Source organism: Impatiens glandulifera, chromosome 2 (assembly GCF_907164915.1).
Source record: "Impatiens glandulifera chromosome 2, dImpGla2.1, whole genome shotgun sequence".
NCBI classification, from domain to species: Eukaryota; Viridiplantae; Streptophyta; class Magnoliopsida; order Ericales; family Balsaminaceae; genus Impatiens; species Impatiens glandulifera.
This window is the reverse complement of record NC_061863.1, coordinates 41069171-41141259: the sequence shown is the minus strand read 5'-3', so window position 1 is coordinate 41141259 and position 72089 is coordinate 41069171. Positions and strand designations below refer to the sequence as shown.

Genomic DNA, 72089 nt, shown 5'->3' with positions numbered 1-72089 from the left:
ACTGTTGAAAATGAGAACTGCAAACGAGCTGAGAGAAGATCAAACGCTCCTTTAGATGTCTAAGAAAGTCAGACGACGTCTAACTACTCTTCCTTAGACCACATCTAAAGGAGTTAGACGACGTCTAACCGTGCATTCCTTAGACCGTGTCTAAAGGAGTTAGACGACGTCTAACCGCGCAATCCTTAGACCATGTCTGAAGGAGTTAGATGACGTCTAACCGCGCATTCCTTAGACCTCGTCTAAAGGAGTTAGACGACGTCTAACCGTGCATTCCTTAGACCACGTCTAAAGGAGTTAGACGACGTCTAAAAGCGCATTCCTTATACCACGTCTAAAGGAGTTAGACAACGTCTAACCGTGCATTCCTTAGACCATGTCTAAAGGAGTTAGACGACTTCTAACCGCGTATTCCTTAGATCATGTCTAAAGGATTTAGACGATGTCTAACCACGCATTCCTTAAACCATGTCTAAAGGAGTTAGACGAAGTCTAACCGCCCATTCCATAGACCACGTCTAAAGGAGTTAGACGATGTCTAACCGCGCATTCCTTAGATCACTTCTAAAGAAGTTAGACGACGTCTAACCACGCATTCCTTAGACCACGTCTAAAGGAGTTAGACGACGTCTAACTGCGCATTCCTTAGACCACGTCTAACCGCGCATTCCTTAGACCGCGTCTAAAGGAGTTAGACAACATTTAACAGCATATTCCTTAGATCGCGTCTAAAGGAGTTAAATGAAGTCTAACCACACATTCCTTAGACCGTGTCTAAAGGAGTTAGAAGACGTCTAACCGCGCATTCCTTAGACCGTGTCTAAAGGAGTTAGACGATGTATAACCGTGCATTCCTTAGACCGCATCTAAAGGAGTTAGACGACGTCTAACCGCGCATTTCTTAGACTACGTCTAAAGGAGTTAGACAACGTCTAACCGCGCATTACTTAGACCACGTCTTAAGGAGTTAGACGATGTCCTAATAGACATAATTCTTTTATTTGTACCTGCACAAGGATAAATTACCCAACTTAGTTTTGTTCAAACCTCATCATCAATCTCAATGAAAACGGATGGCATGAGAAAATGATAGGCTGGGATAGTTAAGTTTGAATGTAATCTTTTCTGTTTGTAATCTCTGTTTGTTTTTTTTAGAATGTATGAATGTCACCAATCAGTTTTTTTAGGGTCTTTTGATTGTCATATTTAATCATAATTAGAGTTTGTCTAGCTTTGATTACTAACACTCCCACTTTTGGGATTTTAATGAAATGGTTCTAACCGTTTTCCTCCCAAAAAAAAACCTCATCATCAAAATTATGTTATACATGTTCTTTTAAGTTAATTAATTCTTTCTTAATTAATTAATTTTCTCTTTTCTTTATTTAATTTAATCTAATAATTTCCCCCTTTTTGATGATGTTAAAACTCAGTTAAAATCAAGTTAAAAAGGAAAATCAATTTAGAACATGAACTCATAACATTAGCCAATATGTTTATGTCAAAAGTAAAATACATAAGATGATCGATTAAGGTTCTTCCCTTTTAATTATTAGAGTTACGTCTTGAAGACCCCTTTCCCCGAACATAAGATGTTCCAATCGTCCTCCTCCTCGATTACCACCGCCACCACCTCTATCGCCTCTACGACCACGATCACCTTGATCTGTTTGGCAGCTACCTCGACCGCCTTAAGAAGGCTTCTCCCTTGATTATTACCTTCCCCCTTTTTAACATTATCATGGTCGGCAATAATAAGGGAACTAGATTTGGAAGCAACAACTTGAGTATTTTCTTCGGCCTGGAAACGCCTAGAGAGTGCTTCTACTTCTTCTAAGCGTTCGACTGCAGCACTCCTCATAGATTTGGAAACCTTTAGCAATTGAAGATTTAGAGAAACAATCAAAGACATTGTCTCATTGTGAAGCTCGAGACTAAAGGACTTGGTCTGGTCATGAATTTCAGAATTTTGCTTGTGAAGATTCTCTTGCATCCTCTTATACTGAGTGTGGAGGAACTTTTCTTCATAGGTGTTTTGCAGCAGATTTTTATCGGTGCATTTCAGAGCAATAGCCAAGGAAGCAATAGCTTCATTGGTTGCTGCAGATCCCATTTCAATGTCTTGCAACTTGGAAGACATATCTTGTAACTTTTGATGCATAAGAGCCAAAACATCTAGAAGGATCTTTTGGATGCTCGCAGCTTCAGGAGAAGCTTCCTCAAAAGAAGAAAGCGAATTGGATTGTCATAAAGACTTACATGTATCGAGCATTCTAGATCTTTGTCATGGCCCTGGAGTCGCTTCTAGTCCCTTGGATTTCAGTGCAAAGGTCCTTAACAAATCCTGAAATGTCCTCAAAGCGAAGAGGATGTTCAGGAAGGGAGCAGTTGGTCCTTACAGGAGATAGACGAATACCAGTTGGAGGAGCAGACATCCTCTCTTCAGACGCCTTCTCTTCAGATGAAGAAGAAGACTCATCAACTTCATCTTAGATGCCTTTTGGGAACGAGCACGTTCCTCCTCAATAAATGGCGCCTTCTCTGGTTCGGACAAGGGGGAACTTCATACGTTCCCTTTTGAATAGGCATAGGCATCTTCTCAAACGCAAGAGAGGTAGCCTCCTCAGCACGAGGAGTTTCTTGTTAAACTTCAGACGCGAGTGGCATCTGCTCAACATAATGATAGACAAAGAATTGCCTTTCCTCGGTGGACGATTCTTTTTGCTAGATGAAATGAAGAGCCTCTTGCTCTTCATCTACCGAGAGAATTTACTCTGCTCTAAAGATCTAATGAGGCTCGCCTTGAGGAGACGGCATGTCATCAATGCATATTACTAGCGCATCATCTTCTAGGCAGTTGATCTTTACAGGCGATGGTTTATTCCGAAGAGAGTTCGATCGAGATGATTCGGTGATGTGAACGAATCTCATGGAAGTGGAGCAATAGGACTCCATAAGCAAACTGAAGCGGTTAAGGATCTTTGCCTCCGTTTGAGCCGACTTGTCAAAGGAATTGAAGTTTGGTTTCCTTTGACAGAAAAGAGGATAAAGTATGCGCACTTTCGCATTTGCCACGACGAGCTCTCTTCGCTTAAGAGCCTCATTGACATCTGTCGTTTTGGTCCAGAGAGGATTGACTTCTCCGTTTTCAGTAACGCCCTCCACTTTGTCGCTATGTTCTTACTGGAGATAATGTCAGCGTATCTAGAGTGGATCTTGTGGCTCATCCACGTATCGAATGCTTCAATCCTCTCAGTCGCTTTCACCTCGACAACCTCCGTGATAAGGTCGAGCATTTGATTTGATTTGAATGAGTGTTCAAGAATGTATTCGGCCACGTCTTTTCCTTTCCCTGCAACTTCAACAAGTTTAGGAGCGGGAGATGGTTCTCTAAAAATAATGTCCGGAGCTCCTCGGGCTTCCCTAAGCAAGGCGAACGGAGATATGTTTTAAAAAAAAACATTCTCTAGAAGAATAGCAGCAGTAGGGACAATAACCGTCTAGACGAGTTCTTTTGTAGAAATAAAAGCATGCAGCAACCAACTAAGCTAATAACACTTTATATTTTAAATTCAACACCAAATTTGATGAACACGGGACATTTTAACAATATAAGTTCAACTTTTTAACCAACTAATATATATATATATAATAATACTTAATTTTTAAAGTGTTCGGATTGTCGGGTTGAGAGTTGTGGTTAATTTAGATATATATGTGAGAGTAAATTGATACTTAGATCAGATTGTGGGTTGACCCACCCATAAACTTAAAACGGTTAAAAATAAAAATAAAAATGCTATAGATATGGTTCAAACTTGCAACCTAACAAAATAAGTAAAACTCTCTAACCAACTAGGCTAATAACACTTTATATTTTAATTTCAACACTAAATTTGATGAACGTGAGACATTTTAACAATATAAGTTCAACTTTTTAACTAATTAATCTCTATATATATATATAATGATGCTTAATTTTTATAGTGTTCGGATTGCCAGGTCGAGAGCTGTGGTTAATTTGGATATATATGTGATAGTAAATGAATACTTGGGTCTGATTGTGGGTTGACCCGCCCATTAACTTAAAACGGTTAAAAATAAAATTAAAAATGCTATAGGTATGCTTCGAACTTGCAACCTAATAAAACAAGTACAACCCTTTAACAAACTAGGATAATAACACTTTAAATTTTAAACTCAACACCAAATTTGATGAACGCAGAACATTTTAACAATATAAGTTCAATTTTTTAATTAACTAATATATATATAATGATGCTTAATTTTTAAAGTGTCCAGATTGTCGGGTCGATAGCTGTGGTTAATTTGGATATATATGTGATAGTAAATGGATATTTGTGTCGGATTGTGGGTTGACCTGCCCATAAATTTAAAACGGTTAAAAATAAAATTAAAAATGCTATAGGTATACTTTGAACTTGCAACCTTATAAAACAAATACAACTCTTAAACCAACTAGGCTAATAACACTTTATATTTTAAATTCAACACCAAATTTGATGAACGCGGGACATTTTAACAATATAAGTTCACCTTTTTAACTAATTAATATATATATAATGATGTTTAATTTTTAAAGCGTTTGGATTGTCGGGTCGAGAGTTGTGGTTAATTTAGATATAAATGTGAGAGTAAATTGATACTTGGGTCAGATTGTGGGTTGACCCGCCCATAAACTTAAAACGGTTAAAAATAAAATTAAAAATGCTATAAGTATGGTTCGAACTTTCAACTTAATAAAACAAGTACAACCCTTTAACCAACTAAGTTAATAACACTTTATATTTTAAATTCAACACCAAATTTGATGAACACAGGACATTTTTACAATATAAGTTCAACTTTTTACCTAACTAATATATATATATATATATATATATATATATAATGATGCTTAATTTTTAAAGTGTCTGGATTGTCGGGTCGAGAGCTGTGGTTAATTTAGATATATATGTGATAGTGTAAATGGATACTTGCGTCGGATTGTGGGTTGACCCACCCATAAACTTAAAACGGTTAAAAATAAAATTAAAACTGCTATAGGTATGGTTTGAACCTACAACCTAACAATTTATATTTTAAATTCAACACCAAATTTGATGAACGCGATAGTTCATCAATAGTTTTTAATCGGTCATAATTCTCTTTTGACTCTGCACTATAGATTTCACTATTATTAGTGAGCAATAATAGAAAAATTCAGTCATATTTATAGAGATATGGGACATAATTCATATGGATATATTAAGTCTCGTCTGGGCTACTTTAATGGTAGTCTTTACATTTTTCCTTTCACTCGTAGTATAGGGAAGAAGTGGACTCTAGTGGTGAAACTAAATGAGTTGAGGAATTAAACTGTATCAATTGTTTTAGAGATCGTTTTGTAATATGAGGGTAAATGGATACTTGAGTTGGATTGTGGGTTGACCCGCCCATAAACTAAAAAAGGTTAAAAATTAAATTAAAAATGCTATCACATTTTTACTGTAATATATTTCTTCATAATCAATATCAGGTCTCTGTGAGAATCCCTGGGCAACAAGTCGTGCCTTATATCTGATAATTTCATTTTTCTTATTTCATTGTTTTTATTAACACCCATTTATAACCAATCGGTTTAATATCTTTAGGGGTACGGATGATAGGTCCAAAAACTTTATGATTTGCGAGTGATTTTAATTTAGCTTTAATCGCATCTTTCTACTTTGGCCAATCATTTCTCTGTCTGCATTTTTCTACAGCCTTTGGTTCATGATCCTCATATTCTTTAACAATATCGCATGCTATAGCATATGCAAAATTTTCATCGACGTTGATTTCATCTCGATTCCATTTTTTTCCAGTCAAAACATAGTTTATAGAGATCTTTTCATTTTCAGGTACCTATGATTCCTCTGGAATCATTTTTTGAATGACTGGATAATCTTCTAGAGAAATTGTTTCCTCAGTTTGAGTCATTACTTCTTTTCTTTTTCGAGGATTTTTATCTTTAGAACCGACTAGTCTACCACGCTTCACTTGTATTTTAGGCTCGTTAGTAGTAGTGGGTTGTCCTTCAAGGACATGAATCCTAATTGAAGCATTTGTAGCTGGAATATAATATTTCGTAACCTTTTTAGGATCAGTAAAAGCATCTGGCAATTGATTTGCTAAATTTTGCAAGTGAATGATTTTCTGAACTTCAAGTTCAGATTGCTTTATACGAGGATCGAAGTGAGCTAATGATAACTCGCGCCAGATTATTTCCTTTTCCAACTATTTATTTTCCCCTTTCAATGTTGGAAATATTATTTCATTAAAATAACAATCGGCAAACAATGCCATGAATGAGTCACTTGTCAATGGTTTAAGATATTTAATTATAGACGGTGATTCATATCCAACATATATCCCCAATTTCCTTGAGGTCCCATCTTTGTGTGTTGTGGTGGAGCAACTGGCACATATACCGCACATCCGAAAATTCTTAGATAGGAAATATTTGGTTCCTAACCATAAAAAATTTCTAAAGAGGAGACTTCATTATAATGTGTAGGTTTGATACGAATTAATATTGTTGCATGTAAAATAGCATGTCCCCAAGCTTGTATCGGAAGTTTCGTTTTCATAAGCAACGGTCTTGCAATTAGTTGAAGACGTTTTATCAATGACTCTGTAAGGCCATTTTGTGTGTGAACATGTGCTACTGGATGTTCAACACTTATCCAATTGACATACAATAACTATTAAAATCTTTGAAGATAAATTCTCTAGCATTATCAAAACGAATAGATTTAATTAAATAGTCCGGAAAGTGAGCTCGTAATTTGATAATTTGAGCAAACAATCTTGCAAATATTTGATTACGAGTTGATAATAAACACATATGTGACCATCTTGTTGATGCGTCAATTAATACCATAAATATCTGAATGGTCCACATGGTGGATGAATAGGCCCACATATGTCACCTTGTATTCTTTCAAGAAATTTCAAGGCTTTAGTCCTAATTTTAGATGGTGATGGCCTTATTATTAACTTTCATTGTGAACAAGAAACATAAGAAAATTCATTGGGTAGAAAAATCTTTTGGTTTTTCAGTGAATGCCCACATGAATGCTTAATTATTCTTCATATCATAATAGCTTCAGGGTGTCCTAATCTATCATGCCATTTAATAAAATTATTTTGATCGACAAACTTCTGGTTTGTAACTACATGTACTTTTCCAACACTTATGTTTGTGAGATATAATCCAGAGGAAACTGTGGGTAATTTTTCTAAATAACATTTTTTACCCGAGACGATATTTGTGATAGATAAATATTCTTTGTTGCTTTCATTTGAAGTCTCGATGTGATATCCATTTCCGCGGATATCTTTAAGACTCAATAAGTTTCTTCGAGATTTGGACGAATACAATGCATTATCAATACAAATGTTTGTTTCTTTAGGTAATATAATATTTGCTCTTCCGGAGCCTTCAATAATTTTTGAACTACCTGATATTGTATTCACATATGTCTCTTTCATCACCAAAGAAATAAAAAATTTCTTGCTTTTCAAAATGGTATGTGTTGAGGCACTATCTACGAGACAACTACATTTTTCATTCATCACGTGTTCGCTTCTAAGAACCTTCATTTTCTTAATTAAATAAAATATAATATTAATAATTAATAACGAACAAATAATAATAATAATAATACAAAAAGCATTATCAAACTAAATATATATATAAGACATTAATTAATACTGCTTTTATTTATATTTATTATTATTTTTTAAAAAAAAAATCAAAATTTTATTAAATGTGATAAAGAAAACACAAAATATCAAATGACCTAATTCTTATTTACACGCCCGACAAGAAAATTGGCTAGATCAAACTCGGAGAAGTCATCGAGTCCAAAAGCTATTTTATCATCACCGGGAGCCGAAGTCGAGTTGGACTCGATGGTCCCTTTTCCTTTTAGCGATGCTTGATAAAATGCTTCGGCGTACGACATGTACGTGACCAATGACCTTTCATGCCGCAACGATAGCATTTGTTTTCCACGGTCTTATTAATTTGATCATTTTTATCGTTGTTGCGAATATTGTGTCGACCACCACAACCACGTCCATGACCATTTCCGCGGGCACGACCTAAAAAATGACCACGGCCACGACCACGACTACGATGTCGTCGTCTATAATTATATGATGCCACATTCACTTCAGGGAATGGGTTCGATCTAGTTGGACGAGCCTCATGATTTTTCATCGAAAGCTCATTATTTTGTTCGGCCAATAATAAACATGATATTAATTCTGAATATTTCTCAAACCTTTTGCACGATGTTGTTGTTGCATGAGCATATTCGATGCATGAAACGTGGAGAATGTTTTCTCTAACATGTCTCCATCAGTAATAGTTTCTCCACATAGTTTGAGTTCAGAAGTAATCCGAAATTAAGAAGAATTATATTCACTCACTAATTTAAAGTCTTGTAGGCACAAATGCAGCCATTCAAATTGAGCTTTTGGACGAATGATAGTTTTTAAATGATCGTATCTTTCATTCAAATTGTTCCATAGGACCAATGGGTCTTTCACAGTGAGATACTCAATTTTTAAACCTTCGTGAATATGACGATGAAAGAAAATCATTACTTTGGCTTTATCTTGATCGGACGTTGTGTTTTCATCTTTGATGGTATTTCCAAGACCATTAGCGGCAAGATGAATTTCAGCATCTTGAATCCATGAAAGGTAATTCTTTCTGGTGATATCAAGAGCCGTGAACTCTAATTTCGTAAGGTTCGACATGAAATTGTTTAGATGAAATAGTTAAGATTGAAAGTATAAGAGAATACTGTTGTCAATCTCAATCGATTTGGTTTTCACAAATGAGGTGCGAAAACTTGGCTACCACAAACGAGGAGGGATCTTTCGACCTTTGCTTTAGGATCGAGAGTTATCGTGCTAATAACGTGTTATAAACATACAAGATAATTAACAAGAAAAATAACAACGAGAGAATGTATTATTATTTATCAAATGGATACCTTTACAATGTTTCTATGTGTCCTATTTATAGAACTAGGTACATAAAACCAAAGGTCTTAATAGTGAAATATGAAAATCAAGAGTCTTACAAAATGAGATCTATTAATTATATTACATTTATAATATTGGATATGCTTTTATTTTATTTTTAAAAAAAAGTAAAGGGAAAGAAAAAAGAAAAATTAGCCTTTTCGATTCACGGGTTTCAAAGCTTCTGAATTCATGTATGTGTTCTAGACAGGAAATCTAAGACTGTGAAACGTGCGATCACCGGAGTTGCTCAAAGGTACAGGGAAACTCGTGTTCCGGCGAGCTCGCAGGCGGAGGTCGGCTATGGCTGTCTCTGGAAATTCTTTGGGCATTACGTCGTCAACATCCACTCCTGCCAACCCATTTACATTCTCCATCGATTCGACGCCGCCTCCACTCTCCCTCTCGACGGATCAGTACCGCTACTGCACTGATGCATTGAGATTCTTCAAGGAGAAGCTCCAGACTCCCCAGGAGATTCTCAGAGAATTTGATATCTTAGAGGTCAGCGTTTATGATATAGGAATTGTTAAAACTATGATTAAGGAATATGACTTTAGCAAAGGATATTAATTTATATCGATGTTTGTTCTAATCTGTACGGGTTTCATCTTCCTTTTCTTCATCTGATTGAATTTGTTTATATGAGTTAAGAGAATAACTCGTAAATGGCAAACCTAGTTAGCAAAACGACAGAAGAATCCACAATTATTATTTTTCTTTTCTAAAAGATGAATCCATGTATTACTATCTGATTATTGGAATTCCTTGGAAGTTTAGCTCAATTAATTGGAATGGGCATGTCCAGTTTTCCTCTTGTTATGCAGTTTTGTAGTAATTCATTGCGAATGGTTTTGTATTTCGTTATCCAATTGAGTTTCATCTAGTGTATTTCCATGGTTGTTATCATCCCTTTTACATTTGATTTATTGCCATTCAAGAGCCTGATGGTTGCAATATGTTTACAAACTCAAGTTGTTTGGAACCTTTACTTTATGACTAGTTATGTACTCTTCTATTATAATCGAATTTGCTATCAATACAATCTCTTGTGTATATTAACATATGTACCAAAGCTCTGCTTTGAATTTGGAATTGTATTTATGTATTGTTGGGATGAATTCGAAGATTGTTTAAAAAACATCGAACTACTTGTAATTTGGGTTTGAATTTAATAAAAGGTTTGCCCTTTTCTCAAAAAGAAAAAAAGATGGACCATTATCTATTGTTTTTGACAAGAATCAGATGTTGACTTGATTCTACCAGTTAAAAACATAGAATGAACTCTTCCACTGCAACTAAGGAGCTTATACATTTTATGATCTTCAGCACTACTTTTGAGATGCAAAAGGATGCATTGCTGCAGATATGCAATTTGCTTAGTTCCTAAACCATTAATTGGTTATTCCCTTTTATTATTTTTTCCGCATAATGCTCACCTGCCATCTTTCCTTGACATTGTATTCATCTGTTCTCCATAAGCTGTTGTATTCATGTTATTTAGGCTATATTTAATTGCATGGTGGGGGATAATTGTGTGGTTCCAGCTTGGTTAACTTAGAATGTTTCCTTTATGTCTCTCTTTCACATTTTCTTTTGAAAGTTTCATTTATTTCTAATTATATAGATTGATGGCTTTTCTGCTTATTATTATTTTTTGTTATGATCCTATAACGTATCTTTTCATTTGTGTAAAAGGTTACACACAACAATTTTGCCTACTCTTGTTTTTGTTGCATCTCATGTAGCAGGTTCTTGTATACGAGATACCACATGAGGGTTCATATTGCTTCGATTAAATTTCATCTTGTGGATATCGTTATAATAGATCTTCATGCAGCAGATAGGCAACTCATCATTCTCATTGATCTATCTTTGATTACAGGCCAGTAGTAACTCAGAGGCGATGGGTAGATTTTCTGTGGCCCTTGGCAGCAGTAATAAAAGAAAAAATCGCTACTCAAATATTTTACCTTGTAAGTTGTTGATAGTTACAAGCTTTCTCAGATAACATGGTAATTGGTGCCACTAAATGAGTTTATTATTTTCAGTTGACGACAACAAGGTTGTTCTGAATTCAAACAAAGATTGTGGACTTTCAGCAGGGGGTTACATCAATGCAAGCTACATTGAGGTTAGATGTTTTTCTAGAGCTCCTATCACCTTCACAATCACTTATAAGCTACAATGTGTAGTTAAGAGTTCTATTGTTTGTTTGATTTATGAGGGTTCTGTTTTAATTGTAGATCTCTTCATCAGAAAGCATATCTAGGTTCATAGCAACTCAAGGTCCATTACCTAATACATTGGAAGATTTCTGGGAGATGATAATTCAGAACCATTGCCCTGTTATTGTGATGCTCACTCGATTGTTTGATAACTACAATGTAATATGTTCTATAAACTTCAAACCAATCTTAATGTTTGTTCGTGATATCCTCTTTCTACTAAGCTTTTAAAATCGTCATTGTGCTTAAAATAATCCAATTTGCTCATAGTTCAAGCACTATTATTTTTGATTGGGAACTGTCAAAACCTTTACTCTTGTTTAGTAAGTGATATAGCTGAATGGTGGTATAAGTTGTATGAGAGTATAAGAGAAAGATAGTAGTATGCAATTTGTTTTCTAAGAATAGGTTATGAGCAAATAGAGTTTTATATATTGTGTATTATAATAAAGTATCAAGAGATGATATAAATAATGAATAGCATATTTGCCTTTACACATGTGTATATATATTTAGTGCTAGCCTAGAAAAGATTAAAACCTTAGTCAGGAAAAAAAAGTGCATATATTTATAGTAGTTTTATTGTCATTTGACTCGTTCCTATTAATAATGTATGTTGTTTTTATTGCCCTTTCAATTTGATTAGTGCTATTAAAATTGTACTAGAAGTCTAAAATATTAGTTTTATTATTAATAATAATAATGATAGCATTGACAATGTAATAAAGATGAACTATAATTTTTATGAAATTATAACAAATATTATGTCTTGTAATAATAATTATGATAATGTTACTAATGAAGGCCATAATTAGGAAAAAAAAATATAAAAAGCTCTAGTAACTGAGGAGTCTAGGTGTAAGTTTGTATTTACATATAAACATATAGGAATGAATGTATGTTGTCCTATATACTAGTACCCCATTGGAAAGTTATTAAGCTTTTCCATATTATATTCTAATTTTAGCATCATTTATATAAACTGATTAACAACAAGGTTAATTTCTTTTAAAAATTACTCACAAACATCGAGATATCTGAGTAAAATTTGGAAACTCTTGTACAATAAACTACTTGCTTCAATGGTTTAAAAGTCTAGCAATTGGAAAATGTGTTATACTCTTACCAAACAGGGGAGCTCAAAGTATTATTATTACTATTTTTTTTGCATTTTAATCTGTTCTGATTTGTAAATAACGAATTGATCAATTTTGTTAACATGCAGGTAACATTCTTACATAAAGATTTTGTATAGATATTAGTGTTGATATATTTAAGTAACTTTTAAAAGTGTTGTTTTTGTTGGGAATCAGTAAATTTACTGTATATGATGTTCATATACATGAGATATAACATAAGTTTAAGCAGAATTAAAATGCTAAGCCACTTCCAAAGAGATGTAGAAGAACAACTAAAACTTGTGGCACGATGCTATTTAACTTGAAAGCTCGCCTTTTATCTCACAATTAATTGTGATTAATTTCTGGGTTTTTGTCCTTCACAAACTCTATGTGTAGAAACAGATCACTAGAAGAAGGATTTCTGCTAGTACATCTGAACAAGTGTGTTCTCATCTATAATTGTTTTTCTCTTTAGACTTTACACTAATATCATCTTCTTATCCTTTTGCAGACTGTTAAATGTGAAGATTATTTTCAGGCAGAGGATGGTCCTAGAGATTTTGGCAACATTGTTATCGCTACAAAATCGCTTAGAGAAACTAACACTGCATTGGTGATGCGCCATATAGAGGTCAACTACAAAGAGGTACCTTATTTCTAGTAAAGGGTTGAGCAAATGCAAGAAGACAAGGATTAAAGAAATAAATTCTCTATCAAAAGAACGAGTAAACCCATAAATAAGCCTTCGATGTATTTGCCATTTTGGAAATCCTTCCTTAAAGTATTGTTTTACCGTATAATTCATTCGACTATGAAACAATTTTGATATAAAACCTTTTTATGTTTCAATTTGCAACTGGATTTTTTCTGTTCAAACTCTGAGCCACATATCACCATATTTTATTATTGGACCATTTTATTTTTCTCACGTCAACACATATTTAACTTGTAAAAAGGAAAACCCATTTCTCTAAGTACTAACTCCACATAAAATAAAAGGGTCCAGTTAGCACAAATGGTCCTTTGTGGTGACAGTTATAATGAAAAAATCCAGTTAATTTTTTTTGTAATATAAGGGTCCAGTATTCTCTTTACCCAATGAAATTTCTTATAATAAACACAGGTTATATATGTGTGAAATTTCTTATAATAAACAGAGGTTTTACTCGTAAAGCGTACCTTCAGAGTTTTTGTATTTTGTTAAATTGAAGCCAAATAAAATCTTATTAATATATCCTTTACATGTTGAGACACACAAGAACACTCACATATATAAAAATATTACCTTTTGGCTTCCCTCAAAATAAACTTGTGGTCAGGTTTCATCTTAAAAAGTTGCCTCATTCTAATTTCTAAAATAATCGTATAGAAGTTGTTATCATATATCACCCTTCTTCTCAATTACTCCCTAAATATTGATGGATATCAGGTTGGTAATTAAGAATGGCATTATTCATGGATTCCATCTCTATCCTGAAAATTTGCACGCTATTAATAGTCCTCTCTATGCTATATCTGAATTATTATGGAATGAATTGTACGTCTTCCAAATTTTTATTTTTTGTCTTTGTTGCAGTCGAAACAGCTCCCATCGTCTGTTTTGCATATTCAGTATCCCAAATGGCCTGATTTTGGAGTTCCCAAGGATACCTTTGCTGTCCGTGAAATACTGAGACAGACTTATTTTATACCGCCTAGTTTAGGGCCGATCGTGGTTCATTGCAGGTAAAATCATTATATACTTCTTTTATTGCAACTATCAGTATTCTTGAGAATTCTCACCTCTGTACAGTGCTGGTATTGGTCGAACTGGAACATATTGCACTATTCACAATACTATTCAGAGAGTTTTGGTTGGAGACATGTCTGCTTTGGATTTGGTAAAAACCGTAAGAATGTTTAGGTTGCAGCGGATTGGAATGGTTCAAACAGTGGTATGATTCTCTTAATTGTTGTTGATGGGAATCTTGGGATAATATGTAGTTCCTCCCTGAACTTGTTTTGAATTCTACTATTGTTCCCTCCTGCAAAAATGTCGAAAATTAATCCCTCACTAACTTTAAATATTAAAACCTGTCATTTTCATTCCTTCATATGTTTTTCTAAAGTATTTAAACCAAAATTTAATACACATCCATCTCCTTACACTATTGGCAATAGGAATATATACTAAGTTTATGCACTAAGTAACCATACTTGTAGTGATCAAGCTCCAGGCTTTTATAAGATAGTATACATCACTTCATTTAATAAGAACTGCAATCATCCAGGAGCAATACCATTTTTGTTACACAACCATTGTTGATGAACTTGAAGATCTTGTCTCCGGATACAACAGTTGAGGGAACTCGCTATTTACAGGTCAAATAGTTTTAACCATTGGAACTTGAATTTGTGTTACTTAAATGGTTTCTTTGAATGTTTTTTTCATTTAAAAACACATCTATATGTCTTTTGCAGCCATGATCAGAAGTCTCATTTCGTAAGACACATCGCTAGAGTTCATGCTTGTTCATTCCTGATATGTACATCACATGCTCGGGTTTCTACCATTTAACTCTTGATTCCTTTGATATACACATTTGATTTGGTGTACTCTTGAAAAAGTCGATAATTCAGATAAAGTATAAAACTAGCATCTGCAGATGGCTAGATCAATGATTGGAAGCATCATATGATTAATTAGAGCTTAATTCCAAACTATTCATTGATCTCCAATAGTTCTAGTTTAGTGTAAGAAATAAGTAGGGAATGATATGTATTCACTGTCCGACCCTCTATAATTTGTTGAAATGGTTGTAGTTCACTGAATGTCTTTAATTTACATTGTGGATAATTTGTGTAATTTTCTGAAATCTAGAATTATTTTATGATTCCAAATATAGGTCAAGAGGAACTTTTTTTTTAAAGAAATAATAAATTAAAAAAATAACTTTTGACATTACAAAGTGGATTGAGTCTATTTGGAAACACATCTCGATTTCAAAGAGCTGGATTTATGGAGAAATCTAGAGATAATATCTGAATATGTTTTTGGTTATGTTTGGTGTTACCATTGAATGTGATTCAGATACCTTTGAAAATAATTTTTTGTTTAATAATATATATTTTTATTTTTTATATTAAATTTTAAAGTAATTATTTGTTATTATTATTTAATATACCCATAATAAAAGGACAATTTATACTAATATTTATTTTAAAATAAACCCAACTAGATTAATTACTACATTTCAATTTGTTTTTATAAAATATTATCCTTTCATTAAAATTGAGATTCACATATTTATAAAAAAAAAATATTGTATAGATATACAATTTTGATTAAACATATTAAGAATAATTTAAAAATATTTAATTTTTAGTGAATTAAAAGACGCGTCGTCTAATAGATAGATTTTCCAAGTAGAAGTGAAAAATGTGAAAAGTAGAATAAACGTCTAAATACTTGTGTACTTAGACTTTAATTTTCTAGCTATTTGGACAGCTGTCATCTGCATATGAATCTGTCCATGTATTTTTTTTTTTCGCCTAAAATGAACCAGTCACTTCTCAAATAAATTGAAGACAGATGTCTCTCAATTTGTCAAGAGTGACTGACATTTCTGATATTATTTCTATTTATACTTCTAATATTAACTGCATGCTTTCATGATTAATATTAGTAGTTGTGTTCCTAGGGAATGAGTCTATGACTCTTTGACGGTTGATATAATCATTAGATATTAACTACACATTAGGTTCTTGATATTTAATGAAGGGTATTACTCAAATGGTTGAGTACTCCCAAATCCGTATATCTCCCTTTCTAGAATTCGAATCGTCAAAATGACTTCCTTCTCTCCAAAATCTCTGCAAGTAGATTTCCAGTCTGTGTATTCTACTCCAATCCGTGGAATGGTTCAAATGTTTGAATCATTAGAAGCCTCTGGGTTGAAGAAGTTTCTTCGCCCCCACTACATCTATCACGAATAGATCATTCGTGAGTTCTTTGAAACCGCCAAGTTCTACAACGACAAATATGTCTACGGGATTGTTCTCGGCAGAATGATTTGCTTTGATGAAGATACATTTGACATGTTCTTCCTTCTCTCAACCATATGAATCCATGAGTTTCCTCCTTCCCCTCCTGAAATCCGGTCGGAGATGATGAATGTCTTCTCAGACGCGACCCTTCCAGTGAAGAATCACGGAAAGAGTAGCTTTTTTAAAGTTGAGTTTACCTTACTCAGCGACATCATCTCAAAATCCCTCCTTGCAAAAGATTCCTCCTACACGTACTGTTCAAAAGTCTTTAAGATGATGGTGGCCATCACAAGGGGTGTTTCCATCAACTGGAAGAGAGTCCTCTTCGGGAACCTGGTCATAATGCTCTATGCCAGGAAGACGATCTTCGGTTTTAATGGTCCTCTTGGCGCATTTCTTTGTTGTCTTCTCGATGAATCTGGTAATGGGTATCATTCATCCTCCAAAACCCTGAACAGCCAGAAGGTTGTTGATTATGTTCTTAGGGTAAAAAGGCTTAAATCAAAGAAAATGGACAGAGGTGTCTACAACTCCGCACTAACCGCAGTCTTAGAGACTTCTTAGGTTATAGATTCGTCTTTCCTGGTGATGTTAAAAAGGGGGAAGAGAGAAAGAGAAAAAGAAAAAGGAGGAGGATAGGAATTATTATTTTTTTTTTTGAAAAGATGTTTTGTATTCCTCTTGAAAAAACATTCCCTGTTTTTATCTGACATGTTTATTTGTTAATGGTATTAATTATGAACTTATTTCTGAATAGTAACTCTTGAAAATGTTTGTGTAAGATGGATGAACAAATTTAAACTGCATTTTATGTGATGAATGTTTATTAGTTATCTATGCAAATGTTTTAACATCATCATCAAAAAGGGGGAAATTGTTGGGTCAAATTATTTTGAATAAGTGTCAAAGTAGTATGACTATTGGAATTTCGATGATGAATGTATATAAAACTCAATATATGCCGTCTAATTGTTTTTGGTGCAGGCGTATCGAAAACAGATTATATTAGACATAGTCTTAATGAGGTTCATTAGACTGATTTGGCATTAGATGCATTGAGTTAGACGTGCAGTTTAACTAGCGGAGTTAGACGTGCAGTCTAACTAGCGGAGTTAGACGTGCAATCTAATAGACATAGTTAGACGTGTATTCTAACTCACGGAGTTAGACGTGCAGTCTAATTAGCGTAGTTAGACGAGCAGTCTAACACACGGAGTTAGATGTGCAGTTTAACTAGCAGAGTTAGACGTGCAATCTAACTAGCGGAGTTAGACGTGCAGTTTAACTAGCGGAGTTAGACGTGCAGTCTAATAGACGTAGTTAGACGTGTAGTCTAACACACGGGGTTAGACGTGCAGTCTAACTAGCGAAGTTAGACGTGCAGTCTAACAAACGTAGTTAGACGTGTAGTCTAATACACAGAGTTAGACGTGCAGTCTAACTAGCGGAGTTAGACGTGCAGTCTAACTAGAGGAGTTAGACGTGCAGTCTAACTAGCGGAGTTAAACGTGCAGTCTAACAGACGTAGTTAGACGTGTAGTCTAACATACGGAGTTAGACGTACAGTCTAACTAATGAGAGTTAGACGTGCAGTTTAACACACGGAGTTAGACATGCAGTCTAACTAGTGAGAGTTAGAAGTGCAGTCTAACTAGTGAGAGTTAGACGTGTAGTCTAACTCCTTCAGATTAGTCTGAAGGGATGTATAGTTAGACGTGCAGTCTAACTAATGAGAGTTAGACGTGCGTTCTAACTCCTTCAGATTAGTCTGAAGGGATGTGGTATTAGACGTGTTGTCTAATCCTATTAGACCAGGTGGTCTAATGGATTATGTTATTAGACGGGGGCGTTTAATTTCATTAGATGAGGTCATCTAAGTGAAATACGTCTAATGCTAGGCTTAAGCAGTTGCTTGAAGCTAGCACCCGTCTACCCACGATCAACTAGTTGTACGCTACTCTTGCTCCACTTTCCTGTGAAGATCAGTACGATAGTCAGTTGCAACCAATTGATTAATGCCACGTAAGCAAATATTCTTCCCACTACTTGTTTTTGCAGGAATATCCTTGAAGAATATTTGGCGCACTACCAGATTGGTACGGCCACGATCCTAGTGCTCAGAGTCTGATGTGTACTATGGAGGCGCTTCAATGGAAGCTCGCCAAGTGTCATTATGGAATATTCGACCATTGGTACATACTCCTTATTTAAAGATCCTCAAGGACAACGGAAGAATCATCGATTTATCGATACTCAGATTATTCTATCTTAACTATCATATTGAGAGAGTTGCTTTCTTGCTTTTACTGAGTGTTTTAAACAAGAAAGAGTTAGAATCAAAGCATTGTATTAGCTGAGTGATATTCTTCATATTGTAAGTTGAACGGAGTCTGTTCTGTTCAACAGAGAGCTAGTCGTGCGATTGTATTTTATTCGTTGAAAGTTTAGTGAATCCTTCCGGTGGTTGGAAGAAGGGGTGACGTAGGAGAGTTAACTCTGAACATCCATAAACAAACTGTTGTGTTGTTTCTTTTTGTCATCTTTTCATTCTTGATTCTTAGCTTCAAACACAATCAAACATTTTCGCACTTGAATCGTTCAAGAGTTTGCAAGGGTTTGCGCAGAATAGAAAGTTATCTAAATCCTTAACAGGATTTCTATCAAATCGTTTTCCTAAGTCGTTATCAATCACCAGACCCCCGTCTCTATTGATTACGTCGATCCTATCAAGTTTACCTGCATCTTCAATTCCCACACCAAGTAGTTACTCTTCGTGAGTAACAAATAGGAGAGTGTCACGTCCCCTTCTCTTCTGATGTTCATTACCACCACATCTCTAGTTGATATTGTCGACGACATGTTATTTAGATAGGCTCTGATACCAAATGTTGGTTTTAATTATAGCATCTTCTAAAACGATTATGAAGAAAGAAAATGTTGGAAAATTAGGAAGGACGATAAGATTTGTTGAAGAAACTTAAGTTTTATATATCAGTATTTACAAACAACCCTTATAAAGGAGTAAATTAGCCTAGAAACCCTAAATTACTTATACATACATACTCAAGCCCATTATTAATTAAATAAGCCTTAATTGCATAAAAGACAATAAAGGTCAACAACTTTCAATTTGTTGACAATCAATGCTTAGACTCACAAAAGAAATTCGTCATTTTACCTATTAAGAAATACGAGAAGATCATTTAGGGTTTACCTAGTTAATAGACGACTTCATCTGGACAGTTTGGAAGACGATTCAAATCAGAAAAGAAGATGAACAGTCTTTTTCTCTCTTTTTCCCCAGCTTGGCGACCCGATTCAGGTCGTCGAGTTTTTCTACGTTGGTGAGCCATAGAAGGTAAGACTGGTCGGAGGAAATGATGTTTTTCACTCCTTGGAACTTGAAGATCTCGTTGGAGGAAAGAGAGAGTAAGAGACTATTCATCTTCTTTTTTGATTTCAATCATCTTTACAAAGTGTCCGAATGAAGCCGTCTATTAACCCAAATCTAAAAAAATAAGGCAAAAACTCGACGTAGAATTTTTAACAAAGAAATCGCATATGTTCAACTACAAGTCTCTACACACTTCAAGGGATTTAAGGTTGCATTAGCATCATCCCAAAGTACCTTCGACACCACCCCTAACAAAGGTCATTTTTGCGAGAAGATTGTAGTGGAGAAGATTCGTGTTAGGGTTTGAAAAATCGATGAGAGAGAGAGTGAATAGTGGGAGTGCTGCGGGAAAATTTTATATTTATTTAAATTTTTACTTCAGTGAAACTAGTTTCACTTTTATTACCAATGTAAATAAAAGTGAAACAAGTGCACATGAGTGAATGTAGCTTCACTTCTATTTACAATGTAAAAGAAAGTAAACAAGCACACATAAGTGAAGCTTGTTTCACTACTCTTTTATTTATTATGTAAAAGGATGTGAATCAAGCACACATGAGTGAAACTTGCTTCACTACACTTCCTTTTACATTCATTTTACATATGTAAAAATTCAGTAAAACTAGCTTCATTTCTATGTGTTTTATTAATAAATACACTCATGTAAATATATATATATATATATATATATATATATTATGTTCATTTTATTAATACATGTGTTTTAATTATATTGTGATAATATTATTTATATTAATATTTATAAATAATTGTAGGGTATACACGAAGGTTCTCATGATAGCAATGCTCTCATACACATACATGGAGGGGAATTCCGATTAATGAAGATAGTTGGAAACTTAGATGAAATATCCCTAGGGGTGACAACGGGTACATATACCCGTCGGGTAGTGAAGTACCCATCCCTCAACCCGATTTTTAATTTACTACCTAACCCCAACCCCAAACCCGATGAGTATCTCTATTTATATCCCTATCTCCAATTCGTCGGATACCCCATTACTCGATATTAAATATTAAAAAGTTATATTTTAATTAACACATTTAAACTAAAATTATAGAAATTAAATATAATATGTTACTACAAAATTTAATTAACCTAAAACTATTAATAATATTATATCTAATAACACTGTATAATATAAATTCATCCATACACATAAAATAAATTCATCGATACTACGAAAATATAAATAAACTTAAGACTAATAGTATATAATTCTTAATTAAACACAATAACTTAAAAAATTATTAAGTCAGTTTTCTCACAAAAATAAATATTTTTCTTGAATACACATCTTCAACACATGTAAATTACAATCTGCAAAATCAATAAAAAAAAAAAAAATCAACATTAACATTATTCTTTAACTTATAGGCTTATAAATTATATATTAATATTTATAAAATTAATAAATAAATAATATATTGAACTTTTATTTTCTAAATATAGTTAAACATAGTAAAATATTTAATATATTTCTAATAAGTTTATTGATTTAAAAATAGAATGAATTATAATTTAAAAAATTCTTTAAAAGAATTTAGGTGTCTTAAAAAAGTATGAACCCTTATTTTTGCCTTTATAAAAATTAAATTTATTTTTTGTATTACTTTATTAAATTATATGTTATTTTAAAAAATATAGTTGATAATATTAATATTTTATTACAACACTAATTTATGAGTTGTGAAAATTTATCTAGTATTGGAGAAATTTATATAATGTTTGATGTGGTTTATTTGAATTATATACTATTAGTTATGCCTAGTTATGCATATATATTATATAATAGAAGAAGGTCTAGCAATTTACTTACTTGTGTTGTAGTCTTGTAAAAGTTGTAGCAGAAGTAACTTTGTTGTTATTAAAATGAAAGAAAAAGCTACAAAATAAATATTAATAAATATTGAAGATTAAGTTAATAAATAAGTATAGCATTGTAAAGAACAGACTTAACTTTATTAAATAACATCAATACTATAGTTATGTTATAGAGGTGAAAATCAAAATGTATAACAATTTTTTTTTTGTTATTGCAGACTTTGAGTTAAATAAAAAGTAGAGAGAAGGTTTGAAGATAGATGTTAAAGAAGGTTGAATAAAGATGAAAAGTAAAGAGTAAAGAGTGAAAGAATATGAAGATTAAGAGTTTTTATTAGAGGGGGAAACACTTATTACAATTATTGAATGAAACGATGTTAACATGATGTGTGAGTAATGATAAAATAATTAATATATTTATTTAATGAAGGTTATTACTTATGATGTGGATTTGAAAATTCATTTAAATTTTATCAATAAATATATATATTAATATATTCGGGTATGGGGTGTCGGGTTTGGGTTTCCAAAACTCCCCATCACCGATCCCGAACTTGATCGGGTACCATTTTTACTCCCCGTCCCTGAACCCAATTTAAAATACTCGAACCTGATCATCGGGTATCCACAGGTATCGGGTATACGGGATCCATTGTCATCCTTAAATATTCCCTATAAAATCATTACTAGGAAAAGAATGTTCCAATAGTTCTTGTTTGATGACTTGTTTTTAACAAATGTTAGTTGATTTGTTTGTTCTGTAATTCAGTTGTTTGAAACTCATTTGGTATTTTTAATAAATCTAGGGTCAGTCTAGCTTTATTTCTTGAAACTCATTTTCCCTCTTTTGGAGTTTTTAATTAAATGACACTAAATTGTTTTCCCTAAAAAAAGATTCAAATACTTTTAAAAGGTATAAATGTATTTGCATGTTTTCCCTAAAAAAAGATTCAAATACTTTTAAAAGGTATAAATGTATTTGCATGAAGGTTTAAATGCTTTTATATAAGTTATAAATGTATTTACATAAATATGTTAATATTTATATTAATATGATGCCAGCTTGGATCCCTTTAAGGTCTAGTGAAGCTAGCTTCATTGTTATGTGTTTTATAAATAAATAAACTCATATAAAAATATATATATATATATATTATTTTAATTTAATTAATATATATGTTTTAATTATATTGTGATAATATTACTTATGATAATATTATTTATATTAATATTTATATATAATTGTATGGTATACATGAACGTATAAATGCAATTACATGAATGTGTTAATGGTTTTACATTAAAATTACACATATATATAATCCTGCAATTTATTCATCAATATTTCAGTTTTACATTGTAAAAAAAGTAGTGAAGTGAAACAATCATCACTCTTTTGCGTTTGTTTTACTTCCTTTTACAATGTAAGTAAAAGTTAAACAAACTTCACTCAAATGCGATTCCTTAGGTTTATCTTAAGAGGAATTTGTGATATTTCTGGGATCCAAATTTTTTTTACCTGAATGAGATATAATAGTATAATATTAATACTGCATTATGATTGGTCTGGAATAGAAGAATGAAATATTTGATAGCAGAAGATCGGACTCGGACTCGGACTGTTAATTCAGGTAGTATTTTTGGGTGGTTACCTAGATATAATTTGATTTAAAACTCAATATTTCAAACCAATCTACTTTTATTCTTCTCCAAATAAATTCAAATAGTTTTTTCTATTCAATTAGAGTTTTTATTTGGCTTTTATATTTAACATTTAATATTTTATCAATATAAAACATATTTTTAAATACTCAAAATTTAATTAACTATATTTATATATTTATTTATTTTTTATAAATTTAATATATATATATATATAAATTATTATTTTTATACATTTTATAATTTTTATTTTATTAATATTTAACAAAAACATATTGGACGTTCCAACTATAGATGATTGAAAAAAAAATATGATAATCTCGTTTTCAATGAAAATTTAAGAAAGAAAAAGAAATTGAGAATTCACGAATGTGCAGTAAAAAAAAGTCATACAAGACTTAACTATGTCTAAGGATAGACGTAGATTCGGTGGTGGGTGGGTTTAAAAAAAATAAAGTGTGCTTAAATAAATTACGAGAAATTTTTGGATAAAACTAATAAATAAAAGTAAGTTTTACAATTTTTTAATAATTAAATCAACAAAATAATAAATTCTATTTAAAATTAAAAAATTAGGAAGTAATGTCACATTTTAACGATAAATGTAAATGTAAATATAAATATAAATATAAATATAAATATAAATATAAATATAAATATATATATATATATATTTTCGGAGTGAGCTTCGACCCACCGAGCCCTTACATAAATTCGTCTCTGACTATGTCTCGTAATAATCAATAGAATCAAACTAACATGTCTTTTTAATTGACTATATACTCTTCCTATGTTTTTATAAAAAAAATTAATCCTTCCTTCTCCCTTGTATCTCTATTGTTAAAATCTTGAAAAAAAAAATTATAAAAATATAATGTTATTTAAGTTTTTATTCAAACAATTATATATTAATTTTAATACTAACTAATTAATCAAATTAACCCATCAACAAATATTAAAATCAATTAATCGTTTTAATTTATCTAATTAACTATTTATTAAACTGTTGTTATTAAATTTTAATAACGATCCAAGAAAGAGAAATGCGGTATAAAACTCAATTTCAGCTGGGACATACACAGAATTCTTGGCCAATAAAAAAATTGTAATTATTTTTATTAATTATGTTATTGTTTAATTTATTAGTATCAAGTAAATATTCATGAAAATGATTTGAATATTTGTTATATAATATAATATAATATAAAACAATAATTTATATAAATATATATTAAAATATAAATAATTAAATTTATAAAAATAATAATTTACATATATAAATATATATATATTAAAATATAAAATATAAAATATAAAATAATTAAATTTATAATAATAATTTAAATATATATAATTAAATTTAGGATGTATTTAATAATAAATTATAATATTAAAAAATGTTAAATATTAAAAACGTAAAAAAAAATTAAATAATAAACTAGATTAATTTAAAAAGTTAAAATTCAAATAAAATTATATTTTGGATTCTAAATAGATAATTAAATACCATGCTTTGTCATCTTAATCAATAGTATGTATATCACATCTGGAATATCTAAGTGTGGGATCAAACTTCACCGAAACTCAAAAATCAAGTTTCTTCACATTAAGCTGTTATTTTGAATAAAAATATAATTTTTTCTCAATTTTCAAAATATGCCTGACAAATAATGTAAATATATACATTATAAAAATATGGTCGAATATTACAATTGACTAATATTGTATCACTTACATGTGAATATACTAAATTTTATGAATTATATTTGAAAAAAAATTGCCATTTTTTTTTGAATTAATTGTTGAATTAGGTAATCCAAATTTTGTGTTGCCAAAGCTATTTTCTCTCTTTTTCATGTTGGTTTCTCTTTAAATTGATGAAGCAAAATCATAAATATTTAAAGGAATAATTGATATTTTAAACATAATTTTCATATTATTATTTAAAGCATATAGTATTTGAATTTGTTACATGTAATTAGAGATCACAATATTGGGTTTATTAGTCTCAAAAAGTGCATTTAACACCCTTCTTTTTGGTTATATTTTTTAATATATTTGATATATTATTATATATTTAATTATGTTTAGCAAAATATCGATTAATTCATCGAATTCAAAAAGACAAAAATTTCTCAAACAGAATAATTAAATAAAAAAAATCAAGAAAGTAATTCAAATAAGTTTGAAAATTATATTTCAAAGAGATTATTATTGCAATCTTTGAAATATCAAATAAGTTTGAAATTTTGATTCTCAAATATCAAATAAGTCAAAAAGATCACACACGCTCACTTTAGTTAAATATATTTTTGTTTTTTTTTAATTATTTATATATATTTTGAATAAACATATTTTTTTAATTTTGTATTCAATATTTAATTTATATAAACTTGTTTTTATTATTTAATACTATTATAAATTAAAATAATATTCATGAATTATTTAAACACATTAAAATAAATAAATTTTATTATTATAATTTTTAGAATTTATTTTTATAAATATTTATAAGAATAGTTAATAGTTTAAAAATACCAATAAAAACACACAAAAAAATTTGTTTAAATATATTATTCTTTTATTTTAATTTGTTAAATAATTATACTAAAATATCATTATACATGTTAATTTTTTATCATAAAAGATCTGTTAGATTAAAAATAAAATTATTATTTAAAAAAATCTTAATATAATATAAATAAAATTTAAAAAATAATTCATTATTACTTGACATGTTGTAATAATTAATAAATATTTATTATTTTAGTTTATACTATTTAAAAAACTAGAATTAAATTAAATATTTAATAAAAATAAAATATAAAAGTTCATTAAAAGTAATTAAAAATTTGAAAAAAAAATTATTAAAAATATATTTTAAGATGTTAACTAGGATGAAAATGGGATGGAGCTAGACATGTATTTACCATCCTAGTAGAATATAGAGAATTTTTTTTACTACCATTGTACCCTATACCATGTTCGGTTTCGAGAAATCTTTATTTATTTAATTGTATTTATTAGTAATCTGCCTATAGAATTGTGATAAATTGGTGCATGAAACACAAATTTTCGTCTCATTCTAGCACAGCGAATTATAATTTACATACCATGATATTAACTTTTAAAATTGGTAAGAAATATATAAATTTATTAAAGTAAAATTTAAAAGAAAAAATATAAATTATTCCATGTTAAAATTTTAGCTTAACTCATTTGGTTCAAACTCTTATCTATCATATATTAATGTTAAATATATGATAACAAATTTAAATAGCAAATGTATGTCATATTTATTTTATTTTGTTATTTTTAACGTAAAAAATCAAATCTACATCAACTTCTATTTATTTAAAGCCTTAAAAGTGATTTTTAAACACAATTTTTATCACTTTTAAGCTATCTTTAATAGATTAAATGCAATGTTATAATGTCTATGATTAAAATTGATATTTGTTTCAACATAGAACATATTTTCCACGATAGTAACAACTATATGACCTCCCAAAAACTTACTTTGGTGTTCCTAACTTTACAATTGACAAAAGCAACTATTTTCGATCTTCCTTCTCACCCAGCACACCAAAACTGACAAGAGCAACCATCTCTATCTCGATCTCCCTTCTCACCAACAAACCAAAAAATCGATCTTCATAGGCAAGTCGGCCCAGTCTCAATCCCCCTTGATAGTTTAAAAGAAGATATCCAAATCGATGCATTATAATGTATAATAAACATTGTAAGTCTGTAAATGATGCAAAGACAGATGATCGATTCCATAATCTCAGCTATTAAACAAATAAATGTACCCATTTGTTTGGACTTCTTAACAGAAACAAATTTTAAATGGTAATAGTTAGTATACAACTTGTTCTCATTCTATATATTATACAAAGACCAATCTAATGCTACATTACCTTCATCCAAGTTCCAAGGAATGGAAATGCAGCAATTAGCAGTCTCACCATAAGTGGTTTTTCTCTACTTGTCACTCTTTTGCTCAACCTTCTTTCACCCTCTTCCTTTGCCGCATTTCCCATCACTCTCAATGTACTTTTAGGGAAGACAACCCTTTTATTATTATTATTGTCGAGCTCATCCCACCCTCCAAAACTATCTGCAACATCTTTACTTGTTTTCTTCGAGGAATTATTGGAAGTTTTGGAGGTTTGGCGACGTTCTCTTCCTATTCCATCTTCATCTCTTCTTTTCTTGGCCATTCTAGTCCTGTTTGAGGCTCTAGCACGCTTCTTTGTTCTTCGGTTTTGATTTGTCATTAGGTCAACTGCTGACTGAGCTATTGGAATTGCCAATGCCATGAAGAAAGTATTTGGTACATTTCCTACTAATATCCACATGAGGATGGCTGGAATCATCCATCCAAAGGCTTTCAATACCTATCACACACTAAAACTGTAAGAATTTCCAAAACTGTAATAAATTGGAACGTTGTGGATATAAATCACGACGTATGAAGATTAATAAAAACTTAGTGTGAATACAATTGAACTCTATCGCCCCGAGAGCCTCACATTTAGTTAGATTCCATATTTTTCTATGATTTCCCTATACTCCTTTCTACCCATGGCTAGAGTTGGAGCCATGTCAAAAGATCTACAGAACAGAAGCCATAAGTAGTTCTACTGAGGCATTCTACTTTTCTACTTCCCATGGAAATAGTCATATACCCAGTTCACATATTAAACCTGCTCTGAAAATAAACTTGATGCAGCAGAGAATTTCAAGTTAAACTTGTTGAATATCTTGTCAAGAAATCTAAATAATTTCTTGAATCTAACCACTTAATTCTTAATCAAAAGGCCATGGCACACATATTAAAGGAAATGATAATCGGTAAGAAGGTATCCATACCTTAAAAACCAAACCAACGTTAATCGCCTCTTCTAGAACCCCAAAACCTTGTAATTCATCATCTTCATCTTCATCCTCATCCTCGGCAGCATTCGACCACCAGACCCTGGGCTCAAACTCATCGCCGCCTTCGTTCCCAAGTCCAATACTTGGGTCAGTGTTAGAATCCCTACGTGGGCCTCCGTCGCCGCCATGACTGGGGGAATGAAAACGAGAAATTGTTGAGAATAATCTGTTAGGGTTGTGGATGTGGGTATTGTCGGGGATTCTTGAAATGGAGAAGAAAGAGGAGTGGTATGATCTTTGAGCCGCAGTGATTGAACCAGTAAAAGTAGAATAGTGAAGCAGGTGAGTGATCCCCATTGAGGAACGAGATAGATACTACCATTGTTTCAAAGATAAACCCCAAATCCCTTCTCTTTTGTCATCAACATCTTTTAGCCCTCAACTTGGGCAAGATATTTTTCAAAAAGATTATCCATACTTATACTTTTAAATACAGATACAAATTATACATTTATTAAAAAATAAAAAAATAAATAAAAAATAATTCATGGGCCCTCAACCGGGAAATTTGAGCAGATGACCCTAAAAATAGGGTGAAATGCGGAAAGTGAGGGTGGATAATTTAAATAGCGCTGATGACCCCTTTTACTGTTTTTGGACGAAAATGCCCAGTTACATCACGCAACCTGAGGTTGCGTGACGCAATTTTTTATTTTTCAAAAAAATTTAATTATGAAATTTTTTGGACGAAAATACTTCAGTTGCGTTACGCAATCGCGTCACGTAACCCCAGTTGCGTTACGCAATCGCGTCACGCAACCCCAGTTGCGTCACGCAATCGCGAGACGAAAAAAAAAAATCGATTGCGTCACGTAACTAGAGTTGCGTTACGCAAGAGTACAATTGTTATTAAAAAAAAGAGGGTTACGAGCGCTATTTAAATTATCCACCCTCACTCTCCGCATTTTACCCTATTTTTAGGGTCATCGGCTCAAATCCTCCCTCAATGCTCAGTAAAAAAAATATATTTTTATAAATATTATATTGAGTATTGATTTAAATAAAATATATTTTAAAATATGTATATATTAAAAAATTTAATTTGTTCCTTAAAACTCAGCTCCAAACATAACCAATGATATATATATACATACATATATCAAATTCGTGAACAATTTTCCAATTATTATTTTTATTTGTTTTATCATAACTTTCAAATTGATGATTTTGTAATGACTTTTATCTTTCTAAAAATATTTTAGAATATTTTTATAAAAAAATAATGAACAATTATTGTAGATGTGGGTAACTTTATTCTTTTGATATATAATAGTAGGTGCTTAGCAAACATATTAAAGGTAAAAAATAAAACAAAATTATTTTAGTTTTTTTAAGTGTTTTTGCTTAATAATTACTGTGATGGTATCTTTTAAGCTATTTTCTTAACAATAATTAGTTTTGTATGAATGATTTTTTCTTTTTTTATTCAAATAATATAATTTATATAAAATACTCAAGTTATATTTTGATGTAAAATGAAAGTAATCTATGTAAGGAAGTCAAATTATCAAAAATGTGATTTACCAATTTTATTATTAGCATTGTATACATTTTGTTTATATAGGATTTCTTTAATGTGTATATAGAATTTGTACTTGAGTGTTTATAATTAAAATATTTTATAAAAATAATATTTTTTTAATAATCTACTAAAAATTGTTTAGATAAAAATAAACTTTTATTATAAAATAAAATAAAATAGTTATGTTAAAAAGTCTCTAGAATGAGATATAACTCATGTTTTTTCAAATAACTAAATGAGAAATAGTAGATTCTTAGACTAATAAGAGAAGAAAGTTGACAATAATGATATATCATCCTATAATTAGAATGAAAAAAATTATATTTCTTATTAAATTTTCAATCTATCATGAAATTATAATTATAATAACATTTCTCTAAACAAAAACAAAATAAATACATTAAGTTGGGAAATCTTATACAACCCTTTCTCAAAAGAAAAAAAAAACAATAATAAAAGGCATGATTTGAGTAATAGTTGAAAGTTTATTATATTTTATCCTATTTAAAAAATGAGAAATGATATTGAACGAAAAAATCTCACAAGAATCGATAAGAAATGATGTGTTACTATCTTATTGGATTGAAAATCTGAAAATTAACTTATTTTCATTAATTTTCAATCCACTTAAAATGTGACAGTATCATTCCCTACACATTTTTCCCTACACATTGTTGTCAAAAATTTTCCCACTCCATATCATTACTATTAAAAAAATCACACCTTCGAAACATCTGATTTTAATATAAGAAGACAGAAACATAAATAACAAATACACAATCAATCACCAAATTGTTTTTGCAAAGTACCTGCATATATAAGAAGACGAAAAGAACATGGATTGCCATATCAAATATATTTCATTTCTGTTCCTGCACATTCCAAAACCAAAACAAACCAAAAAAAAAGCAAAATATAAAGCTAAGGAGAACCAGTCATTCAGTATCAGTCTTGTAATAAACATAAACACTACTAATGTTTCTTTCTTGGATGCTTCTAAATAATCAAATCCCCACAGGAAATCGGAACAGCCAAGTGAGAGAGATTAAAAACAAAAAACAAAAAACAAAAAACAAAAAAAAAGCGTCATTTTACAGAATCGAGAGCTATCAAGGGGTGGAACGCGCATACCTTCACCCGACAAATATTCATGCTTCTTTGGCTCAGATGGATTATATCTTTCTCCTTAACTTCATTCTTCTCCCTTCATCGAGCCCTCGTTTTAATTCCATTTCCAACCGAGATAGATGCATGGAGACATCATTAGGACATTTCACATCCCCAACCCATCTCGGGGTTTTGATGCCTGCACACCACCGTAGACTTAACTCATATATGGCTTGGCGGGTGGTGCAGGCACAGCCCGTGCCCCTTAACGGGGCCGGGCCAATCCAAAACTTGCATCAGGTTGTTGCTGATGAGACTGAAAAAGATATAATAAATAAATACAAAGTCCTCCATAATTCGAAAGCAGAAATTTTTAATACACTCTATAATTCTTCCATTTCAACCAAAACTAACACTTGAGACTTTTTAGTTTTAACTATGCCATTGCAAGAGGTTTTCCAATACCTAATTTTTCTTTGGTGGGGTGTGGAGACATGTAGAAGGACAAAAATCGTCTACAAGGTAATTTAGTCATTTGAAAATGAGACGAATAATATGACATGTATAACTTTTAATGAAAAAAAATAATAATAAACTTTATGGAATTAGTTTTACATAATTAGAAACTGGATCTGTATTCGATATCAATGAATGTTCAAATTATATAGTGAATTCAGCATACAGAAAACTTATTAGCATATAATAACAAGCTCAAGTCTATTATTAAGCTTATTATGCAGTGCAATATGTAGAAGCTTAAAGAAAATTATGTAAAGTTAGTGTAATATTAAGCACTCAATTAAACAAGAGTGTAATTTATTATATAGTGTACGTAGAAAATAAGCCATTAGATTGATAAGCAAGGAGGAAAGAAAGATAACTCCACATATGCCCTCATTTGCATAAAAAACAACAACTGTGAGAATCTCTGCAAGAAGAGGAGAAAAGAGAGCACATATACCTGTGAAAATGGTTGAACTTGCTCATGAGGAAGGACAAATGGCATTCCAATACGTTGGTGGCAAGGATATTGTGTTGAATGCAAATATAAAGCAGAAGCGGACCTCGGGCCAACGTGATTGGGACTAAATGGAGGCACGAGAGCATCTGGATGACCATAAGTCATTCCACCATGGGTTGATGGTGCAGCAACCCATGGCACGGGTAAGTGCTGTTGGAGTGGTTGTGGTGGTTGTTCACTAGATACTACAGGTCTAACCGAACCCAACTGTGGGAACTCAGTATTGTAGTTCAATGCAGGTGCATACATTGGTTGTATGATGTATGGCCCACCACTGAAGCCAAATCCAGGATCAAATCTTTGCATATATCTAGAGAAGAAAATAATTAATACTTCACACCTCCAAAAATAAGACTCAATCAGATAGCAAGTATGAAATCACAGGTCATGCCCTTGTAATTGGCACATCTCCTTGTATGTTTACCACCAATTTCCAACATGACATAATTAAATAGGGAAAAAGGAAAATTATACATGAATTTCCTACTCTAACAAAAATACATTTGTTCTTATAAAAGAAGACTATTAACATGATTTTATTTCAAAACTAGATGCAAATATGTCGATCAAAATTGGAAAAATATGTCATCTATATATCATATGACATGTAGTTATCAGAAAAACCTTAACCAATTCAAGCAATTGACAAGAAAAAAAATGCTTGCTGTAGGAAGAGCAAAAAAGTGTCACCGTGTAGGAACAGTAAAGAGTATAATCAATTGATAATGTACGTGTAGGAGTAATAAGATCCAGAAGACAAATCTGATAAAAAAAAAAGCAGTAAGCACACTAGGGCCTTGTTTAATGTGCTTCATTTGAGAGTAATTTCAAATGAACACTATTCAATCAACAATATACTCATCAATTACATCATTCAAATCATCAACCAAAATAACCTCTATTTACAAACTAAAAAAAAAGCTATTATTTCATTATATATGTATTCCCACAATGTCTTTTTACCCAAATAAGCTCAAATAACAAGGTTATTTGGAAATAGCCACTTGGTTATTCAAATAACCCTAGATCAAACATGTTCTATACCTGCAAAATCTATGATTCAATCCATCTTTAGGTGAGAATATTCAAACATGTTACAAATACGCTGCAATATTTTGACATGCATGAATCACAACCCTATTTGAAAATGATGAGAAAGGGAGAGAGAAAAGTCGTACCTATCATAATTGCGATCATAATCAGGATCTCTGCGTTCAGTTTCACGGTCCCGGAAAATAGCAACCCTATTGTTCGGATTAGACCTACCAACTTGATCATTTTCTGTCCAATTTCTACCTAATCTACTACGACTAGCTGAAGAATCAACATAATCCCATCCGCTATTATCAACTCTCGCGGGAACAGGTTCCCAGCCACTATTATCAACTCTCACAGGAACAGGTTTTGCATCTACCTTAGCTAATCCGGATGAACCGTAGTGGAGATTATCTCGTGGCTTTTGTTCAATCTCTGTTCTCACACTACTTCCTCCATTAGAACTGCTGGAACTAAAAATCCGTGCGCGAGCCCGGTTGTAATCCTCTTTTCTTTCCTCCACACTTTTTGAACTATTGCCTTTCATGGAATTTGAGTTTGAACTATTAACTTGTGACCACTTCTGTGATCTCTGTTTTATAGCAACTTTGACAACATCCCCTTCTTCGGTTGGTAAATGTACAGGGATGTCCGCAAGACGGATCAAAGGAAATCGAGACTCTGAAGTCTTTCGTACAATAATCCTGGAAGCAGCACTATCAGGTAGATTATTGTCAAGTAAAACCATTGACTGCAAGAAGTAGTGTTGTGCCACCCTATGAGCAGCTAAACGCAAATAAGAGGTTGGAAGTTGAGGGAATTCCATTTGCTGTTGAGTATGATCCTGCATGAACTTCTCAACATCTTGTTCCATCCTCAGGACTGGACAATTAACAAAAGAGTTTTAGAAGTATGTCGAACATAAACTTCTTAAGCAGCAGACATATCAAAAGGAATGTCATATATTTAATCATAGACGGCATACACAAATCACAAGAATTGTTAAAAAGATAAACAAAATTGCGAACATGATAAAAATGAATATGGGGTATCAAGAGAACCACAATGGCACAATGAGCACAAATGAGGCTGGTAATGGAGAGGAAAGACAAGAATATTTAGAATGTTTACACATGTCACAATTTCTCATTTAAAACTTTGAACCTTTTATTTAGGAACTAACTCCAATCACAAGACCATGTCTTGGGTTATTGTTACTCAATTTACATTGATCAATGGGATCTAAAAAATGTGCACTAAATTAGTAGTGTTTACAAAATATCTCTTCTCTTTTAGTATAGTATACACTTTTGTTAACATGTGAATATCTGCAATTAGATACCAAATTCTATGTAATACAAGTGCTACTTCAAAAACTAGAATAAGACAAATAAAGTTATTTGGGTTTTATGAGCGTGCGATACTGGAATTGATGGTGGCCAATTAATACAACTTGCAGAAAACAGATTGAGAATAACAAATTGTATCTCTATACTACAAGGTAGTACTATGTATGTATTGATTAAATCTATCACATAACATTATCTTCAATCATATCATAATTATCTTATATTATAAGATGTGATTCTAATATCATAATCCGTGGGATATATCATATCTTTTATTTCAATACTACACCTCAATTCCATGTTAATAAAATTCTATGATCAGCTGATTTATTTTTTTAAAGAATGAAACTATTTCATGATCAACTGATATTTGAAACATAGTTATGTGCTTTTAACAATAGTTGTGGCTTTGTTAGAATAAAATTGGATTAAGGGTGATGAGACATGCAAATGTTCTGTCCCAGAATAACACTAAATCATTTCAAAAGAATATAGTGGACATTACGAGATGAAAATTGTTAGAAGGTTAAGTTACAAATTCATTCCATGGACTTGTACAGACATGTTTAGTTAGGAAGAAATGTTTTAAAATTCAATCAAATATGCATATAATTTAATTTTCTGAAGTAACCTTCTGTTTCCCAAATAATCAAAGATTACTCCACTACTCATTCATGAAACATTTGAGAAAAAAACACTTACAGTTTTCAAATCTTTCACATGGCATCAACAAAGAAACCCACTAATATTTTTTTTCTGGTAAGGTTCAACAGCTTGAAGAAGGAAATATTGGTTGATAGAAAGTGAGATGAAGCATAGGAAGCATAACTCTGGTGACAGAATTGTTCCTACTGGACTTAACAAATAGTTAAATTTAAAAGTGAAGGCCATGTTTGATGTGAGGTATTTCCAAATAAATGACTATCCACTCTTACCATAACATCACTAAAATCAACAACAGAATCCTTACTTTATTTTTATTATAACCATTTAGGACATTGTTTTATCATTTTACCCACCTAATAAGGACATTTTGGAAATAACCAGTTGGTTATTTAAATAATCCCCAATCAAAGCAATCCTTTGGGAACTAACTTGGGTTGTTTTAGCTACTTCATTGGTCCCGGGAATTTCAAGAAAATATTATGCAAAATTATTGATGAGGAATTGTGAAACTAACAGTGAAAAACTAATTACATTGAACCAGCACTTGAAGCAAGAAACCCGTACCAAGATCAGCTAGACATATCAGAAAACCAAGCTCAAGAAGATTAAAAAGTTGAGAAAAGGCGTAATGAGCTGACCTGAAAGCCTCTCCCGAGGGTTTTGCAAAGCTTCGCGGAGAAACTGATCGACTGAATTGATCAAATCTTCTGAAACACCCTTGGATTTATTATCAGTTGGAACAGTAGAAGAAGGCGAAACATCGGAGAGTTCAAGAGAAGCGGAATCGAATGAAGACAAAGATGGGTTTGGAGAAGATTCCTTTTTGTTGGAGGAGGAAGAAGAAGAGAGCAACAATCTGCTCATGCTGGCATCGAGGTCCGCCACTTCCCAGGAATCAGGCGGGGCACCTAGATCCTCCGGCGAGCCCTCCATGGTGTGGGTTCTAGGGTTTTTTTGAATGTAAAGAGAACATTAAGAAGACGAAAAGGTTGGTGGGTGTTGGGAGAAAAGAAAGGTAGATTGGAGGAGTTGAGTGAATCTCATCTCATGATGGAAACATACGATTCAAGTAAGGAATTTCAAGATTTTGATAAAAAGAGGGATTAGGGCATCATAGGGGAAGAAGAAGAAGAAGGTAGCTAGAGAGAGGGTTTGATGATGGACGCGCGAACACTTTTTTTTTTTTTTTTTATTTCTTGTGTCACGTGTCTTTCACCAGCGATAATGATGTAGTATGATTCTCTTTGTCTTGTCGCAATGTGGGACCGACCAAACCAATCTCTCTTAGAAAAAATGTAAATATATGTTTTTTATTTAATATTTATTTTTTATAATTAAAATTAATTTATTTCTATTCATAATTTAATCATAAAGTAAGGAACATCTACTTTATGCTTCTTTTATTTGGATTTTACAAACACTCAATTAAAATTAATTTTTAAATTAATAAATTCTTAATAATTTTATCACTCATTTCATTAATTAGAATACTAAAATATTTTATATTTTAAATTATTATTTTTTATTTTATTTATATATATTAATAACTTTTGAGTTTTTTTACTAAAAATAATTATCACCTTCTCAAAATTATCACCAATTATTATTTATTTTCTCCCTCTAAGTTTTTAAAAAAAACTGAATTCGAACAAGGCCTTGAATTATTTGAATATAATAGTATAGAATAATTTTATATTTAATTTAATAAAAATAATTTAGTTTAATTAATTAAATATCTTAATAATGTTATTAAAGTATTAAATTTAACTTCTTAGGCTTTGTTTTCTTTTTGGTTTTTTAAAAATTTTATTTAAAATCAATTTTCTAATAAATAACTTCTTAACAATTAAATCACTCATTTTATTAACCAAAATACTAAAATACCTTCTATTTTAAATTATTATTTTTTATTTTATTCATATATATTAATACCCTTTAAGTATTTTTATCAAAAATAATCATCACCTCTTTAAAATCATCATCAATCATTATTTTTTTTTCTCTCTAGGTTTTTCAAAACATCAATCTGAACAAAACCCTAGTTTGATCTTGGGTCTTGTTAGGGATGGACCCAGAATTTCGAACTAGGGTGGATTTGAAAAAAAATTATAGTTGGCTTAAAATAATAACGAGAAAATTTTGAAAAAAAACAAGTATATAAAAGTAAAATTTTACCATTTTTTAATAATTAGATAAAAAATCAATGAATTATATTAATTTTTTTTTAAGAAATTTAGGGTAATGTCATATTTATACCGTAAAATAAAAAAATTAAAAAAAAAAATTGGGGTGACTTCAGCCCACCCGAGCCCCTACATAGATTCGTCCATTGACCTTGTTCATTACAGGTTATTTAAATAACTTAGAGGGAGAAAATAATGATTATAAGTGATGATTTTGAAAAAATGATGATGTTTTTTTTTGGTAAAAAGACTATTTATATATATAAATAAAATAAATAATAATAATTTAAAATAAAAGGTATTTTAGTATTTTGGTTAATGAACTAATTGATTTGATAGATGAGAGATGGAGTGATGTGATAATTAATTTTGTTGGGTTATTTGAAAAACCTGAATAAGAACAAGGCCTTGGGTTATTTTTATTTTTTTTTATACTTTACCCAATTTTTTTTATAAATTCTCTTTATATCACTCTAATTTTAATTATAATCACTTATTTTATCACTCAAAATACTAAACATCATAATTTTATATTTAAAACTTTTAAATACAAAAAAATAGTATAATAATTTAACATTAAAAAAAATCAAATAACCTATATTTTCATTAAACAAAGTTTTTTTTATTATTTTTTTTTGACAAAATTCCAAAAAAAAAACCTAAATTGTGACAAACCTTGTATTCAATGAAAATCCCCAAAAATATCAGATTTTCTAATTTTTCTATCAATAATCTTACCTTTGATATAGTTTATCAATTAAAAAATAAATAAAATGGCTAAATTTAAAATGAGAGAGAAGTGACACTAAAAAAAGAAAAGTTACAAATCTTCCATAAGGATAATTTTAATATATACACAAATTATTTTTATGTATGGACGGGTATGAAATTTTGTGTCCTTATCAACAAATATTCATCCCGGGTATTTCAATTTACTCTTTAACCCTGACCCAACCCTCTCTTCACCTGACCAAATCGGTTTTGAATTACTCATGTGTGGAATGCCCGCAAGTATCAAATTTTAATCATTTATTTTCATCCCTACCGACTACCAATATCAAATAAATAATCAAAAACAATAATAATTATTCATATTTATTATGATTATAGAAAAACTGTTGTTACATTTTAATACAAGTAATGTAATTGCAATATGTCCGAAAAACAACTTTTTTAATACAAAAGTGCTACTTTAACTATACTTAACGTTAAACAAACATATCCAATATAAGACGTCAATGTTTGATTAACATCAAGATAAATAATTTTATTATACGACGAATAATAAATGAGTTTATCAATGCCAGCAATATTACTTATTACTATAGCTTTAGTTGGTTTGACAAAATGCTCTCTCAAACAAACATTACAAAACAAAAACTCCATAGAATACTTAACCAGGTAAGCTTGCTTCTTCATCTTCATCGTCCATTTCCTGTTCCACGCATTTTACCTGCACAATAACTGAAAACGTGAAGGAACCCATATTCTCGTGAACCAGACCACTTTTGAGATCGATGGAACAGTGAGAAGACAATTGAGTCTTCACAGATGAGATTTGGCGGAATTCTTTTTAGTTTGGTATAGCGTTCAGTTTGGAGTTTCTATTTGTGTAACTTATAGCAAACAATGTCATCACTTGTTTTAACTAGTAATGTTCCCCATGGATGATGCGACTTTCTCATACCATATCATACATATTCAAGACATTTTGATAAATATAAAGGTCTAAAATAATGATTTGGTCTATAATATGAATGGGAGTAAATCAAAGGAAGATATGATGGTGGCTTTTGAGTTTTGACCAAAACATGCATATATTTGCCCATATACCTAAATGAAACTCCAACAATTCCAAACAATAAAAAACAAATATAGGAACAGGCAGACATAACATGAGAAGCCAGGAAAAGTAGAGGGTAAGGCATAAGCAATGAGAAAGTTCACACTAATCCTATCCGACTCGGGATGCTATAAAAGATTGTCCAACATGAATATGAAGAGCATTTGTAATATATAACTCTTAAAACCTTGGAAACAGGGTTATGACGTTACAGCTAGGCTGGGTTCTAAGGGTTTAACCAGATCCAACAATGGTGATACAATGATAAGGTTGGTCCAAATTTATCTTCTAGAAAGACCGGCTGTTAGAAGAAACAGCAAGTCCCTCAGCTTTAATAGTGTAATAGATTTGGCCTGTTAGTTTTTCCAGCTCACAATCTGTTGTATCAGATTGTGAAGAAAACAATATTGGCATCTCCCATCTTTATCGCTTAGATTCTCAATTCAAATTCTCCTTTCCAATCTCCTAAATATTATGATTCATCATCTAAACCTACAATCTGGAAACAAATAGTAACAGATAACTTAGTTGAATTATGTTTTTGGTGTTTTATGGGAAAAAAGAAAGTCAAGTCAAAGATTACAGTTGCTTGAGAAACCAAAGCAACTTGCGAATAGATCTTAGCACTTTGGCTGCCTCATCATTTCCGAAATCATCAACCAAATTTGTGTTCCAATGCAGTTGGACAGTATCAGATAACTATAGTTAACAGAAAATTTAATGAAATATTAATGATTACCTCAGGGACATAGTGCATTAGCATGTTTTCAATCCCAGATTTCAGAGTAACAGATGAGCTTGGACAGCCACTACAAGCTCCTTGCATTCTTAGCTTGACTATTCCCGTGTCTCTAAAGGGGCAAAAGATGGAAACATAAGATTGATATGGATTATTTCATAATTTAACTTAAATATTCCCTCAATAATAGTAGTTTATGCAAAGATGCCACTATGGCCTCAAACACTTATTGTTTCTGGATCTATTTCCAGATACAGAAACAAAATACAAAAATCTGAATATATCTCAAACTAAATTTAGTTTTCAACATTCCTATTTTTGGAAACGTATCCGGGTGTGTTTCCAAATGGGGCAGCCTTAGAATGGTAATTAAATATATATGCAAGTCAAAACAAGGCCGTAAATTTTAGTAGAAAGTAAACTTATGTTAAAAAAAAGTAGTTGATTCAATTTGCAATATGATAAGTGTTGTATCTTAGAAATATTAAAAATTGGGACTTATGTCACATAATATAGGACACATGGAGTGATATCAATATCAAACATACGGATCAAATCCTCGGTACTCAATATCTCCACCATCATCTTGTACTGCTGGCCGGATCCGAGTCTCCAACAGCTCTTTAATCATAGCAACAATTTCTGAATCCTCCTGCACTCAACTCAAGCTTCAAAGATTAGATTCCATATTCCATACTCATATATATCCACCACAAGTAAAAACAAAAACAAAAAGAAACAGTAACTGCTTCAATTAGCTAGAAATCAAATTATTCCTTCTGATATCATCGTTGCTTCTTTAGGCACAGATTAAACAATTGAGTTTGTAATTCAATTGTTTGTTGTTCTGTATTTCAGTTGTTTGAAACTCAGTTGGTATTTTCAACAAAGCTAGGGTCTGTCTAGCTTTCCCAAGAAAAAAAAAATAGTAATGCATGGAGTTTGTAGTTTGGTAGCTATATAACTTACAATGTATAAAATCCCATATTAGCTTCCAAACCACAAACAATAGACTACTTGATAAAATTAAAGATTAAGTGTAGAATGAAACCAAATGAAAAATATCTGGGTTTTAACTACTTGATATGTAAATTGATTTGATCAAATATGCAGATAATGTCGGAAAGTAATTAAAGACTATTTTACCCTTATAGTGACATAATTTGATTAATTTAAGAGGCTAAAGTTGTCTTTAGAACACTCTAACTAGATTACCGAGTTAAACATCTGATCCATAGATTACTGAATTAAGCTGAATATTCTAGCTTATTGTTTTAAGCTAATTTGAGTTGAATATAGATAATCAAGTGAGTTTTAATAACAACTATCAAATGAACTTACTTCAAATAAGCACTTACTCAATTAGATTTAGTGATAGAGTTGTTATCAAACACCGCCTAAGTGTAGGAAACAGATAGAGAACTTAGTGAAATCTTCTATATACAAGCAATTAACATAACAATAGTGGCTTAATAACACATGCTTTGATTTATTACGAATCAAAATGAATTTAGGGTTAGGGAGAGAAAGGGGAGCATAAAACAGAGAAGAGAGAGGCGAGGAGACAAGAGAAAAGAGATTCATTTTCATTACTCAACAACTGTTACTACAAATATTTCATACATCCATTTAAATGTCTCAATTCTTCTTACTTATAATAAATTGTCATCTACCCTTTTTACTAATATGCCACTAACTCTTCCCTACTATTTAATTCCTAACGTGGTCGTCAAACTATGCTACAAGGATAGTTGAGATCTTTAACTTGTACATTAGGTCTCTGACATGCATAAAGGGGGTCATTAATCTAGGTCAAAGAAACATTTTCACTTGGAAACACTTTTTTGTCAGCTTTCTCGATGAGATCACAATTGAAAATACATTTAGTAAGACAAATGTTTAGAAATTTAATGGTGAATTCTAGATCTGGAACCAGATACAGAAACAAAGTGTTTTCAAATAGGCTGGCCACCCTAGACTGCCAAAAGCGGCAACAAGATGGTAATCAACTAGTTTGCAATAGCTCAACTAATTAAAAAATTATGAGTTTTTTTTCATCTGCATCTGCTAAACAATAAAATGAATTAAGTAAAACTTGGTAAGAACACATACTTCATTGATTGCAGTGTCCATGGCAGCTGCAGTGCTTGCATCAAGAAATAACGGTTTACCAGAAGAATAGAAGTCCATTATTGCAGCAAATATTTCAGGTTTCAAGAGATCCCATTCAACATCATCTGATTTCGTTACAGTCACAAAGTCTGATCCAAAGAAAACACGGGAAATCCCTAAACAAAACAAATTCCACTTGGTTAGATCAATCTAATTTACAATAAAAAATAAGATTGGTGATGCATTTAAGAGATAATCCAAAAGAAGAACTCCACATATATTTAAAATAAATAGTTAAGACACTTAATCAAAGAATAAAAGATGAGTAATGGTTGCATGTTCCCCATGGTTTCTAGTGCTTGTTTGAGGTGCCATTTGAAGCGTCTTACTGCTACAATGGACACTTTTTTTTAGTGTTTTTGTGTGTGTTTTGTTATGCTTTAATGTCTATAGATCATTGGGGATGCTCTGACCTAGATTTCAGTGTCTTTTTTCTTCCTTCCTCAAATTTTTTTCTTTCCTTTGAAACGTCTGGTTGTACGTAAGAAGCCACAATTCAAGATTAGTCTGTAACTAGAAACCAACTAGGCTACACATATTTTGGCATTTCCAATCACATCTGTAGTAAATTTGAGTAACACTTTTCAAAAGGATTACGGGAACCCAATCATGTACATACAAGAACAACTAAACATGGAATCCTGGTAAAATAACCCAACTAATGCTATCAGTGAGATGATTAAAGTCTAGCTTGTTATCTTGATTTATCCCTTGTTATTGCCCCCAAGGATGCACTTGAAGTTCTTCCATGTTCACAAATGGATATAGAGTTGTTCTAACTATACTATACAAAGAAAAAGCATAAGACTGAATATGATATTAGCCAAAAGCTGAATGCAACAAATAACCCATGGTGACCTGCCTGGATTCATTTAACTGACCGAAATAGTAGACAACTTCCCTTTGAACTGACAATTCTGATATATTCTTTGTCATTAGTTTCATTTATTGCATAATACTTGGAAGTTAGTTCAAGATTTTTCCAGAGCACATAAACTACTTACTGTGCATGAACATAGTTTAACAGAAACAATAATAATTCTCAAGACATGGTGAAGAATGGTAACACTTCCTGTTCTTTTGCATTAGTTCCAAATACTTCAATATAAGATCACAGAAATATAAGTTTTTGAAGCGGGAGAAGAGATTAACCATCAATGCCATACAGGGACTTTGCTAGTGGTGAATTCATAGCTGAGCGAGCATTTGGAAAGTCGGCACTTCCTATTTCCATAACTTGTTTACCAGGGTAGAACATTAGTGATGAAGGATTAGGAGTGGACTGCGTTTGGATAAACATGGTTCTCCTCTGTCCTATAAAAAGTGGAATTGCCATAAGTTTATTTCAAGACACAGTTTGCAATATTCAATAACATAAACTTGAGTAATACATATTAGAATTCATTGTGTTTCAACAAAAGCATGATATTTTTAACTTGTAGGAAAAGAAAAACAAGAAATCAAATGCAGTCAACAAACCTTCAACCAATATTTTATCAAACCAAAAGAAAAACAAGAAATCAAATACTTTTCCTATAAGGATTAGATATATAGTTATCTTTAAGCTTTATAAACATCATACAAACCAACAACATTCATTGATTCAGAAAATAGTACAAAACCCGATTCATCCAATCTGTTCTTGAGTTCTTTAACTTCTTTACATACAGAATACAATAAAGTCTTTCAAGACTATTTCTTTAAGTCTATAATCGATCTTGGTCTAAAAAAAGGAAAATGGTCTTCCCTAACTTGTGTTAAAAATCCCTTAAAAATGAGAAAATGGGTAGAACAACCAACCTGTAAAAAGTCCTAATTTTGAGCGGGGGAATGATGAACTTGATGTAGACGGCGTGAGATTAGCAAGCTCTGGATGGATTTGTGAAGGCAATATAGCCGATGAAGAGAAGAATAAGAGGCGGGTGGAAGCATAACGAGTGCCGATTCGATTGCAAAAGGTCTTGTTGATAATAGCCGAACTAATTACCTTTCCAATACCCTTCATCATCACCTCCTTCCTTCTTCTGAGATTCTCTTTTACTCTAGAAGGTTAGTTTCCTCGCTGGTTTTCCCGGCTTTACAATGAAAATATTTTAGGGGAGAAGCATTCATGTTGTAATAATCGTGGGTTTGTTCATTTGTTTGACAAAATTCAGTAGACTCCGACCCGATTAGGTCGGGATAAAATCGGGTGAAACCGAACGGACTGACATTAATGAAAATTCATAATTACATCCGGATAAAGTTTGGTTCGATTAATATTTGGTCTAAATCGAATATCCGATCGAATTTGAATTCACCAAATTTGAATAAACCGAATTTGAATTCACCAAATTTGAATAAACCGAATTCGAATTATATTTTCGGTTTTCAAATCGAAATCTAAACCGATTCGAATTCAAATGCGATTTTCGGTTTGGTTTCAACTCGAAAATCAAAGCGATAACCGAATTCATTTTTATTATATATTATATATTAAATTATCATATAACTCATACTAGATCCTTATATTAAATCTATTATTCCTTATTATTTTTCCCTTTCTCTAGTTGTCCATACCTCTCAACCGTCATATATTGTCGTCGTCGACACTGTTTTATTTTCGTCGTTCAATTGCTGAATATATAGTTGTGTCGACTCACTAAGTTTAATTTGCATGATTTATAATATTTTTATGTAATTTAAGTAGATAAAGATCTCTTTAACAAATTATTATTTTGTTAACTCATTTTAATATTTTTTTATCTTATGGGTAGGTAATGTTCAATATTTGGTCTAAACCGAATATTCGATCGGATTCGAATTCACCGAATTCGAATAAACCAAATTCAAATTTATTCAAATCGGTTCGGTTTTCAAATTTACTGAAATTTTTTTTTCGAAAAACCCGAACCGAAAACTTAAATAACCCGAAAACCGAACCGATGAACACCTCTAAATACAACTATTTAAATAACTAGCTACGTTATTTACAGTTAAATTCACACTATAATGTTAAATTACAATTTTGGCGAAATTTAAGCTCATTTCATGAAGAGATATTATATTGCAATTTATTAAAAGAAAGTATATCACTTAGGGTGTGTTTGATAGCCCTGGAATTGGCATTGGAATTGGAATTGGAGGTTCAATTCCAATTCTTATGTTTGTTAGACACTTTAATATTAAGAATTGGAATTGGAATTAGAATTCCAATGGAATTCAATATAGTGTAATTTGATAGTTCTCAATTCCTATCTTTTTAGGTCGGAATTGTAATTCCAAATTAACACGTTTTTCATTTTTTGACATGTTTAACACGTTTTTCACACATTAAACACGTTTTACACGTTTTTAACACGTTTAACATATTTTCATATTTTGGCACGTTTAACACGTTTTTGGCACATTTAATACGTTTTTGGCACGTTTAACACGTTTTTGACACATTTAACATGTTTTTCACGTTCTTGACACGTTTAACACGTTTTTGACACGTTTAACATGATTTTCACGTTTTTAACACGTTTAACACGTTTTTGGCACGTTTAACACGTTTTGACACATTTAACACGTTTTTCACGTCCTTGACATGTTTAACACGTTTTTGACACATTTAACACGTTTTTCACGTCTTTGACACGTTTAACACGTTTTTGACACGTTTAACATGATTTTCACGTTTAACACGTTTGACACGTTTTTTATGTTTTGGCACATTTTGCACGTTTTGGCACGTTTAACAAGTTTTTCACATATTTAACACGTTTTTAACGCGTTTAACACGTTTTCACGTTTTTGACACATGTAACACATTTTGTTACGTTTTTGACATGTTTAACGCGTTTTCACGTTTTTGACACATTTAACACGTTTTTTTTTACGTTTTTGACACATTTACCACATTTTTGACACGTTTTACACGTTTTTCACGTTTTGGCACGTTTAACAAGTTTTTCACATATTTAACACGTTTTTGACACGTTTAACACGTTTTCACGTTTTTTACACATTTAACACATTTTTTTTACGTTTTTGACACGTTTACCACATTTTTGACACGTTTAACACGTTTTGGCACGTTTAACAAGTTTTTCACATGTTTAACACGTTTTTGACACGTTTAACACGTTTTCACGTTTTTGACATATTTAACACATTTTTTTTACGTTTTTGACACATTTAACATGTTTTCGCGTTTTTAACACATTTAACACTTTTTTTACGTTTTTGACACGTTTACCACATTTTTGACACGTTTAACACGTTTTTCACGTTTTGGCATGTTTAACACGTTTTTCACATGTTTGGAACGTTTAACACGTTTTTCACACGTTTTCATGTTTTTAACACGTTTAAAACGTTTTTAACACGTTGACACGTTTCACATGTTTTTTACGTTTTTGACACGTTTGACACATTTTTAACACATTTAACACGTTTAACACGTTTTAACACGTTTAACACGTGAAAAACGTGAAAAACATGTTAAAACGTGTGAAAAACGTGAAAACGTGAAAAACGTGTGAAAAACGTGAAAAACGTGTGAAAACGTGTTAAAATGTGTAAAAAACGTGAAAACGTTTGAGAACGTGAAAAACATGTTAAAACGTGTGAAAAACGTGAAAAACGTGTAAAACGTGAAAAACGTGTTAAAACGTGTGAAAAACGTGAAAACGCGAAAAACATGTGAATAATGTGTAAAAAACGTGTGAAAACATGATAAACGTGTTGTAATGTGTGAAAACGTGAAAACGTATTAAAACGTGTAAAAAACGTGAAAACGTGTGAAAACGTGTAAAAAACGTGTGAAAACGTGAAAAACGTGTGAAAAACGTGAAAAACATGTGAAAAACGTGAAAAACGTTTGAAAAATGTGAAAAACATGAAAACCTGAAAAACGTGTGAAAAACGTGAAAACGTGAAAAACGTGTGAAAATGTGTGAAAATGTGTGAAAACGTGAAAAACGTGAAAAACGTGTTAAAACGTGTGAAAAACGTGAAAGACGTGAAAAACGTGTTAAAAAGTGTGAAAACGTGTGAATAATGTGTGAAAAACGTGAAAAACGTGTGAAAAACGTGAAAAACGTGTTGTAATGTGTGAAAAACGTGAAAACGTATTAAAACGTGTAAAAAACGTGAAAAGAAAGTAGATCACTTAGAGTTTATCCTTAGATTACAATTTATTATGCAATTACATCATTAAGCTCATCATATCATAGCCATAAAGTAATAAATATACCTGGCTTTATTGAGAAGATGATAGAATAGAACCCGCTGAATTGTAGCAGCAGCAAGCAATCACCAATGAAATCTCTCTCTTGTGGACGAGTCGCGAGTTCAAGAAAATCGTAATGAAATTGCGTTACCTTATCCCTATTCTTTGTTCTATTGAACAAGCATTGAAGACGATTCTTCTTTCTTGTTCATCGGATTGTATATGCACAGGGGCGGAGTCACCCATGGGCTAGGGTGGGCTCCAGCCCCACCTAAATTAAAGTCCTAAAAGAATTTTTTTTATATATTTGTTTCACATGTGAGTCTTAGCCCAGTTGACTACATTATTGAAATGTGAATATGAGGTTAGGTGATCAAACCCTGGCCTCACCTTTAACTTATTATATTTTATTTTATAATAATATATAAATAAGATTTATTTATATATAAAATTTTGTAAATCATATAATAATATTATTTATTTTAAAATTATATTTATATAATAATTATACATTATTTTTTATTTATTTCAATATAATTAATAATACAAATTATTTATAAGAGTAAAATATAAAAATTAAAATAATAATAATGTTTTATATTTCTTAATTTTAAACTATTTCAAAAATTTATAAGAAAATATAAATTAATATTAATAAACAAGTTAAAACAAAGAATTTGATATCTCTACTCAAGAACTTAACAAATCTCCTAGAATTGATGTTGATGTAAGTTCTCTTAAACTTGATCCAACATTACGTATTCCGATATGGAAATATCCTTTTAATCAAAGAGATGAAATTAGACGAACTTATATCAAGATTGGGTCATATCAACCTATTAAGGATGAGTACCCGCCAACCAAATTTGAAAATCAAAATCGATGGTTCCAAAGTCATTGGTTTAAGAAATTTACTTGGTTAGAATACTCTCCTTTAAAAATGCTGCTTTTTGTTTCCCATGTTTCTTGTTTTAACATAAGCAACCCCCCAAACCTACATTTACAATAGATGAATTCAAATATTGAAAGTGAGTTAATGATGAGGATAAATGCTCTTTTGTTATGCATATAGGATATAATATTTCACCACATAATAGGGCAGGTTAATATCTTGATAATCTAATGAATATCCTTGTCATATTGACAAAATACTAAATGCACAGTCTTCAGATGAAAAACAAAATAACAGATTACGGTTTACAGCAACTATTGAAATCACTCGGTGACTCACTTTGCAAGCGTGTGCATTGAGAGGGCATGACGAGTTTCCATCTTCTAATAATCGTGGAAATTTTATTGAAAAAAAGCGGAACATAGAAAGTTAAATCTGAGATGCAAGTTGGAGTCAGCCCCAGGTAATTTTTCATTTTGGCTCCGCCCCGGTATATGCATTGCTTGAGATGGTAGGATTTGAGAGAACTCAGATTTTCAGAAAACTAAAGAAAGAGAGCAACACTAGTAAAAAAAAGGTCAATATCAACGGTTTTTATTGTTGTTATTAAATAAAAAATGGTTAGTATTGAGTAATAACAACAGCTCAAAAAGCGGTTGACATCCGTTACTAGAGCCTCCGTAGGCATTGCTCAAACATGAAATATCAACCATTTTGGGGCGGTTGTTATTACTCAATAACAACCGTTTTGTGAGCGGTTGTTATTAAGAAATATCAACCGTTTTACATGCAATTGTTATTAAGCAATATCAACCGTTTTAAAAAATGTTGTCATTACTCAGTATTAACCATTTTGTAGGCGGTTGTTATTAAGAACTATAAAAGTGGTTGTAATTTCTTAATTATAATGGTTGTTGACATTTTTTATTCCGAATTTATAAAAAAAACATTTCAATTATTTAATTAAAAATCACTTTAAAATAAATTTAATTATTTTATACAAAATTTCAAATGACAAGATAATTTGAAAATATAATTCCAAAATTAACATTAAAATAATTTAATTACATTACATACAAATACTACATTTAAATAAAAAAAATCATAATACAAAAAATAAAATAAAAAATAATTCATCTTCATCTTCTATCATCTATTTCTTCTTCCTTGAACTTCATCTTCTATCTCTTCTTCCTTGATCTTCATCTTCTATCATCTATTTTTTCTTCCTTGAACTTCATCTTCTATCTCTTCCTCCTTGATCTTCATCTTCTATCATCTATTTCTTCTTCCTTCAGCATAAACCTCATTTTCTTTATAATTAACTACCTCCTCTTTTTTATAATTAATTCCGTCCAAATTTAGTATACCTACATATAAAGACATTACAACATAAATAATTAAAATTAAAGTTAATAATATAAACATTGTTGGAGGAATCTGTTTAATCTATTTAACAACTTCTTAGTGTATCTCAAAAACCTGATTATACAATGCAATAAGGCAAATGAGAAAGGAATTAAGAGTATTGATTTGAAGGAGGAGAGTTGTCTGTGGGATTTGAGAGCATAGGATTGAGGATTGAGGGATGAGAGAGAGATTGATGAGAGAATAAGTAATGGAAGTCATAAAAATAAAGGTTGTAGGGAGAGAGGTGATTGAGGGGAGAAGAAGTTATCGAGGTTAATGAGAAGTTATTAGATAATGGAGAATTAATTATTTTGTATAACAACCCACGATTTTAATGATATTTTATTTATTTATTTTAATTATATATATATATATATTATATTTAACAAATTTAATTACTTAAATATTATTTATATATATATATATATTAACTATTAAATATTATATATAAATATAAATTATTAAATTCAAAATATTAAAAAATATTTAATATCAACTATTTTTAAAATGGTAATATTATATATATTTACTCTATTAAATAAAAAATCAAATTAATTTATATAAAAATTTTAAATTTTAAATATTTTATATGTTTATTTTATTAAATAAATATGAATATTTCAAATTTAATTATATATATATATATATATATATATATATATTTTATTACATAAAATATGAAATTATATTATGTTTTTAAATTTAAAATATATTGTCATAAAATTTTATTTTTTTTACTTATTATTATTATTATTTAATATTTATATTATATATATAATTCATATAATTAATTATTAATAAATTCATATATATTTATATAAATAATTATTAATTATATTTTAAATTTAATAAAATATATAATTATATATCTTTCCTAGTTTCTCTCTACTTATTAATTTTTTTTCTTTAAATCTTAAATTTTAATTCTCCTTTTTTAATAGTATTTTTTTATTCTTATTAAATACTAAAATTTATTAATATTTATATTTTTCATAAACTATAAATTTTGTTAATATTTTTATTTTTACTTTCCCTAAAAAAACATTTGTATATTTTTTTTTTATCTTATCTCACTTTTATTCCTCCATATAAAATAAATAAAAATAACTCAAAAATTACAAATAAATTCTCATAACAACTTTTAATAAAAATATTGAATAATTTCTTTTTTACTAAGAATAAAATTTATTCAAACATTTTGTGGCAATAATAAAATATAATATAACAAAATATATATCAGGATAAGTCTTATAATACCTGTTGATATTTCCCCCTTTATATCAACGGTTTTTAAAATGGTTAATATAGATTTGGTCAATATCAACGGTTTTTAAAGTGGTTGATATAGATGTGGTTAATATCAACGGTTTTTAAAACTCTTAATATAGAGTGGGTCAATATCAACCATTTTAAAATTCCGTTAATATAGATGAGTTAATATCAACCGTTTTAAGAGCGGTTGATATTAACCCCTTTATATCAACGGTTTTTGAAACTGTTGATATAGAGTGGAGTCAATATCAACCGTTTTAAAATTCCGTTAATATACATGAGTTAATATAAACCGTTTTTAAGAACGGTTGATATTGACCCCCTTTATATTAACGGTTTTTAAAACGGTTGATATTACACCTTTAATATCAACCGCTGAACAAACGGTTACTATTTTTGGTTACTATTAATGATTTTTTTACTAGTGCAAAGAATTGAGAATATGAACTCTTTCAGGATATAGATATAGGAAGAGAGCGACTTTGAGGAACTTATATATATATATATATATATATATATATAATATTTTTTTTAAATAAACTTTTATGAATTTATTTGTATGTACGAATAATCTACATATACATCCATCATAGTATAACTAAGAAGATCATGTACTATCGATTACGGATAAAATATAAATAAAAATAATAATAATATATATTTAATGTTCAAAAAATTTAATAAATCACTAAACATATATTATAAATGAAAATTAATTAGAAAAAATATATTATAAATATAAGAGAAGAATGGACTCAAAAAGATAGGTTAGCGACCGGGCGTTGGAATTTCTTTTAGAAGGGCTTTGGGGTACTATTCCCATACTTGGATGATCGGATAACTATCTAACTGCAAGCAACTGAGATAAAGGAAAGTGATTTGGTCTAAGTCGAGATTGGGTTGGTGTTCCGTGTACCGCGTAGTGGCAATCTCCAATCTCTGCTCTTTCAAATCGCTCTGTCCAGGTTGGGAGTCTGTCCACCAACTCTATTCCTCAGCAAAGCAAGCTAATCATTTAAGAATTTTTTTTTATAATTTTATTGTAAATTTAAAAAATTATATTAAAAATTATTATGTATATTATAAATATTTATATATAAAATAAATAAATATTTTAATATTAAATATAAGCTTATATTATATAAAATTAATGGAAAAAATTAGTAATTATAGAAAAAGAGATAAACTAGTAATTATTACAAGAGAATTTGAGAATTATTATTATTATTTATATAATATTTATATATATAAATATTTAATATTAAATATATAAATATAAAATTATTAATAAGATAATATATATTTATATAAAATTAACGAATAAACAAATTTATTTATACGAGGGATAAATAAAATAAAAATTAATTAAAAAACATAAAAAATAATTATAATAGGGGAGATAAATTAGTAATTATGGACATGTAATTATGATAAGAGAGAGAAACTTTTATAAAATGTGAATAAATATGATAAGCACATATGACATATATTATAGAGTGAGGTCATCTTCAACCTAGGGCTGCAAATGAGTCAAGTCAAAGCTCGACTTGAGCTTGACTTTGACCGAGTTCGAGTCGAGCTCGAGCCGACTCGTTTATTATTCGAGTCGAACTCGAGCCCATATAAAGCTTGCTCGATGGCTTGTAGAGATTTTTTGAGCCTCAAAATAATTAAATATTTTTTATTTATTTAATATTAAAATTTTACACAATATTTTTTTTATTTACCTCTCTCTTCAAAGCCCAATATGAAAGCCCATAATCCTTAAAGTAAAACCCTAATTTCTAATATATAGTTCATTTATCATATTCTACCGTCACTCTTCATCTCTTCTTCTTCATCAATATTCTACTGTCACTCTTCTTCATCAACTCTGCGTCTTTTCATCACTCTCATCTCTTCTTTTTCATCAGTTACTCTTCATCTTCTTCATTAGTTACTCTTCTTCAAGTTACTTTCTTCAAGTTACTCTTCTTCAAGTTACTCTTCTTCAAGTTACTCTTCTTCAATAACTCTTATCTCTTCTTCTTCTTTAGCTATTCTTCTTCTTATTTTTTAGTTATTATTATTTTTTTTAATCTTCATATCTCATTAATTTACAAAATCCTATTGGTAATAAAATTTGTTTTAACTTATTTTATAGTTATTATTTTTGTTTTTAGATAATTTCTTCATGTATTAGGAGAAACTTATGTTTATATAGATAGAGTTGAATAAATATAAAAAACACTGATTTTCAAATTGATTGAGGATAGAAAAAAAATCAACAAATAATATTAGAGATTTATGATAAAAAAATGTTAATATATTATATAAATAATAAAAGTATATTATAAATAATATTGAAATAAATAAATAAAGATTAATATATTATATATAATAAAAATAAATATTAGGGATATAATAACTAATATGTTATATAATATTAAAAAAGATAAAGAAATATATTAATATATATATAATAAAAGTAAATACAAAGGATGTAATAATGAATATATTGTATTTAATATTGAAAAAGATAAAAAAAACGTTAATATATTATATATAATAAAAGTATATAATATATATAATATAAAAAAATATAAAAAAAATATAAAAAAATAATCTATTATATATAATTAAATTTTGGTTCAAACTTTCGAGTAGAGTCGAGTTTTTGGGTAATATAGTGGAGTCGAACTCGAGCTCAAATTTATAAGCTCGTTCGAGCTCGAGTTCGAGTCGAGCTAATAAATACTTAATCGAGTCGAGCTCGAGCTTTAACAAGCTTGAGCTCGGCTCGGCTCATTTGCAGCCTTACTTCAACTCAAAATACTTATTCTCAAACTCAAAATGCAGTAAATATCTCATTAAACAAACTCAAAATGCAGTAAATATCACATTAAACAGTAATTCATCTCCAACTAAAAAATCCAAACTCAAATTCAAAAGAATATTCTCAAAATATTCCTTTTTATAATAATTGTTTTCAATATTATCTATATATTTATCTAAAATTATAAATTGACCCATAACTTTACACCAACTTATTAATTACTTTTAAATTCTCATTCAATTAATTTTTTTTTATAAAATTAAACATTATTAAATAAACACAAATTACATTTCACAAACAAAAAAAATACAACAAAACAAACCTTATTAAAACATATTTTCCACACATAAATTAGACTGAATATCCTTTTCAATTTCTTAATTAGGTATTTTTTTTTCAATTTCTTAGGTATTTTTTTTTTCAATTTCTTAATTATGTAATAGATTATTGTATTTTTCGGTTTTTCTACATGTTTTATTTTATTAAAATTGTTTTTATTATTTATTATTTTTTTTATCAATATTGTTTATTATTATAAATTTATAATACGGTAAAAAAATATAAATATAAACAAATTTAAATATAAATTAATCATATAAACAAATTAAAATTATCATGAATTAAACATATAAATAAATAAAATATGTAAACAAATTAAAATATAAATAAATTATATAAATTAATTAAAAATAAACTAAAATAACTGAAATGAAAGTTTTGAAAACTTTTTGAGTATGTGAAAAGTGTCCCTACATATTTGGGTTAAGGAGAGATTTTGCAGGAAAACCCAAAATAGAGTTAGTTAAGTTTGCAATGAATTGGAGGATTAAAACTTATAATGGAGTCCCTGCATATTTGGGTTAAGGAGAGATTTTGCAGGAAAACCCAAAATGCAGTTAGTTAAGTTTGCAATGAATTGGAAGATTAAAACTTATAATGGAGTTGAGTTTATATGTGGTTGGAAATGATCTGATAGATGTCATCCTAAATATTTTATATTAAACATCATTTTATATATATATATATATATATATATATATATATATATATATATATATATATATATATATATATTATATTATTTTACACATATTTTTTTAATAAAATAAAAATTATACATATATTAATTTTTTAAAATTAATATTAAAGGTTTCTCTCATAATATATATATATATATATATTATATTTTATCATTAATTTTATATAAATAAATTTTTTTATATTGACTCACAAATAAATTTTATATTTTTAATAAAATAAAAGATAATATATATTTTAAGAGGAATGATAAGAGAGAGAATTTGGGAGAGAGAATATGTGAAGAATAACATGCACCACATCACTAACTAAAAAAAGATAAAAGTTGAGAGGAAAGAGAAATTTATTATTTTTTCGAAGTTTAACATGTAATTCTTTTTTCCAAATTCTCTTCCCTAATCATTTCTTATATTTTAATTAACTTAAAAAATAAATATTTTTATAAAAAAATAACATTTGTCCCACCTAAAATTTATATATATTAATTTATTTTTCTAATTAATTTTTTATTATTTTCTCACTCATCTTTTATATATATATATATATTATGTATTTATATAAAAGGAGAGAAATAAATGATTTATAATTTTTTTTATATATAATATGTATTTATATATGATGAGAAAAAAATTAGTTATTATTTATTTTATAAGGTAAAGTTTTATTCTGGATTATTTATAACTTACAAAATTTAAATATCATATCACTCTATTTGTTAACAAATCATTCACTTCAAAAATAAAATATTAAAAAATATTTTTATTTAAAATAATTATTTTTTATTTTATTTATATATATATTAATAATTTTTTAAATCTTTTTTTTTTAAATAAAATTTTATCTTTTTTAAAATTATCATAAATAAAATTATTTTTAAGCTCCAAGTGTATTTATAATGTTTTTGTTTATATATATATTATAGTGTTTTTAGATATATAAATATTTTTATATATAAATAAATAAATATGTAATATTATATATATAAATATATAAATTATTAACGAGAAAATATATATTTTATGATTAATGTGAATATATATGATTAGAGATAAAATGTATTTATATAAAATTAAATATGAAGATAATATATATATATTTATAAATAAAAATTATTTAAGAGAAATAAAAATTTATACATAATATATATTTATATTAGAAATGATTAGGGATTAATTTGTTGATGTGCTTTTGGTTGCAAAATAATAAAAAATTTGTTTACTCTTTTCTATAATTTTGTTTTTATTTTTTCAGCCATAAATTTGATAACATGTTATTTTTTATTTTTTTTAATTATTAAAAATAAATTAATATTATTATAATTTATACGTAGAAGAGAAAAAATATTTTTTTAAATATATATATATATATATATATATATATATATATATATATATATATATATATATATATATATATATATATATATATATATGAAAGGGAAATAATTTATTATTATTTTTTTAATTTAATCTAAAATTTATTGGAAAAATTATTAATTAAAAATATTTTATCTAATATAATAATATTTTTATATTAAATAAAACAAAAATACTTTTTACTTTAATTTTAAAAGTGACATTGAGATAATGATAAAATATTAATTTTAAGTATGTGATATTATTTAATGTGGTTAAATAAATAATATTTGTAATCTCATAATCTTAATGGTTAAGATAACTTTTTATGCTTATACTTTTTAACCTGTTTTTTTTATTGAATTTATCATATATATATATATAGTTAGATATATTTGAAATATTTTGATTAACATATTACAAAGAAAAAAAATGAGAATAATATCATTTAGTTATTATATTTTATGTTCTAAATAATCTTAATCCTTTAGTTGATGTAGAAGAATTATATTTGTAGTTAATCAATTAATTGTAAATTTATTTTTTTTGTACGATGATTAAGAGATTAAATACAAATAAATGATTTAAGAAAAAAATGGGTATTAGACTAAAATTGCCACATTGATCTCTAGTTCATATTATTGAATTGTTTTTCAGAAACAATAGTTTTATTTTTTATTTATTTTTATATTATTTAAAATGAATAAAATAAAATTTGATCTATTTTAATGAATTCAATTTAAATTTGGATAATTATTCTGAAGTGTAAAAAATGAAATTGAGCCCATCCAAATGACATGTGATTTAATATTTTTTATATTCTTAAAAAAGATTACATACAAGGACCACAATACTATCCTATTACATGTCTTGATGAAGAGACCAATAATTATTGATACTCCACTCAAAGACCTTACTTTGATGAGAATTTTTTTTGAGCAGCCATTTGGTGGAAGTCATATAATTTATATTTATTTTTCCTCTTCCAGCTGATCTTCTGTTTCTTAGTGCCCACTAAGGCCAGATACTTGACACGATGGATTGTGATTGGGTTGTGTAAACTATTTGGTCATCTATCCTTTCATTTAATCTTGATATATATTTTTACGTTTTCTCTGCTTCTCAAAAAATAAAGTACGTTTGTTAACCAGCCACGTCTCATATCGATAACTGAATTGACAAAGAATCCAACAACATTCATGTGAAATTTCGTGCCTACAATTTGAAAAGTAAATGAGCGGTGATTGAACGAAAGGAACTACAAATAGAAAAAAACTCAAATACAATTGAAAAACCTACTCAAAATGAAGATTTGTTTCTACATATTGAGAATGCATACCTATTTCAGATCCTTCCATTAGAAAACTCAATGTCGCATCTCGAAGTCGAAAATACAATTTAACATGGTTGTGGAAAATGACGCTTCTTTCGAGAAGGTAATACTTTGAGAGGTGTGCGGCTAGAGAAGCTTAGTTGTATTTATACATAGAGTTAGGGTTTCCTTCTAGTATGCGCATGGGCCTTGTCGGCCCAATCTTCGGACAATATTCTTTTAACCTGTTTTACTATTATTTTTTATTATGTTTCTTTGATCCAACTTGGTAGATAACTCATATTTAATTAGTTTCCTTTGAGCTTTGTAAAGATACAAATTACTCACCTTCTATTCTTTTTTTTTTAATTTCTCATCCATGCGCAATCTTTATGGCGTGCACTTAGGTTAAAAAATGTCATTTCATTAACTAATGTACTATTTTTTCAATATTGTATAAGTTTACATATAAATAATGTACTCTATCCTATATTGGGAAATTTATCGAAATAACCCTGATAACATACTTATTTCCAAAAATATCAGGGAACTAATATTTGCTAAACTAACCTTTTACCCCTAGCAAAAGACAGTTACACCTCCCAATAAAAAATATGATATTATTTCCATTTTTCCCTCCCTCTCCTCATTTCATCCCTTTCTCTTCTTTCTCCCCCGACGACCGTTGGTATCCTTTTCCCCTTTCTCTCTTCTTCCCGACAACCAACGAAACGAAGCACGAAGTCGATCAATCAACTCCCCGAGGTAATGCCAGAACGCCTTCATCATTTTAGATGAGTTTTTCCCGTCGCTTTTCTTTTTCATGAATGCTGAATGGAAGATTTTTTTTAGAGTTTTAGCGTTTTAGATTATAGGTTTATGGTTTTTTATGAATTCTTAATGGTTTGAAAGGGATTTAGGGTGGAATATGCATTTTTCGTCTACGAAGTTGCATTTGCCTATGCGAATATGTATTTTCGTCTACAAAGATACATTTTCACCTGCGAATATGCCTTTTAGTCTGCGAAGATGCATTTTCGCCTACCAATATGTATTTTCGTTTGCGAAGATGCATTTTCGCCTATGAAAATGTATTATTCTTCTACGATGATGCATTATTCACAGACGCAAATGCATTTTTCGTTTGCAAAAAATGCAATTTGCGTCTGCGAAAAATGCATTTGCACCTGCGAATAATGCAATTTAAAGCTTTGAATTGAGATGTAATTGTTGTTTCAGATTTCTAAGAGAGTTAGATAAAATTTTGATGCAACCTCCACAACTTGAGAAGATTGAATCATTCGGTGCCTATTGACAGTCTTAAGAAGATTTTGATGCAAGCTCCACAACTGGTTGACCTAGAACTGATGCCTCTAATTTTGTTTGGACGGTTTCAATTGATGAATGTGTTTCAACATGCTTAGCCCACGATAACTAGTGTTTTTTTATTGTTTAAATTTGTGGTTATTTAATGCTTTTAGGAGAAAAATTGTACCTTTGTATCTGAAATGTGAATGGATTTAGCTTGGAAACAGAGATGGTCTCATGGTTCCATCTTATTATAATCATTGTTCCAGTTCGGAAAATATGGTTGTTTTAAATTTGATTGGTTCAATTGATTAAGTTATTTTTATATGAACCATTACATAAGTTAATTTGAAAATAACATAATTTCAAACCAAATTATCCTAAGAAATAGACATTTGATGGTTTATTAAACGGTTTAGGATTGGTTCCATAATTATAATTATGTAAGTTATAACAACCCAAAATGAGTAAAACTGTGTTTCTTTAGTAATTAGTTATAACAAAAGTTTTAACCAAAACACATACAAAATGTCTAAACACAACACAAACAGAAAAAATATCTAAAAGAGTGGTCGCGCTTTAACTTATCAGAAAAGTGAATTTCATTTCAAAGTCCTAAGAAAAGGAGAACAACCGATTTCCTAACACTTCTTTTTTGCTTCCTTTAACACCATCAAACTTTGATGGGGTCACAATCAGGTATACAAAGACCTATACTTAGCCAACAATCTCTGTAAGATTATCCAAGTGAAACAATGTTAAAAAAGTTAAATGGATTGGCTAAGAAAGCTTTAAATTGCATTTTTCGAAGGCGAAAAGAAAAAAAAATTACAGACGAAAAATGCATTTGCGCCTACGAAAAATACAGCATCGTAGACGAATAATGAATCATCGCAGACGACAATTGCATTTTCTCCTGCAAAAATGCATCATCGCAGGCGAAAATGCATCGTTCATCGTAAAACCCTTTCAGCCACCCTAAAACCCTAAATGCTATAACGCATGCAAGAGGAAAACGACGGAAAAACAGGAAAAACTCACCTGAAATGTTGAAGGAGTTCCGACATTGCCTCGAGGAGTTGATCGATCGGGTTCGCGCTTCGTTTCGTTGGTTCGCTTGGTTGTCGGAAGAAGAGAGAAAGGGGAAAGGGATACCGGGAGAAAGAAGAGAAAGAGATGAAATGAGGTGAGAGAGGGAAAAGAGAAATAATATCATATTTTTATTTGGGGGTATACCTGTCTTTTTCCATAGACAAAATGTTAGTTTTGCAAATATTAGTCCCTATTATTTTTTGAAATAAATATGTTATGAGGGTTATTTTGTCAAATTTCCCCATATAATCATATATTATATCTTGTTAGTTGAGTGAGTTTACAACTGTAATTATCATAAATATATTGTAGTAGCAAGTTATTGCACCAAAAATTAAGAAAATAAAGTTGATTTCTTATTTATATTTATTTTATAATGACACCCAATTAGAAAGATAAAAAAGTAAATCTAAATTTTTATTTTCATTTTAAAGGAGAAAGAAAAAATAAACAATCACATGATTGCAATAAGTTAAATAATCTAAATATTATAAATTATGAAGTTATGATTTCTTGGAGTGCAAAACAAAAGTTATCCCTTCGACACTCACTGAGAAAGAACATTTAGATATTTAAATTCAAATAAATAATGATTTAAAAAAATTAAAAGGTAAGAAATTACAATGTTATAATAAGGAACAAATCATAACAAATCACATGGCGATTATAATTTGAATTATTTTGATAACTTTGGTGGAATGTGAATAAAAATGAAGTTAAAATCGTAAATTTATTTCATATTACAAAAAAGTATTTTATTTTCTCAATTTAATTGTTTTAATTTATTTAAATTGGAAGTATGGTATAAAAACGAAAGAAATATGTCTTTATTGATATTATTTGGAAACAAAAGTTAGTTTGTTTTGTTTAGGTAATTTTCTGCTCAACCTCTTCACTTTCTCTGTTTTTTTCTTCTTCTTTACCATATTAGTTAAACTTAGATTATATGAATATAGTTATTATTTTAGTCATTATTATCTTTTTCAACCTCTTCATTATATATTTATATTTTCTCTTAGTTTTTTTATTGTTTTGTTTATATGTATTAATCTCCTGCAAATTTGTGTAACTATAATAGATTACATCTATTAATCTCCTACAAATTTGTTAAGCTATCAACTAGTGATTGATTCATTTTCAAATAAATAAATTTTATGAAATATATATATATGGACGGATCCAGGAATTTGTATTGGGGTGAGCTTAAATTTTGTGTAATAAATTATATATATATAAAAAAGACGTTATACTATAATAATTAAATAAGTTAAACTCTACCTAATTTTAAAACATAAAATTCATCTATAATAAAATATATATTTATATCTTTAAATAAATCCCGTTCAATATAAAGTGTCAAAGAGTCAGCAAAAAAATTATGCTTTATTTTATTGCGAAGTTCCGTTTTCATATTTTCATTACTGAAAATGTCTGCTCCGACAGTAAAAATTGTAACGTTACAACTAAATAAAAGAGATGATGTTAACTTGTAATATTAATCCAACATAATAAAATCAAATAAGTTATAAATATAATAAAATTAATCAATACATCAATTAAGAAGATGGATATTATGGAGGGGAATTAGAAAAAAAAAAATAATGATATTTGTAAAGAATTATTATTGTTTTATTATTATTTTTTTTTTTATTCTTATTTTGTATTTAACTCATAACTTAAGAGGCTTGCTTGTTTATTTTGTTAGCACTTATAAATTATAATGAGAAAGTTTTCAAAAGGCGGGTGTGAGTTTTCTATTCTCTCAAAACCTAATCTTTAAAACCGTCAACTATTTTTCTAATCTCTCAAAATCTAATTTTCAAAACTCTCAATTATTCTCTATCTCTATTGATTAGATAAATTAAGAAGATGAATATTAGAGAAGAGAATTAAAAAAAAAAATAATGATATTCTATCTCTTTTGAAATTAGAAAAATAAAAATAAAAATTTGAAATAAAAATAATTAAATGATAAAAAATTAAAAATAAAATTATGTCTAAATAAAATCCAAATAAAATAGAAAGCTAATTAATGAAATGAAATTATAATGAAATATATATATATAATAGTAGGGTATATATGCTATATTTTATAGCATTGAAAAGGAATGAGAAGGAGGGAGTTCTTTTTTTTTTATTATATATACATAAAAAAAAAAAATTATGGAGTGGGCTTAAGCCCACTTCAGCCCTGCTAGAGTGCCCTGCTAGACGTCTGTTCCTATATATATATATATATATATATATATATATATATATATAATAATCCTTTTATATATATATATATATATATATATATATATATATATATATAATAATCCTTAATTTAAATTTTAAAAAAATACTCAACTCTCTTTCCACAATGTTTCACTCTTTTTCTTAATTTTTTATATATAATTCTTTTTTATTTTTTTTATTTTTTATAATAATATTATAATATATATATATATATATATATATATTATAAATCTATCTCAATTAATTAATTTAATCATTAATTTTATATAAATATATTTTCTTTATCATATATATATTTTTTATCACTAATCATATAAAATATATTTTTTTTATAAACAAAATTTTTATAAATCATTCCATCACAATTAACTAATTTCCTTTTATTAATTATAATTTTTTTTTATTCTCTCTCATATAATATATATATTCTCTTTGATAATTAGTTTTATATAAAATATTTTCTCTCTATATATATATTCATAATTAATTCTATTTTTTTTATCATATATATTGTCCCATTTTTCTCTTTTACATTAATTTTATATAAAATATTTTATCACTCAATATATATATATTATATTTCTTTCCTAAAAAATTCCATATGAATATTATATATAGTTATATATATATTTTTTCACTAATCTATATATATAATGATGCTTAATTTTTAAAATTTCCGGATTGCCGGGTCGAGAACTGTGGTTAATTTGAATATATGTGAGAGTAAATTGATACTTGGGTCGGATTGTGGGTTGACCCGCCCATAAATTTAAAACGGTTAAAAATAAAATTAAAAATTCTATAGGTATGGTTCGAACTTGCAACCTAACAAAAAAAGTACAACCTTTTAACCAACTAAGCTAATAACACTTTAAATTTTAAATTCAACCCAAAATTTGATAAACGCGTGACATTTTAACAATATAAGTTTAACTTTTTAACTAACTAATCTATATATATATAATGATGCTTAATTTTTAAAGTGTCCGGATTGCCGGGTCGAAAGTTGTGGTTAATTTGGATATATGTGAGAGTAAATGGATACTTGGGTCGGATTGTGGTTTTACTCGCCCATAAATTTAAAACGGTTAAAAATAAAATTAAAAATGCTATAGGTATGGTTCGAACTTGCAACCTAACAAAACAAGTATAACCTTTGAACCAATTAAGCTAATAACCTTTATATTTTAAATTCAACCCAAAATCTATATATATATATAATGATGCTTAATTTTTAAAGTGTCCGAATTACCGGGTCGAGAGCTGTGGTTAATTTGGATATATGTGAGAGTAAATGGATATTTGGGTCGGATTGTGGGTTGACCCGCCCATAAATTTAAAACGGTTAAAAATAAAAATAAAAATGCTATAGGTATGGTTCAAACTTGCAACCTAACAAAACAAGTACAACCTTTTGACCAACTAGGCTAATAACACTTTATATTTTAAATTCAACCCAAAATTTCATAAACGCGTGACATTTTAACAATATAAGTTCAACTTTTTAACTAACTAATATATATATATATATATAATGATGCTTAATTTTTAAAGTGTCCGGATTGCCGGTCGAGAGCTGTGGTTAATTTGGATATATGTGAGAGTAAATGGATACTTGAGTCGGATTGTGGTTGACCCGCCCATAAATTTAAAACGGTTAAAAATAAAATTAAAAATGCTATAGGTATGGTTCGAACTTGCAACATAACAAAACAAATACAACCTTTTAACCAACTAGGCTAATAACATTTTATATTTTAAATTCAACCCAAAATTTGATAAACGCGTAACATTTTAACAATATAAGTTCAACTTTTTAACTAACTAATCTATATATATATATAATGATGCTTAATTTTTAAAGTGTCCGGATTGCCGGGTCGAGAGTTGTGGTTAATTTGGATATATGTGAGAATAAATGGATATTTGGGTCGGATTGTGGGTTGACCCGCCTATAAAATTTTTACCGTAATATTTTTTTCACGATTTTTTATATTATTATTACTCGTGCAAATGCACGAGATACATGCTAGTAATATCTAATATATATTATCTCATTCATAGCAATTTTTTCTCTAATAATAACATAGGTGAGTTCATTTATAAAAATTTATATTATATTATATTATATTATATTATATTAAAGTGTAATACTTGAACTCGATTTTCAAAATATCTAAACTCGACCATGGATGGCGCATGAATGAATAGATTCATATGTGAGGTGAGGTGAGCTTAAGTCCACCGAAATAAACTATGTATATATATATATCGTTGGTGAAGAAGCTTGTTAATGGTGATCATTGGTTATGTAAAATGTTACCAGAGAAAAGAATGAGGAGAAGACGAGATATAGTATATATACACTTAGTTGACATTGTACCCAACTCTCATATGACCACAATGTAATTTATTAATTTTTACTTCTCATCTCTTCTTATTTTACTTATATACTATTAGGGGTCAATGAAGAGATACATATTTTATTTTATAAAAATTCTGTATAATTGAGACAAACAAAAATATTATGTATCTCCTTTATAGAATATTTAGTCTATTTATTTATAAATTTCAAAGAGTTGATTTTTTATTATTACGTACTATTTATATAATTCATTTTATATCATAGTTCATGAGATTGTCTCTTCTCTGTGTTAACTTTGTTGATGTAATGTGTACCTTCAAGTATTATCAAAACTTATGTTGCACAAAATCACTTACATTTCAAAATATTTGTTTAAGAAATATCTAATCTTAAATTTCTCAATCTCCAAAACTAACATTTTGACCAAAAACATATTGTGATTGTCGTTGTTCAATCCATAATCCATGTACATTACCTCTGATTTTGATTTATTTTATTTTTATTAAATAGATTAATTTGACTTTTATCATTAGGTGAGTAGAGAACAAATTTTAGATTGGTATGGAACAACACACTTAAAATTAAGATTTTATTTTAAAAAATATTAGTTTTTTTTATATATAATTTACCATTTTTTACCATAAAAGTTTCATCACATTATATTAATATAAGCATGGACGGATCTATGTTAAGATTCGGTCCGTCCGAGCCTAAATATTTATTTATTTTACAATAGAAATGTGATATTACTTCTATTTTCTTAATTTTTTTCAATTTAATTAATTATTTGCTTCTATAATTCATAGAAAATGAGAAAACTCTATGTTTATTTACTCGTTTTGTTCATAATATTTTTGTTATTTTTTTAAATTCACCTTAATTTTTTTAAGCCACCCTAACTCAAATTTCTAGATAGTCCCTACTATCAGGTATCCATGAGTATCAAATATATGGGTATCCATTGTCATCCTTAAAAGAATAGGTGGAGTTATACAACTATTCTCGCTCTCTATATATGTGAAGTTATTGTTATTGCAACAGGGTGAAAACAATCCCATTATCTAACTTCATCTACACGTTGTAGGTTTTAATTAAGTTCTCCAGCCATTTCACAAAAGGAGATGGAATTCCAAAAAGTTCTATTGTGGGATCTTCACCTAAGGCCCTGAGTATCGAATCAACAACTATGATCATTGTCGAATTGATTGGTCCAATCTTAGGATGAGACGTTATCTCCTATCCGAGTTGTCTTTCTCCTTGATCTTCTCAAGATTTACTACAACTCTTCTAAGCTTTAAAAAACTAGGAAAGTCTCCCCAAATATATGCATTTTCATCCCCCAAAATGTCATAACCAGAGACCCAATGCGTGGTGTTTAAACATCACTACCAAGTCAAAGTTAAGTCCTCAACAATTGGACTATCGACCGAGTTTGAAGAATGAAGAATCGTCACACGGGTTCTCCGAGAAACTCGTCAGGTTTGTTCTTTTTGCTCAATTTATCTGAAATAAACTATAAAATTAGAAATTTCCAAATGCAGGCTTGGACATATATTTTTCTAAATCGAGTGATTTTTACACATTTTGTCCAAGGAGGCTATATATAAACACTAATTTTCATTCCCCAATTTTATATATATATACTCTTTAACAAATCTCAAACCTATAGTCATTCTAAATTCATACACAAGCTCATTGCACAAATTGTTTCAAGAATAATTATTTTTAGAACTGCTGAGTTTTTAAAAATATTTGATTTCAGATTTTAATAATTTAAGATGATTATTAGTCTAAATTGGAGAGAAAAATACTTCTATTATACTTAACATATTTAAGATTTCTTTAATTTTAATTGAAATAGTCTTAAATAAAAAATAAAGTACGATTTTTTGAAGTTTTTAATTAACTAGATTAGATTTAATTAATTAATAAATAAAATCTTTTTGGGTATAAGAGTGTATTGCATTTCAACTAAATATTTTCATTTTCTTTATTTTGTTAATTAGAAAATTAGTTAGCTAATTAGTTTAATTTTAATTTGTTTTCTTTATTAATAAAGCCATTTTTAGGAATTCTTGAAAAATCGTTGATCAAGATCCATGAGTAAAGAAGATTCAAGATCCTTCAAGAAGGTTCAAGATTTAGTAAGAAGATTCTTAATCCATCAAGACTAGTTGGAGAAATTGGCAATTTCAAAATTTTGGTGTATTTTTAAAAGTCAAAGTCAAGGCATGGATCCAACCGAAGGATTTAACCGGTGATCCGACCCATGACTCAAAACCCAATATCCAACTCAAGAGAAGGTATTATAAACTTCTAGGACCCTATAGCCGTGAGTAAGGAGGAAATGCCTAAAAGACTTAGTCTTTTGAATTAAAAAATTAATTAATTCAAATGACAAAGTCATGATTTCAATGTCAAGGAATTTCTTTTATCCCATTGACCGAAATTGACATGTCATTTCATTTCAAAGTCAATTGAAGATTGCTCATTTTTAATATTTTGACATGTTAAAAAATGGGCAATTCTTCTACAATGTGTATGTAGTTGTATATGGGCCTCAAGTTTTAGGGTTTCTCCTAGCAATTCCCTATATAAACACCACCTTGTTCCCTTACACAAAAACCTTGAATTTCTTTTCTATCACGCCCTTAAGTTGCCCATTTTGTTTATAGAAAAAACCTTAGTAAGAACACCTCTAGTTTAGAGGTCACAAACTTCTTACCCATGAGATTTTTGGTTAGATATCTAATTAATGTCAAGAGCATTTCCATGTAAACCTTGATCTTTATCCTACAGTTTTGTCTTTGTCTTTTACTTTAATGAAATATAGCATGCTTTGCCTTTTCAATTGAATTATTGTATTTGGTTGATTAATTTTGTTTTGATTGAAATTTCTGCATTTTAATTATGTAAATATGTAACATATTCATTCCATGTAAATAAACAGAAAAAAAACAGAAAACTTAAATTAAAACAAGAACATCAATTAGAAACCAAGAATGACCCAATTTTGGTCATTTTTCGGTCAAATCTTCCTAACCTTGTTTTGCTGAAAAGTTTTAGGGTTCAATGTGTTTAATAATAATTTTTAACCTTTGAGCTCAAATATATTTTAGATTAATAATGGATGAAGAATATTTGATCAAAAAGGGGAAAACTCTTTTTCGGTCATTTTCAATTTAAAAATAATTAAAACATATTTATTTATGCACTCATCTTCGTCATTCTATAAATAAATCATTTCAGTCCAAACAAAAAATTGAAATCACACACAAAAAAAAATAAACTAACCATGACCGAGAATTGCATGAAAATGGCTAAAACAGAAACTTTCTACCTTGTGTTTCTTCATTATTGAATTTAATTCGCTCAAAATCTTGATGTTATGATATATTATTGTTGTATTATGTGTAACTAATTTTTATGTGCAAGAATATATTGATTTGGAGTCATTTATGACTAGTTAGCAAAATACCTAGGTAAAAAAAAGAACAACTAAAGTTGCTTTTGTAGTGACGCTTACTACCAAGAAAACTAGAGCAACCAGCGACCGATGATTCTTCACCCGACCGATGCTGTGACCGAAGATTTCTGCACCTACTGCCTGATGTCGACCAATGCTGCGACCGAAGATTTCCTCACCTTCTGCCTGCTGCTGACCGATGTTAGGACCGAAGATTCCTTCACGGCTACACTTACTTCCTCTTGCTGACCAATGCAGCGACCGAATATTTCTACACATGTTGGTTGTTACCGACCGATGCTGCACCCGACCAATATTGCGACCGACTAACTTTTCACACCGAGAAATTAAAACGGTGTTTTCTACCGATAGAGAGAAAGAGCTTGTTGTGTGCTACTGCTGCACCCGACCGATGTTGCGACCAAGGATTCTACATCCGACAGAGAAAATGACCGCTCACATGGTTTTCGACCGTAGTTCCTCCAACCGAGGACTACTGACATGGTTTATGACCGCATTTCTACACCCGATCTAGACCGTGACCGAGCGATGACTTAACCCACGACAGAGGAGGCTAACCTCAGTCATGTTGTATGATATTCTCCTTTTCGTTTATTTCATATTATTTGTACCTTAGACTTATGTTTTATTTATATTATTTTGGGTTTTTGATGTAGTTTGAGATTTATTTTATTCTAAGTTAGAATTAAATTATAAAAAATGTAAAGCATAAATATTTTGAAAATGACCAAGATTAAACAGTAGGGACCATTGCGGTGTTGTGGGACATAACTATTTAAAAACCCTTTCCCACACGTAATAAAACGTCGAACTCGAAAAAATCTCTAAATGTGGCGTGCATACGCCTATTTTATTTCCTAATTAAAAAAAAATAGGTGGTGACTTTTTAGTTGCAAGTTTAATGGAATTGGAAAACTCTAAATAATCTTCTGACAATTTTCAATTAAAAAATACTCTATCTCTCCAAAATTCTACGGGATGATAAGATATGGAGTCGTCTATAAAGCCTCGTTTTATCATTGTCGAAAGTGATTCTCTTTTTAAAAAATTTGCAAGAATGACAGAAAATTTCAAACTTTTGTCGCAACGTTATAAATCAAACAACATTATAAAGATTAAAATGACAATGATGATGATATATGTGGGGTGTGAATTTGAGGTAGAACGTGTCCAATAATGTAAAATTAGTTAGATTAAAATGTTCAAAGTGAAGGTAGAAAGTGCCATTTAATGTCGAGTTGGTTAATGCATAATGTTTAAAGTGAGGAAACATGTTTGTAGACAATGACGAGTCAATATAATGTGATCGATAATGGAAAATTAGAGGTCGATAATGGCAGAAGGTGACCAATAATGATGAGTTGGTTTGTATAAAATGTCCAATGTGTGGGTGAAAGGTGGTCGATAATATGACAAGTCGTGGATATAGTAAAATGTTCAAAGTGAGGATCTGAGATATTTAATGTACAAGTTTTATTGAGTTTCATACATGTGGGTCCAAATTTGAGGGAGAAGGTGTCCAATAATGACGAGTTCATTGTGCATAATGTTCAAAACGAGGAAATATGGTTGTCGATAATGACGAATTAGTTTGATGAAAATGTTCAAAGTGAGAGTAGAATGTGACCAATAATGACGAATTACTTAGTGAATAATATTCAAAGTGAGAAAATTTGTTTATCGATAATGACAAGTCGGTATAATGTGATTGATAATATGACGAGTCGTGAATGTAGTAAAATGTTTAAAGTGAGAATATAAGATGTTTAATGTACAAGTTTGATTGAGTTTCATTAAAATGGATTGAAAACATGAAAATGACTGTCTTTAAAGGCTACACACCACAGTCCTTGCAATTTTTCTTAGACAATTTAAAAGTCTCAATTAGAGATTAGTTTGTATTATGAATTTGAGGTAATTATATTTTTCTTCTAAAATATGTTTGTTTAGATATCACTAGTGAAAAAGAGACCTTTACCTACATAATTTACTAAAAGATTTATAAATCTCTCGGTAAAGATTCCGACAGGAAGAAATCCTTCGTTATTAAAAATATTTTTTGAGAGGTGTATAAAATATTCGGTAATTTGATTTTTCACCGAAATGTTTTACAAAATTTTTGGTAATACCACCAATCCCAAGACTAAAATAATTCTAAGTGTTAGAATATGGGTATTTGCGAAAGTTTTTCAAATATCTCTCGGTTTTAGCTTTGTTTCTGAAAGTTTTTCTAAAAATTCTCAGTTTTGACTTTTTCCAAAAAAACAGAAAATAATTCTAAGTGTTGTGATGATTGTATTTGCGAAAGTTTTTCAAAAAAATCTCGGTTTTGGCTTTTTCCAAAATAACTAGAAAATAATTCTAAGTGTTGGGATGGTGGTATTTGCAAAAATTTTTCAAAAAACTTTCGGTTTTGGCTCTTTCCAAAAAAATAGAAAACTCTATATGATGGTATTTGAGAAAGTTTTTCGAAAAACTTTCGGTTTTGGCTCTTCCCAAAAAAACAGAAAATAATTCTAAGTGTTGGGATGATGGTATTTACGAAGGTTTTTCAAAAAATTATCGACTTTGGCTCTTCTAAAAAAACAGAAAATAATTTTAAGTGTTGGTATGGGGGTATTTACGATGGTTTTTCAAATATCTCTTAGTTTAGACTCTTCCCAAAAAACAGAAAATAATTATAAGTGTTGGGATGAGGCTATTTGTGAAGGTTTTTCAAATATATCTAGGTATTTCATTTCTTCACTTCTTCATTTTTTAATTTAATTGGTGTTTAACTTTCTAATTAGCTTGTTTAAACTCCTAACTAAGATAATCAAGTGTGTATTATTTTTTAAGTATAGGGATATTGATTAATTTTATAAATGTATATGATTGTGTTTGACTATATAAAGAAGTGTATATATGTTTGTGTTTGATTATAATTATGATGTGTATAAAGTTTGATTATAATAATGATGTGTATAGAGTTTGATTATAATAAGGATGTGTTTGATGATATGAAATGTGTTAAATGAATGTTGTTCAAGCTAATTAAAAAGTTAAAGATCAATTAAATTAACAAATGAAGAAGTGAAATACCGCAAGATTTCTAAATATCTTTTGATTTTGAATGATAATACCGAGAGATATACCTATATCTCTCGGTATTTAACCTCTTCCGGTCCGTTTAGCCTGAGGTTAAATACCGAGAGATATAAGTGTATTATCATTTAAAACCGAAAGATATTTAGAAATTTTTCGGTATTTCACTTCATCATTTGTTAATTTAATTGGTCTTTAACTTTCTAATTAGCTTGTCTAAACTCATAAGTAAGATAATAAGGTGTGTTTTATTTTTTAAGTATAGGGATTGTGATTAATTTTATAGATATATATGATTGTGTTTGATTATATAAGAAGTGTATATATATATATTTGTGTTTGATTATAATAAGGATGTGTTTAGAGTTTGATTATAATAAGGATGTGTTTGATGATAATTATGATACTTTAAAATAGATGAATGTGTGTTGTTGATGTTTTAAGATACAAAATCTAAGGTTAAAATCAAGAGATTTAAGTATATCTTTCGGTGATAGAGGTCAAAATCGAGAGATACCAAAATCTCTCGGTTTTTCCCTTTTTAAAATTTGTGTGAGATCTATCAAAACTGAGAGATATACCAAAATCTCTCAGTTTTTCCCCTTTTAAAATTTGTGTGGTATCCATCAAAACCGAGAGATATACCTAAATCTCTCGGTTTTACCTTTTTATTAAAATCAAGAGATTTACCAAAATCTCTCAGGTTTTCCCTTTATCAAAACTGATATATTTACCCAAATCTCTTGACTTTTCCCTTTATCAAAACAGAGAGATTTACCCAAATCTCTCGGTAACAATTTAAGGTTAAAACCGAGAGAATTAGCCAAACTCTTAGTAAAAACCTTTTAAATTAAAAAAAACCTTTCCTTTCCCGATCACTATCACGCCTGCCCCTTCCCTCTCCTCACCTCTCCCCCGGTCACCGCTCAATCTGCAAAACGTCTGAAGCCGCCCTCGACGAACACCAGAAGCCGCCCTCGACGAACGTCGGAAGCCTCCCAGGCCCTCGACGAATTCCACTCTCGATGATCTCTTCTCACCGTCGATCTACCTGTAGCTTTCGCCCTTCTTCGTCAATCTCTTCCTGCAAGGTTAGTTTATTTGTTTATTATATGGTTAAATTTAGGTTAGTCTTATGTTTGATTTATGTTAGATTTAGGTTTGCTGTAGGTTAGTTCTAGGTTAGATTTTGTTAGAGTTAGGTTAGATTTTGTTAGATTTAGGTTAGATTTTGTTAGATTTAGGTTAATTTAAGTTTGATTTATGTTAGATTTAAGTTTGATTG

At 29.5% G+C, this 72089-nt stretch overlaps 4 protein-coding genes across 4 annotated transcripts; 1 reads left to right on the top strand and 3 right to left on the bottom strand.

Annotated features, from left to right (window-relative positions):
* The first annotated feature begins 9250 nt into the window (after positions 1 to 9250).
* Positions 9251 to 15288, top strand: LOC124926462 (protein-tyrosine-phosphatase PTP1-like). Its single transcript, XM_047466690.1, has 9 exons — positions 9251 to 9588; positions 10970 to 11060; positions 11136 to 11218; positions 11331 to 11471; positions 12945 to 13079; positions 14010 to 14158; positions 14226 to 14367; positions 14704 to 14794; positions 14894 to 15288. The coding sequence occupies exons 1-8, from the start codon at positions 9388 to 9390 to the stop codon at positions 14773 to 14775; spliced, it is 1014 nt and encodes a 337-aa protein (XP_047322646.1). The 5' UTR covers positions 9251 to 9387; the 3' UTR covers positions 14776 to 14794; positions 14894 to 15288.
* Positions 15289 to 27116: 11828 nt separating this feature from the next.
* LOC124926377 lies at positions 27117 to 28660 on the bottom strand. The gene is made up of 2 exons (XM_047466586.1): positions 28237 to 28660; positions 27117 to 27761 (listed from the first exon to the last, which is right to left on the bottom strand). Exons 1-2 carry the CDS (start codon positions 28597 to 28599, stop codon positions 27273 to 27275), a joined length of 852 nt encoding a protein of 283 aa, XP_047322542.1. The 5' UTR covers positions 28600 to 28660; the 3' UTR covers positions 27117 to 27272.
* Positions 28661 to 30647: 1987 nt separating this feature from the next.
* On the bottom strand, positions 30648 to 36167 carry LOC124925585. Its single transcript, XM_047465627.1, has 4 exons — positions 35641 to 36167; positions 33131 to 33869; positions 31893 to 32262; positions 30648 to 31247 (listed from the first exon to the last, which is right to left on the bottom strand). The coding sequence occupies exons 1-4, from the start codon at positions 35933 to 35935 to the stop codon at positions 31197 to 31199; spliced, it is 1455 nt and encodes a 484-aa protein (XP_047321583.1). The 5' UTR covers positions 35936 to 36167; the 3' UTR covers positions 30648 to 31196.
* Positions 36168 to 38370: 2203 nt separating this feature from the next.
* Positions 38371 to 44034, bottom strand: LOC124927648 (nifU-like protein 4, mitochondrial). The gene is made up of 6 exons (XM_047468105.1): positions 43740 to 44034; positions 43092 to 43253; positions 41880 to 42055; positions 40316 to 40419; positions 39768 to 39879; positions 38371 to 38638 (listed from the first exon to the last, which is right to left on the bottom strand). Exons 1-6 carry the CDS (start codon positions 43945 to 43947, stop codon positions 38579 to 38581), a joined length of 822 nt encoding a protein of 273 aa, XP_047324061.1. The 5' UTR covers positions 43948 to 44034; the 3' UTR covers positions 38371 to 38578.
* Between the last annotated feature and the right edge of the window lie 28055 nt (positions 44035 to 72089).

Excerpts from the sequence above, each read along its gene's own strand:
- LOC124926462 (XM_047466690.1), top strand. The coding sequence starts at position 9,388 with ATGGCTGTCTCTGGAAATTCTTTGGGCATTACGTCGTCAACATCCACT. Across the intron at positions 11,219-11,330 it reads TCAATGCAAGCTACATTGAG|ATCTCTTCATCAGAAAGCAT; the intron begins GTTAGATGTTTT and ends TTTTAATTGTAG. Across the intron at positions 11,472-12,944 it reads GATTGTTTGATAACTACAAT|ACTGTTAAATGTGAAGATTA; the intron begins GTAATATGTTCT and ends ATCCTTTTGCAG.
- LOC124926377 (XM_047466586.1), bottom strand. The coding sequence starts at position 28,599 with ATGGGGATCACTCACCTGCTTCACTATTCTACTTTTACTGGTTCAATC. Across the intron at positions 27,762-28,236 it reads ACGTTGGTTTGGTTTTTAAG|GTATTGAAAGCCTTTGGATG; the intron begins GTATGGATACCT and ends AGTGTGTGATAG.
- LOC124925585 (XM_047465627.1), bottom strand. The coding sequence starts at position 35,935 with ATGGAGGGCTCGCCGGAGGATCTAGGTGCCCCGCCTGATTCCTGGGAA. Across the intron at positions 33,870-35,640 it reads CCCTCGGGAGAGGCTTTCAG|TCCTGAGGATGGAACAAGAT; the intron begins GTCAGCTCATTA and ends TTAATTGTCCAG. Across the intron at positions 31,248-31,892 it reads AAGTTCAACCATTTTCACAG|TCTCATCAGCAACAACCTGA; the intron begins GTATATGTGCTC and ends TATCTTTTTCAG.
- LOC124927648 (XM_047468105.1), bottom strand. The coding sequence starts at position 43,947 with ATGATGAAGGGTATTGGAAAGGTAATTAGTTCGGCTATTATCAACAAG. Across the intron at positions 43,254-43,739 it reads AAAATTAGGACTTTTTACAG|GACAGAGGAGAACCATGTTT; the intron begins GTTGGTTGTTCT and ends CACTTTTTATAG. Across the intron at positions 38,639-39,767 it reads TAATGCACTATGTCCCTGAG|GTAAAATGCGTGGAACAGGA; the intron begins GTAATCATTAAT and ends GTTATTGTGCAG.